General features: G+C 39.1%; 1 long non-coding RNA gene and 1 pseudogene across 1 annotated transcript in view; both read left to right on the top strand.

Moving 5' to 3' along the window:
- Nucleotides 1–42,618: 42,618 nt before the first annotated feature.
- Nucleotides 42,619–43,087, top strand: LOC102514496 (annotated as a pseudogene).
- Nucleotides 43,088–60,535: 17,448 nt separating this feature from the next.
- Nucleotides 60,536–72,089, top strand: part of LOC116661087 — a 16,965-nt gene continuing 5,411 nt past the window's right edge. Inside the window, exons 1-3 of the long non-coding RNA XR_004316836.1 lie at nt 60,536–60,821; nt 63,902–63,908; nt 70,642–70,649. This is a non-coding gene — a long non-coding RNA (uncharacterized LOC116661087). The remainder of the gene's footprint in view (nt 60,822–63,901; nt 63,909–70,641; nt 70,650–72,089) is intronic.

A 72,089-nucleotide genomic window follows, 5' to 3' on the forward strand; every position in this document is an offset into this window, starting at 1 on the left:
AAGAACGTTTATCAGTGTGGGTTGTCCAGAGCCCTGTGATAAGATTTCTCATACTGTAAACCTGGAGAGGCTTCCGATCACGTTGGAGAGATGGGGTACATGTATAATCCAGCAGAGCCCGTGCACCCCAAACACCCTCTGTGCTGTTGCTCTAGGAGCTCGGAGCAGGAGAGGAGCACCAGGCAGAACCCTGAGCTACTGAATCAAAAAGGGGGTACACTTGTGTCACTTGGGTTGCAGCTGCATTTTGCAGCTTCACCTAAAAACAGCTCAAGCCTAACCTGCAGAAATTCTGCCCTGAGTGGATATGCCTGAGTTCAAGAAAGAAGAGTGATTCTCAGACCTTATAAGCAACAGAGAAGGAAGCCCCACCCTCAGAAGTATCAGTAATTAAAGACTCATAATATCTACCTCCCAGATATACGCTTCGAAGATTAAAAAGACCATGTAGGTGAAAAACACTGACTGCCATTCAGTCACTCACTGGGATCGTTCATGATTATTTTACATTCCAGAAGTAGGGCAGGTGCTTTTGCATTTTGATCTGACTGCTAAATCCCAAGTAATTCCCTTCCCCCTCAAACCGATCACTCTGGTGTTTAATTAGATTCTGAAAGCCTCAGAATACCAAACCACCCATTTTAACATTGCTATTTAAGATGAATGTCCTACCTTTTATGTTGCATTTTTGAAACTGATTAGATCAGAACAGTCCTCCGATGTTGTAAATATCTGCACATCAGCTCGTCTGCTTTTAAAGTAATCAAAATATTTAGGCATCTTCACAGAAATTTCTCATAGTCATAAAACAAGGCAATAGTTATTTACTTCCTGGTATTATGCTTTGGGAAATCTCTATGTGACTTGTTGAGAAGGAATAAAAGCTCGTTTCATGAAACTACATTGTCAGAATAATGACTGCTTTGAAACCACATTGATTCAAAGCATTCCTGACTCTCTCCCTCGGGCTGCAGAGAGTGTAACCCAAAGAGTCTTAGAAAGAAGGAAACTCTTCCTTTGCCCCACTTCTTGGAGCTGGGCTCCTAGCCAGTAGGAGCAGAGAACAGCCAAACAGTTAAAAGGTTAACGGCCAACATGGTGTACTCAGCATCTCTCAAAGGCACTTAGGAAACTAGTCGCAGGGAGCTGAGTGGCAACCAGGGTGCACCCCAGAGAGTACACTTGAGTTTATTATTCCACATGATTACATATGCAAATTGGCTTTGACTCCCTGGGTACCACTGGGGTGTGGAGGGAGGTGGAAGCGAAGCATGCTTGGTAGGCACAGCAGCCCGGGAGGAAGCTGGTCTGGCATTAAAAATGTGCCACAGCTATTTCCCAATGGCGTAAAAGCCCTATAATAACGAAAATCCGAGAAAGAGCTGTGACTCTCAAAAATGAGGCTGAATTTCCAAGTGACATGATAATCCCTTTCAATACATTAAGAATTCTACCCTGCATTAGCCAGGACTCTTTTTTGTTCTTTTTTTTCCCTTGGGCCCTTCATAAATGACTTTTTAAGATTCTCCTATTACAGCCAGGTAAGTTAGCACATACCCACCCTGCCCTCTAGACTAAAAATCCCCAGAAATTATGAGTAAATATCTGTGACATTTTGGTTAATCGCAGTTGGTGTTGGGGAACTTCTGACTGTTACAGCGACAGGCATAATAACCTTTGGCTGTCTACACTAATGTGGTTTGAGAGGATGCTGAGTTGTGTTAGAAAGTGTGGGCAGAGGCGGGGGAATTTGGAAAACATATGAAATTGTTTATTAGCTTTGTACGTTAGTGACATTTCAACAGCGAAAGAGAAAAGGAACTTTGCAAAATCATGCTCTTCAGTGATAGAAATAAAGTAAATAGGATATGAACATGTAGATAAAAGAGATTACCAACTGTTTCAAATACATTGCAAGGTTGAAAATTCTTATCAAGTTTGCCATTTTACCAGGGGAAATATAAGCAATCCTAACTGAGATGTGCTGACTGACATGAGAGCGTCGACAGCAGGAGGAGGGAACTGAGCCAGGAGGAGGCGGGGCTTGGGGAGTAAAGTGGAGTCGGAGGTGAGGGATTTGGACTGAGCACAGCATTATCTCGAAGGTCGGACAACAGACCACGGGTGATGCACTGTGTAATACGCATCAGGAGAACAGGCGTGAGGGTGAGGGCAATGTTTTAACCACAGAGGACTGATTTCAGAGCAAACAATATTCAAGGATGTAACCAGCGCTGCCCAACAGAAGTATATAATTTAACATTTTCTAGTAGCTACATTTAAAAAAACTAAAAAGAAACAGGTAAAAGAAATTCTAGTAGTCTGTTTTATTGAACCTAGTAATCCTGTCAACAGGAGGCACTAGCTACATCAAAGTGTGCAGTAACCACGTGACTACACAGCACAAAGTCAGTCAGGCTTGGGCACCAGGGAGGTCCCTGAGGCCAGAGGAAGACTAGCCTCATGAGGACTGATGGAAACTGTGTTAAGTCTTAATTCACAGGAGACAAAATATGTATTAGAAAATTCATTAAAAAGTTCCATCTCATTTGTAGCGAAAGCTATAAAAATTAAAATATCAGCGAGATGCTATTTCGCACCAGTCAACATAGCCAAAGGTTAAGAAGACAGCGGTTGTTGGAAGGTGTGCTGAAACCCACATATTGCTATTAGCCATGTAAATGGGGATAACTCTTTTGGAAAACAGCCTTACATTTCAAGTTGAGAGCTTTCAATCTCTCTTTTTTTTAAAAAAACTCCTAAGACTCTACAGCAAAAGTCAACAAAAATGATCATTTATTGAATGTATATTATATAACAGATAACATACTTAGTATATGTTTCACATCTTTTCATTCTCACACCAAACCTGTGAAGTAGTTATTATTATCCAGTTTTGACCCCCTGAAAATAAACTGAAGTATTGAAAAATTTATATATCACTGTATTATTATAGCACTTTTAAAAGAAGCAGAAAATAGAATGCTCCCCCAACTAAAACAAAACAAAACAAAACAAAAAAACAAATGACTCATAATCAAGGATTAGTTACTTAAGTGAACCTACTCAGTGGAATTAATGTTTTTACTTAAGTATTCTTAAAAATATATAATGACATGGAAAATACAAGTCTTAGTCTGCTATTGCCCCAATAAAGCTGTGTAACAAACAAGCTAAATCTGAGTGGCCCACAGCAATAAACATTTATTTCTCATGCACATGTTTACAGATTAGCTGGGATGTGGGTCTGCTTTTGGAGTTAGAAAATCTGGCTTTGGTTGCAGGCTCAGATATGATGCACTATATTTATTTTGGAGCCTGGGTTGAAGGACATCTGCTACCAGGGGAAGCTCTTCTCATGGAAGACCCCTGGGGTGCAAGAAGACAAGAGGGCACAAGACTGTTGTAACTGCACTGCTCATTTTAAACATCTGTTTGCTTCATGTCTGCTAACTTCTCATTGGCCAAAGCAAGTCACATGACGAAGACTAAAGTTGAGGAGTTGGGAAGTATCCTCTACCTGCCATGAGAAAGGAGCAAGAATATGTATAAATAATGTTATTAAAGGGGCATAAAGAATTGGCACCAATAATTGGGTCAACCACAGCTTCCATCACTATTGCATCCCTGCCACATATACTCACCCCCATCCCAACATCCCCCAAAATCTCATTCCATGAGGGCGTTAGGCTAGAAAGATAGCATCTCTGGATCTACGTCAACTCCAGACATGATTTCTCTTTTCTAGAGACCTTTGAACTAAAAAGACAAGTCATTTCTCCCCTCCCACATCCAACATACAAAAGTGGAACCGGAACAAGATGACCACAATAAACACCCCCATTCTAACAGGGGAAGAGTGAGAGATATATAGCAGTCATGAGTTTACAGCAATTGTGAAATCCTGGTAGGCAAATGTTGCCGCGTTTCCCTACCCACGGAGAAGGGAGTGTTCTTGGGTTGGGTCCCATTTCTGCTCCCTGGGGGTAACTTCACAGACCCCGGTCTGATTTCCCCTCAAGCTCCTGGTGCCACTCTTTGGGTGGTCCTTTTCTGCCAAGATTTCCCCTTGGCCATGTCTGAAGACGGCATTGGAGAATATGCCCAACTTGGTAGCTGGACAACTTTCTAGCCTGCTTCCTGACTGAAACAAGCTGGGAGAAGAGGAGCCCAGAGATATTTTTCCACCTCAAAGAGTCATGGTCACTTTTAGTTCAAGCTGACATAAATTGTTCCTAATACAGTTTAATTTTTCATTCCTGCAAATCCTAGGATTTCTGAACTCTGTTCACTCTCAATTCTGTTTGAAAACCGGTCATGTTTCCCTCTGAACCCATCTCTTACTGCACCTTTTACAATGCAATGAGCAACAACCCATTTACCCTGTCAGCGCTGTGTATTGTGCTGGTGCATCATGCCAGCTTCATCAAGTCCAATTTCTGTCTTTCGGTTTACAGCAAGGAACAGATAAGACCAACGTTTCACTGCTCTATAACACGGATCAACATCTTTCCAGCCTCCCATAACAATTTCCTTGTTGCCTGCTCCCCAGTCCCAAAGCTGATGACACATTCTGGGATTTATTGTGGCAGTGACTCCATTCCTGGTACTTATTTGAGTCTCCTTCAGCTATCGCAGTAACAATGCTATGGTACGAACAACCGCAAAATCTCCGAGGCATGCAGCAATAAACATTCATTTCTCACGTGTGGGTTGGCTGGGGTTTGGCTCGGCTTCCAGCTGAGTGGCAGCTGGACTTGGGTCTGGCCTTGAGTTGGGTTCGCTTGTGGTTGTCCCGTAGCCGTGGCTCCCGGAGCCCGTCTCCTTACAGAAGCCGCATTGCGTGAGGACAGGCCCAGCCACATCAGCACATTCCAAGTCCCTGCTTGCATCCTGCTGTATTAGTATTGTTTTTTTTTTTTTTTTAATTCTGTGTGTTTGATGCTTTTGACACTTTGCTGCCTTGCTGACCCTGGAGGGGCTGCCCCTGCCAGGGCTAGCTAATACCTAGAGAGATCAAACAGCTAGTTTACCAGTATGCCTTTAACATGCAAACCAGTCAGAGTCCATACTCCCAACTGCCTCCTTTTTGGAGCTCTTACATTCCTGGCCAAGGCTCTCCTGGCCTCATCACCCAGGCCACATACCAGACAACACTAGAACATTCGCTACACCACAGAGCCTACTGAAATGATTAAAAACAGCCCCTCCTGCTTAGTCTGAATTGCCCATTCCTTCCCACGGAAACCACAAGAAAGCTCCTGCCCACATTTCTCCCTTGTTTCCTTTGCTTCCTGACCGACCCTCGTGCTTCCCCGTGTGGCCTGGGGCATGCCTCCTTTTCTTGAGCTCTGTGAGTAAACAAACTATCGACATTTTAAAACATCTTGTCTGCTAATATCCCTTTGACCAATTTAAGCCACTTGGCCAAGCCCAAAGTCAAGGAATGAGGAAGCATTCTCTGCCCACCAGCTTTGGCAAGAAGCCTGTTTCCATTGGAAGGGAATGAAGGGTTGGACTCTCTGTTTACCAGCGTGGCAAGGGTACAGATGTATAATTCTATTAGAGGAATTAAAGTGAAGAATTGGGATTAATAATTCAATCTGCCAAAACTGAGATATGCAATATGATTTCAAGTATATAAAACAGAATCTATGCACAGGAAGAAGTCTTGAAGGAAATACATTAAAATGTTAGTAGGGTGTAATTTAAGGTGCCAGGACTATGGATGATGAAAATTATTCTTTGTTCCTCGGGGAGGATATAGCTCAGTGGTAGGGTGCATGCTTAGCATGCATGAGGTCCTGGGTTCAATCCCCAGTACCTCCATTAAAATAAATAAATAAACCTAATTACCCCCCTCAAAAAAAACCCCACAAAAATAAAATTATTCTTTCTTTCTCTATTTTACCCATTGTCATTCATAAGAATATATTTACTTTAAAATTTAAAATGTACTATATTAACATGAGCAGGGAAGATTTGCTGCGGACTCCACCTGTGAGAACAGAAAGGTTTCCAGAGCAGGGAACCATGAAAGATCTAGCAGGGGTCACCCTCTTTTTATTTGCTATTTAAAGGGTGGTGCACAGACCACCAGCATTGGCACTGGTTGGAAATAACATACTGCTTCACGTGGTTTGGGTGCATTTAAAATTTTCAAATGCACCAATCTATTCCACAGTTTATTATAACATCATTTAAAGTAAACACATTCTTACTTCATAATTCAAGGTGGTCGATTAGTTATCATTATTTTAAGATTAAAAATAGGCAGATAGTGGGATAGATAGGCAAACAGATTGGCTCAATGATCAAACACCAACAATTTTCAAACAGTAAGAATTCACTTTTCAATCTATAATATTTATTGATTGCGAGTGTGATGCGGGCCCCTGTCCTAGGTGGGACAGCACATCCTCCCCGACTGTAGCACAGAGCTTGAATTCTGGGAGTGCCGGTTGGGTGTATTAGTGCCCTGTGGCTGTTGTAATGAATGACTACAGACTTGGTGCCTTAATACAACATACATTTACTACCTTATAGTTCTGGTGGCGAAAAGTCTGAAATCGGTGGGTCTCATAGGGCTAAAATCATGTCAGCAGGGCCATTTTGCTTCTCGAAGCTCTAGCAGAGAATCCTTCCCCAGCCTTTCCCAGCTTTGCAGGCTGACTGCATTCCTTTACAAGCAGGGGACACCCTGTGGGTTTGCGGGGAAAGCGGCTGCTCTGACACTGCCCCCGCCTCCATTTGCAAGAGTGCATTAACAGTGAAGACCGAAAGGCCGAGAGCCGTACCCTGTAGGTTCATGGCGGGGAGGGGAGGAGATTGCTGTTACCGCATCCTTCTGTCCTTCCCCTTCCTTCTCTGGAGCACTGTTAACAATGGGGGCATTTGCAGCCAAGCCACACCTTGTAAGCAGCGCTGCACCCCTCTGCTTGTGTGCACCAACATTGGAGTTTTCTGTGGTGGACCCACGCTCTTTTGCACACCCTCTCTGCCTCAGCCTGCACCGCCCTCCAGCCCCCAAAGGCTGCCTCTGTGCGGCCAACCCCAGTCCTCTCTCCCTGGGTCCATCCCCTGGGGCCTAAGCTCCAGCCGCAAGTCCAGGCACACACCAGCCAGCTTATGTCTTGGGCTGGGGACCGCAGGGACCCTCTGTGCTGGCTTCTCTCCATTCCGTACGCAGCTCCTGTGCTCTCCTCTGAGCTTCTGAAGCTCCCCTTCTGTTCCAGCTAAGCTCCTGGCGGGAGGGGGCCTTGCCAGGGTGAGGGCGCGTTTCCTCTTTCGCAGTGTCCTCCCCAAGGCACGGGTTTCATCCTCATTTCCTTTTTCTTTTCTTTTTCTCTCCTACTCCGTTTCATGATGATTTTCCTTACATTGCCGCTTGTACAAGATTTTCTGCCAGAGTTCAGTAGATACTCTGTGAGAACATTTCCACCTATAGATGTATTTTTGATATATTTGTGGGAGGGGCGAGCTCCGCATCCTTCCATTCTGCCATCTTGAAGCTGATCCGAATGTATCTTTTTGAGTTGGCATTTTCTGCAGATCTATGCCCGGGGGTGGGACTGCTGAATCACAGGGTAAGCCTATTTTTAGTTTTTTAAGGAACCTCCAGACTGTTCTTCATAGTACCTCATTGTAGTTTTAATTAACATTTCTCTAATAATTAGCAATGTTCAGCGTCTTTCATATTCCTGTTGGTGATCTGTATGTCTTCTTTGGAGAAATATCTATTTAGGTCTTCTGCCCATTTTTTGATTGGGTTGGTTGTCTGTTTGTTTGATATTGAACTGTATGTGCTGTTTGTATATTTTGGAAATTGAGCCCTTGTTGGGCACATCATTTGCAAATATTTTCTCCAAGTCCATAGGTTGTCTTTTCATTTTGTTTATGGTTTCCTTTACTGTGCGAAAGCCTTTACATTTAATTGGGCCCTATTTGTTTATTTTTGCTTTTATTTCCATTACTCTAGGAGTTGGATCCAAAAGAACATTGCTGTGATTTATGTCAAAGAGTGTCTGGTCTAAGTTCTCCTCTAGGAGTTTTATAGTAACTGGTCTTACATTTAGGTCATTAATCCGTTTTATTTTTGTATATGGTGTTAGACAATATTCTAATTTTATTCTTTTACACGTAGCTGCCCAGTTTTCTCAGCACCACTTATTGAAGAGACTGTCTTTTCTCCACTGTGTATTCATGCTGCCTTACTCTTAAACTGACTCTCCTCTGCCCTCCCAGTTCCACTTTTAAGGACCATGGTGACCACATTGGGCCCACACAGATAATCCAGAATAACCTCCCTTCTTTAAAGCCTGCTGATTAGCAACCTTAATTCCCCTTCGCCATGTAAAGTTCCAGGGGTTACAACATGGACTTCTTTGGGAGGCCATTAGTCTGCCTCCCACACCCATGAAATAGAGATGTGATGGTTACATAAACCAGCAAATCATATTTCTTTCTTGGAGTTTTGCAATGTACATTAGCGTAGTGAAGTCTCTAAGAGTTCTCAAAGAAGCCTGTTTAACTTCCCAGCCCAGGATCTCTTCTTTTACTTGGTATATTTCATGAAACCGAGCCTAAGAAATATGGAGAAATTCAGAGAAAAATCAAAGAACTGGTTTCTGCCCTAAAGGAGCTGAAGACAACTTCCTATGTTTTTAATCATGTATTTTAAAATTAATCCTGAATTCGTTAGGGCTGAGGGAATGCAGGGCAGAAGAGTGAGTGAGGACATCTGTAGAAATCAGAGGCCCTAATTACCAGGCTTCTATTCCATTCTAGGGCGATGCTGAGTGCAGTGATGGTTGTGGGAGTCAATGCTTATTTCCATTTTTACCAGTGACATACTGTGGCATTATGAATAATTAAAAATAATCTGTCCCAGTCTCTACAGCTCCGTTTGTTATATACAAAATTGAGTTAACAGTGTCCCTTTCATCCAGTACCATTGTGGGTCTTTAATTAATGTTAAGATGCTCTTTGGCATCTACGTGCAGAAAGAGTTATTAATTTCAGCACCAAATTTTATGATGGTAATGAGGACTTGCTCACCAATATTGCATTATAGGTGCAACTTTTAAAAATTTCATTTACTGCATGTCATCAATGGCTTATGTATCATCCCCATAGCCAGAACCAAAATCTTCTTTCATCTTTTAGATATCTCATGTTGAAACCAAGAAATATAAACTACAGAAAGTTATGTTTTGTAAAAAAAAAAAAAAAAATTCCCGGAAGGCATTTTTTATGTGGTGAGCATAATGATTGCTTACAATAAAAGAGCCTTGAAAGGTCTCGCTTGTTCTAAGATTATTCATGCAGCAATTATGCTATTGATGACAATCTGTTTTTATGATAATATTTTAGAAGCTATGCCAAACCCATTCAACAAAGCATAGTATAATGCTTGTAATCTTCCTCAGGACCTTTCTTGCCAAGATACCTATTTGCTTCCTGGATTAGAAAAAGCTAAAAAATATAGGCGTTTTTAAAAAAGAGAGTGCAAATCAATTGGAATCTACATTGAATTGAAACTTGTAATTTTAAAGTGAAGAATCGTAAGAGAGAAATTGTTGGGTACTCTGACTTATATTCTCAATGAACTTACTTATCTTAGTACAAATACTGTCCACGTGAGCCCCTACACTGGGTGTATAGCACAAAGGAAGGGGACTTACTTATTTTATTTACGATTTACCGAGAGCAAAAAGGCTTTCCCAACTCTGATCCTAAATATGACTTTGCATTGCTATAGGTTTTCAAGTAACTATTTCATATTCAAATGAGTATTATTATTTAGGTTCTTAAGGTTCTTGTTTGTCTTTGCACTGTATGTAGCGCATTAATGTCGATCACTTTAAAATTAAGCATTGTAGTTCTTTTACCTGGGTGAGTCTACACAAAAAGAAAGTTGAATTACATGTTTTAAAATAAGATGTGTTTCCTGAGAGGTTAAATCTCACTCTTGATTCACTTGAGTTTAGTTACAACATTAAATTGAAATTCTATCTATATGGGCAGAGTGAGACTGCCCCACTGAAGCATCTATTTGATGTTGTCACCCATGTTCACAGTTTGCAAAATTTACTGCTTATTGTATGAAAGATTTTTTTTATCCTCAATAGCAGAATTTTTCATTTGTTTTCTGTCCACTTCATTTTGACTTGTAGATATAATTTGGGTTATAATATATATAACTAATTTGAAGATGGGTTAATAAGAAGGTTGGTTGAAGCTGTTGAGAGCAAACAATTTGATTAATATCCTGGTCTTCTTTGTAAACTGGGTTACAAAAACATTTAATTGTATAAAATGAAATTTAAAAACAGGTGGAGAATTCAGGGTGAAGGAAAATGGATAGAGAAACGAAGCTGTGTGTGAGATCACACTTAAAATGCACCTTAACTTTTGTAACACACACAAGCGGGTTACTCTAGTAACACACAATCCAGGCTAACTGGTATACATACTCGGTAGAAGATGGGCACACACATTTGGTTCTATATATCTTTAGCAGCCCATGAAATGAGGGAAAATAATCTCTGATGAGAATATCTTGAAGCTAAAAGGAAGTCAGCTAGCCAGAGTCTAACTGTTCCCAACAATGAGCCAAGAGGGGAGAATGAAGCTCTGTGTCTCTCTGTTCCCCTTTGTCTTTCTTGGTCTCTGTCTCTCCGTTTCTCTTTTTCGCTCTCTCATTCTGGGACTGAAGCTGAGTCTGCAGAGTTGAATTCTCTGACGTTGGATGTGCTTATGTACAATGCTATTGTTCTCTGGATGGGGATGTTCAAAGAACAGAGTTTTAAAATCCACTCACCTCTGTTATTTTCAGAAAGGAGGGGAGTGGTGTAGCTGATCATCTGAAAATATCAGATGATACAACGCAATTTTATTTTTAGCTTTGAAATGCAACCATGGGACTTTAGAACAAAATCCAGCATGCTACAACCAGTCATGACCAGCTGGCACAGGAGAAAATGGAAAGTTACCAACAAAGGGAACTATCAGTGAAAGCGAAGAGCTGAAAGTCCTCGCTGATGGCTGATTGGTCTGCCCCACCAGCAGAAGGGTTATGTGTTGCTTATAAATCAGAGACATTCAGTGAACCCAGTGATCCCCACCATCAGTTACTATGGGGGAAAGTGGCTCTTGATTTTGAAAGCTCACATATCAAGGTGCCTCTGAGATGTGGACCCTTGTCCTGGCTCCGTTACCAACTAGCTCTGTGACCTGAGATCATTAATTCCCTATTTCTCTATTTCCTCTCAATATAATGTGAATTGGTCAACATACCTTTAAGGCCCATTCCAGGATCTGAAGTTTAAGCAGGGCAGTAATATCCTCCCCACATGTGTAAACACGTAATACATTTTCACTGCTCTGTAGCCAAACCAAATTTTTGTAGTTCCCATTCTGAAGGTAGGAAGGAGAGGGAGAGAGAGAGAGAGAGAGAGAGAGAGAGAGAGACAGAAAGAGGTGGGGAGTAAACAAATGAAGTAAACAAACAACCGTCAACTTTATTTATTTATTTATTTATTTATTTATTTATTTATTTATTACTCAACACCTTTATTGTGGTATGATTCTTGTAAAGTAAACTGCACGTATGTCAGATGTACAATCTGATGAATTTTGATTGATGTCTACGCCAATGAAACTCCTGGCACAATCAAGATAGCTAACATTTCCCTCACTCCCCATGAGGTACAAATTTCAAATTCCCAATTTATCCCTTCCCATCCTCTTTACCCTCTGGTAACCATAAGTTTGTTCTGTATGTCTGTGAGTCTGTTTCTGTCTTATAGACAAGTTCATTTATGTCCCCCCCCCCTTTTTTTTAAAGATTCCACATGTAAGTGATATCATATGGCATTTTTCTTTCTCTTTCTGGCTTACCTCACTTAGAATGATTATCTCCAGATCTATCCAGGTTGCTGTAAATGACATTATCTTATTCTTTTTTATGGCTGAGTAGTATTCCATTGTGTGTGTGTGTGTGTGTGTGTGTGTGTGTGTGTGTGTGTGTATGTGTGTGTGTGTGTGTGTACACACCACATCTTTTTCTTCCAGTCATCTGTTGATGGACATTCAACCATCAATTTTATTTTGCCACTTGAAGGTACTTTATTATCTTCTAGTTTGGGATTTAGTCTTTTGGTGTAATGACTCAGAATTTAAATTTAGTTGAATCAAAATTCAAGGTCTCTGGTAGGGTTGTCTTTCCCTCTCTCAGGTTCTACCTTGTCCACTTGTTTCTCTCTTGTCCTCCCTGTTGCTCTCCTTCTCCTTCTCCTCATGGTCCTCAGCTTGTATTTCTTCTTCTCCTTATGTTGGCTTCTGCGAGGAAGAAGGAAGCCTGTCTGGTTGTGTGGGATGAGAGGTGGGGTTTCTGGCCTGGTGATGGTGGGGCTCCACCTGAGTGTCTTATGCCACCAGTCCCTGCTCATCCTTCTGACATCTGAGCTGGTGCCCCTGGTTGTAGTCATGTCATCTGATCTTCAGGCCCATGGACATTGTGCCCGTGGCTTATCCTGTCCCCTATCCCCTATGCAGCATGCGGGAAGAGCTGAAGAGGAGCCCATGATGAGGGGTTAGGATTTCTAAGGCTTCCTCCCTAAACATGCTGTGCCTCCATTTCTACTCCCCTGAATCTAAAGTATGAAGGCTTAGGGCTCTTTCTGTCTCTCTGTCTCTCTCTCAGTGTAAAGCAGACCCTTCTGTCCTCAGATCATCAACCCTACTTAGGGGTTTCCATTTCACACCAAGCTAGTCTCAGTCCTGGGAGGGGTATACACACCTACATCTTACTGTCTCTCTTTTTTGCCTCCTGGTCAGGAGGGGTGGTTTCTCTTGTTTATCAGACTGTCATATCTTTATCATACTGCTTATCCTATCATTTTATGTTTCAGACTAATCATTCTATACTCAAGTCCTCCAAGTTTTACTGCTTTAAAGTCTGCAAAAGTATTTTCCCCTGCTTAACACAGTTTGGCTCTTGCAAATTAGAAATAAAATATCTGGCTTTCTTGTCTTCAAAATGTGCACAATCAGCTCAAGAAGTTAGAAGCTGAAATCTGATTGCTTCTAGGCAAGAGATTTCAAGACTTCTATGGGCAGAGGACAAATGAGTTGCAAGAATGAGAAAGAATGAAAATGACACCAGCTAATATCTCAATATATCATTTAAAACCACACTGGGTTCTACTCCTGGGAAGATGAATAGACATGCTTTTCCCTGTGTCTCCTGCTAAGAACAACAGCCCCTGAACATTATATATAAAACAAAAATAAGAATGCTCTGAAAGGCGGAGAGAAGAAGGCAGATTGGCTGGGGACCTGGAGACCCAGGCAGCAACGCTGCAGGGATTTGACTGGAATTTTTGTTTTTTCTGTTTGTTTGTTTCATCTATCCCAGACTTGAGGCTGAATAACTGGCAATCTAGCAATACCAACAAGCACAGACAAAAAAAAAAAAAGTGAAATCTAAAATGAAAGTCTGCTCTCTCTAACCAAAGGAAATACACATCAGAATGGACAAGTGAAACTCTCTATCTGCAAATGACCTGATTAGCTATATAGAAAATCCAAAAAAAAAATCTTAAAAAAAATCACATTCTAGAACTAATTAGTGAATTCAGTATAGTTTCATGATACACATTAAACATGGGAAATCAATTGTATATTAAACATATGCTACATAAATAAACACATGGACACCAAAATTTAAAAGAAAATTGCTCAAAGATTGAAATGTCATGAAACACCTAAGAATAAATCTAACACTGAAACACAATGAAATACTTAGGTGTAAATATAACAGAACATGTATAGGAAGTTCATGCTGAAAACTACAAAACACTAATGAAAGAAGTCAAAGATGATCTAAGTTAATGGAGAGACATATTATGTTCATGAGTTGGAAGACTCAACACAGTGAAGATAGTAATTCTTCCAAAATTGATATACAAGTTTGTTGAAATTTCTATCAAAATCTTAGTGAGTTTTTTTGATTAAAGACATGATTATTCCAAAATTTATATGGAAAAGTAAAATACTTCAAAGAATTTTGAAAAAGTAGAACAAAATGGGAGGAATCAGTCTACCTGATTTCAAGACTTATTATTTAGCTCTAGTAATCAAACTTGTATGGAATTTGTGGAGAGGTAGACACAGAGATCTGTTGAACAGATTAGAGACCTTATATACAGACTCACACAAATATGCCCAACTGATTTTTGACAAAGGTGCAAAGGCAATTCAATGGAGGAAGGATAACCTTTCAACAAATGATGCTGAAACAAACCTAAACCTGATCTTACATAAAAATTAATTCAAAATGGATTATGAACTTAAAGATTAACTGTAAGACTACAAGTTACCAGAAAAACAACCACCACAACAAAAACAGGAGAAAACCTTCAGGATCTAGAGATGGGCAAAGAATTCTTAAACTTGACACTAGAATCAAGATTTATAAACATTTTGATAAATTGTACGTCATTAAAATTAGGCACTTTTGCCCTGAGAAACACACTGTTAAGAGGGTGAAACAATCAAGCGACAGACTGAGAGAAGATATTTGCAAACCACATCTCTGACAAAGTATTAGTATCTATCTAGAATACATTAAAAAAAGAATGAACTCTCAAAATTCAATGGCAAAATAATAAAACCATCCAATTAGAAAAATAGGCAAAGGACACAAAGAGATATTTCACTGAAGAAGATATACAGATGGTAAATAAGCACAAGAAGAGATGCTCAGCACCATTAGTCATCAGGTAAATGCAATATAAATCTACAGTGAGCTATAACTATGCACCTATCAGAATGGCAGAAATACATAAAAAATTGTGATGATACCCAAACTGGCCAGGATGCAGAGAAATGGAATCGCTCATTCATGGCTAGTCAGGAAAAAAATGGTACAGCTTCTCTGGAAAACAGTTGGCAGGTTCTTAAAAAACTAAACATGTAAATATCATATAACTCAGCAACTGCACTCCAGGACATTTATTCCAGAGAAATGAAAATTTGTGTTCACACAAAATCCTATACATGAAAGTTCATGCCAGAATTTATTTTAACATGCAAATACCAGAAACCGTCCAGATGTCCTTCAATGGATGAATGGTTAAACACATTATGGTATATCCATGTCATAGAATATGACTCAGCAATAAAAAGTAATCAGCTATGAACAATTTGAATGAATCTCCAAAGAAGTATGCTGAGTGAAAAAAAAGCCAGCTTCAAAAAGTTGCATACTGTATGCTTCCATTTTTATAGCAAATTCAAGATGACAAAATGATAAAAATGTAGAACAGATTAGTGGATACCAGGGGTGAAGAGGTCATGGGGATAGGAGGTGGTAAGGGGAGGTGGGTGTGGCTGTAAAACTACAGCACGAGGGATCCCTGTGGTGATGGAAACCTTGTATCTTGACTGTACCAATGTCAGCATCCTGGTTGTGCTATTGCACTACTGTTTCATAAGATGCTACCATTGGGGAAAAATGGATAAAGGGTCTCTGGGATCTTTGCCTTATTTCTTACAACTGAATGTGAATCCGCACTTATCTCAAAATAGCAGTTTAATTTAAAAAGTATATATATTAAAAAAAATCAATAATGATATTATATTCAGTACCTGTGCCCCATAAACCCTTTCTAGTATGGGGAACAGTACCTGGCAGATAGAAGACAATTAATTTTGTTAAATGAGTGAATTAGGACATGAATTTGAAATAAGAAAATGATTCATAAATCATTTGATTTTATTTAAAATTCATAAATCTTAAACTTCCAGGAGAGATAGGAACTCTTTCTCTTCCATTACCTACACATGTTTTACAGTCTGGTCCCCTTCCCCCCATAATACTGGTTCATTCCTCTAAGTCTGTTGACCTTTGGAGGCCTGTTGGGATCAGAATACGCTTGAGAGCAGAAGCTTCCCATGGAAGCCAGTTGGAGAAATTTTCATTTTTCCAAAGAAATTTTATTCAGTTTTGTTTTTTCTGACTCACTGCGGACACTAGTTTCATGCATTTCTTTCTACTTTGCACATCCTTGATATCTCGGTCTTAGCTGGCACCCAGCAGAAGCAATCATTTGGCTCCACTCTAAATTACTGGACCAAAATCCTCCCTGGGTTTTATTATTTATTATTATTTTTATTATGTAATCTAGCACCCAGTGAGGTTTTTGGAAATGAGAAATGAGTGTTTTGGGGGAGAGAAGGGGGATTATGTTTTTACCTGTTTACTTTTTGGAATTACCTGGGAGGACTATCTCAGTTTACCCCTCACCTAAGTAGGGGAAGAGTCTTGGTTGCCTGGGGGAGTCTCAAGACATTCTGCCAAAAGGAAACCAGGTCTCTGAGAAGTCATTCTGTTGACTAGGAGAGTTTCCATTCCTTACAACTCTGGGGCTGGGAGAGTGCGTTTTGCAGATCATGAAGGAGAGATAATCAGATCAGTGATGGATTTATGTTTATGAGGGACCTGGGATAGTCACAGCTTCAAGAATGTGCGCCTGAAGTCAATTTCTCACACGGCTGGTGGAGCGGTTCCCTCTAGTGGTCGGAGCCTGTGCTGCCGAATGACGCAAAAGGGCATCTTGTAACTCAGAAATTAAGGTGAAAGAAAAGAGAAACTTAGTTCGGCCGCTAGCTTGCTGCCAGCTGCCGTTCATAAATGTATTTTCAAGGTTCCCACAGGCACCGAGAGGGGAACCCAGGTTGTGACTGGTAATCAGTTAACCAGATACAGAACTGTAAGATGCCTGCTTGCCTTTGATGCCCTCTTCAGCACCTCTTTATCCCCTGTGCTCAAAACCTCCCAGTTCCTTGGAGCACAGCCCATCACATACTCATTAAGAATTCAGTCCTATTGCCTTCACAGAGATCCATGATCTAGTGTCAGACTCTTAATTTTTCTGTGATATTGTCAATAGATTCCCCGTTCCCAGTGGAAATACATTCGAAGACTTGGTCTCTAAATGTGGAATTAAAGGCCAATTAAATCACAAGCATCAGGGAGAAATTAAAGTTGTTTAAAACAGTTAGCTGAGCCCTACCCAGCTAACTCAGCTCTGCTCAGCTCATGTCTTAGATCCTTGTCTCTGGATTGTTCTGGGGTCTTGGGGAGGCAGTGAGTCGTGACTTTCAGCATTTGACTTGTCAGAGCAGGCAGATAGCTAGATGTGAGCAGAGAAAGGGGGACCCAGGTCAAATGGCAGGAATTAGGCAGAAAGGAGGGGCATGGGGCCAAATACAGGAAACTCTACATTTTATAAGCACCAGGGGTCCCTGGGCAGACAAAGAAAAGCAGGAACCTTTGGGCTGATAAGCGATCACACATTTGGTGGTGACCAGTGGCCTGGAGGCCAACTAAGGAAGGTGGGAAAAGGCAGGAATCTCCAGTGTCTGAATGTAACCTTTTCCTCATTATGCCCTCATTTCAATAAAATTAGCCTTGCAGATTGGAAGTACCTATCATGCACTGATGCCATGACACTTCCAATCCAGACTGAATAAGGATAAAAATCCCTCCTCCCCTCAGGAAGGTGGAGCTGGGATGGAGATCGGAGAATATGACCCCAAACCCTTCCCTCCCCAGTGAATATTCCGCCAGTTCATTTTTCACCCTAACCCACTTGCCCAAGAAACTCAGGACAGCTGCTCACCTGAGCCTGCCCGCTCTCCCCTTGAGAGTGTACACACTACCCCTTAATAAATCCCCACCTTACTTTCTTAACCTCCATGTCTCATTTCTGAATTTTTTTCTGCCGCGAAACAAGAACTCATCACTGGCAACAGACTGAGGCCCCTAAACCCTCCACCAGCCCTCCAAGCCCCATTTCACAATGATTCCTTTGCCCAGAAGCTTCCTCTCCTCAAATACCTTTGACTCATCTTCAAAAGTTTCTTTCTTTTGCTATTTCTCCAAAGTGGATACTTTGCACGGGTTATCATGCTGTCTGGGATGGCAGGGGAGGGGGGTGTGGCCGGGGATGGCTCTGCTATTTCGAAATTCACTCCCTCTGCTAAAGGCTCTTTGTTTCGTTTCGTTAGAGTGGCGTTTCCAGGTGGCGGCCCAGGAAGGAGGAGGGAGCGGAAGAGACGCGGCTACCCACCTCTTTATTGTAGTTTGAGAAAGCACATTTTAAAATGACCATTGCTTGGGTGTGCTTTTTACCACAATTTTTACTTTAAAGTGTTAAGTACCATGAAAAGATTTAGGCTTTAAAAGACACTTAATCTTTCAAAAAGGGAGCAGTGCCAAAAAAAAACCCCCCAAACCCAAAAAACACCAACATAATTCTGATGTCACACAAATGATGACAATGAGACAGGAAGGGGGCAGGGCACAGCCATTCAAGGAACGCTACAATTAACATCAAAATGGTGAAAGATTCAACCTCCAGTAGGCCTTGAGGCTCAAGATGGTAGGAGACTGAACTTCTAGTAGACCTTGAGCTTCTGTACATGCCTACGGTAATGTATGAGCATGGTGAATACCCTGCCCACAGGCGCCATGGCAGTCCCAAGGCTGGCCACAAAAGGTCAAAGAGTGGGAAATGGCCGGCTTCCTGGGAATCCCAGCCCCTTCCCCAGGCTAGTGGCACGTCCCAGAGGCTCAACCGAGGCCTGGGACACAGCCCTTCTCACATCCCCCACATCAGTTTTTCCTGCGTCAACAATAGCTAATCTACATCATGCTTGCTGAGTCAGGTGCCGTCCTAAGCGCTTAATATTCTGATTTACTTAGTCCTCATAACAGTAGTGAGGTAGGTTACTAGTGTATTCCCTATTTTATGGATGGAGAAATGGAGACATAGTCGTTCTGTAAAGTTACCAATGCTGTTACCGAAAGCAACTTTGTGTACCCGCGGCACCATGAGGCCAAACTCCCTGAGGGGTTTCAGCGAACCAGGTAAGGGAGGGGGTGTCACAGGGTGTGTGATCAGCTTGTGCACAATTCTCTGATTGGCTGATGTTGAGGGAAAAGGGAGTCAACACCATCAACCCCAGGCGCCAGAAGGTCTGGGGGCCAAGCGCTCACGATCATCAACTAATTAACTTCTCCCCTGTGGCGGTGGCTTTTAGCATCCAAAAAATCTCAGGAAATATACACTAGATCCTATTATCTGGGTGCTTCAGCGAGGAGCTACAGCAGAGGATGTAGGGCAGGGGTCTGCCCCTGAAGGCCCCACACGTCCTGCTCGGTTACAGTGTCCCCTAGGCAGAAGACAGCCTGACCCAAGTTGAGGACTTGAATAAGGAGACCTATATTATCCTCTTGATTGTACGATTTAGGGCAAGTCGGTAGAGCACCTTTGAGATTGAGGATAGTAATCCTGTTTTGTTTGCTGCCCTAGGTTGCCAACAAGACCATTTGTTTCCCAAATATTTACTGAGTGTCAACTATATGTGTACTGGAAACACAATTGTGATGACAGATATATTCTTGCCCTCATGCACTTCATACTCTAATGAGGGAGACAGAAAACAGATGAACAAAAGAAAGAAAGAAAGTCATTATGAATTATGCTCAAGTCTCTGAAGGCAGTGATACTAAAGTTAAGGGCAGTTAAGGGCACACAGAGTTGTGATGGCAGCTACTTTAGATAGGAGGATGGGGTCGTCAGCAAAGCTCGGAGAAGGTGCTATGTTAGTTGAGACCTGGAGATCCATGGAGAGCTGGCCCTGGGGAAACACCGGAGAAGATGGAAGAACAGGTGGTTCCAGATGGAATGGTATGTGCAAAAGTCCTGTGGTGAAAGGGGCTAGCTCTAGTAGCAGGCACTGAGACCAGCGTGATGCCCTTAGTGAAGTTACTGCCCAGGGAGGTGGGAAAGAACTATGGAAATCAGGCAGTTAAAATACCCTGAAACAAAAACACTGATGTATTTGCTGCCTGTAGGCCAGATGAAACCAAAGCTCATTTCTCATTTTTCTTGAGAAAAAGGGGCTCAAGTAGTCCAATGCCTGCTTTCCGTTCTCCATGCACATAGAGGCGTGGGGACATGGCTGCTCCTGTCCATTTCTCAGTGTAAGAGCATAGTTTGTTGAAACATTTGGGTTTATTTTCTGTGTATTTTCTTCTTTCCTGTTCCCCTGCACTCAGTTTCCCCTCCTTTTTCATCTCAGGGATATTTGTGCAATTTCTTTCCTTCTGCTAAAGCCCTAGACCACGGAAGGAATCAGGCCAAATGCCACTGTTCTCTTTCCATTGGCTCTCAATACCATTTTCCTTTAATTCCTCTGTTTTTCTTTTTTATTTACGTAAGCAAGGCATAATCATTATAAAACACAGTGAGCAAAAGAAAACAAATTTAAATTACCTAATATCCTACCACGCAGAGATACAGAAGCATTATTAACATTTAATGTATACATTGTCTCTGTAACATCATTTTTTTTCCTCTGTTGTTTCCTTTGCAATTCACATGTCCTCCCACTGAGGATGGAGGAGTATTGTAACATTAGTAGCTTGATCAAAGTAGAGGGAAACTCTTCCACTTTTTATATTTTTCAAAACATTGTCAATATAATTCGACCTTAAGTGTTACTAGCAAAGATCAGCTTTTGAAGAATTAAATGCCTAAGTAAAATGTATGTTCTGTTATATACTCAGTCGTACTGAACTTCACAGCTTTATTAATTAATTAGTGTTTTAGCACTCATTTAAAGCATACTTTGGCGTCAAAAATCTCCAAAAATTGTACATGACTTTAGAGACTCAGTCATGCTAAGCGGTATGACTTTTGTAAGTTCTACTATTAAAAATTTAATTTATTTTATTCCCTAGTACTTATCTTTTAGGTACCTTTACACCAGGAAGAAGATACAAATAGCTATGGGTTAAATTTAAGACTCTCATCAACCTAGCAGAGTATCTGGCACATGATAGACATTTAATAAAGACTCTTTTCCCTTATTGCCAGTCTCCTGTCTGAACCTAAGGAGGTAGAAACTGCCCTGGTTTATTTTTCCCAAGTTAGATGAAGATGTTTTTTCCCTTCCTTCCTTCCTCTCTCCCTCCCTCCTCCTTCCTCTGTCTTTCTTGCGATAATGACCACCCTCCTCCACCTTCTATCCAGCTGGATGTAAATTAGAACTTATTTAGTTAAACTAGTTATTCCTGAGTAAACTTGGCTATTTATTACTTTTAGAAAGCTCTCAGTCAGTAAATGTTTAGACCTAGTATGTGCTGGGAACTGTGTTTAGATCTGTTGGAGGGAAAAATAATAACAAAAAAAAAATGTTAAGAGACGAAGGGTAAGTAGCAAGTGGTTTGTGTCACTGATGACCTCCCCTCCCCCATGTACAGCATCCTTCGCAGAACACTCCATTCAGAGCAGAAATTAGACAGGTTTTAATTAATTTCATCCTCATGTCCCAATTGTCTTCTTTCCTTTTTATATATTTGCCCTAAGAGGTTAAGACAGGATTATGTAGTTCTCATTTTTTTTCCCCATGCTGTTGGATGAAAAAAGTAAAATCAATCTGGGTATTTGGACTGGCAGCTGCTACATTATAAATACAACACAAATGCAACTGGGAAGTCTTTGAATGAAAGTTTGTTTTGGTGGCTTCTCATTCCAAATATTCTTATACGTGTCATTTAAAAACAAAATTTGTACAGTTTTTGAGAGAAAATCTTATTTTTAAAATATACCATGCACATTCAAAAATCCACAAATGACAAATGCTGGAGAGGCTGTGGAGAAAGGGGAACCCTCCTACACTGCTGGTGGGAATGCAGTTTGGTGCAGCCACTGTGGAAAACAGTATGGAGATTCCTCAAAAGACTAGGAATAGACTTAACATATGACCCAGGAATCCCGCTCCTGGGCATATATCCAGAAGGAACCCTACTTTAGGATGACACCTGCACCCCAATGTTCATAGCAGCACTATTTACAATAACCAAGATATGGAGACAGCCTAAATGCCCATCAATGGATGACTCGATAAAGAAGAGGTGGTATATTTATCCAATGGAATACTATTCAGCCATAAAAACCAACGACATAATGCCCTTTGCAGCAACATGGATGCTCCTGGAGAATGTCATTCTAAGTGAAGTAAGCCAGAAAGAGAAAGAAAAATACCGTATGAGATCGCTCATATGTGGAATCTAAAAAAACAAAAACAAAAACAAAAAAAAAGCATAAATACAAAACAGAAATAGACTCATAGACATAGAATACAAACTTGTGGTTGCCAAGGGGGCAGAGATTTCAAAATTGTAGAACAGATAAAGATCTTGTGGTAGCTCACAGAGAAAAAATGTGACAATGAATATACATATGTTCATGTATAACTGAAAAGTTGTGCTGTACACTGGAATTTGACACAACATTGTAAAATGATTATAAATCAATAAAAAGTGTTAAAAAAATTAAATATACCATGCAGAGATAACTTCTCTCTCTCTCTCCCACCTCCGACCTCTCTCACACACACACACATTCTTAGGGAATTATTTAATTTCATCACCTTCCATTTGGGACATGTTTGGTAGCAAGCCTGAGGACAAAGTGGGAAAACGGCCATTTAGCCTAAAAAATTAGATTGCAGTTTTTCTCTACCAGGAAATAATTGTATATGAGAAAATATTGGACATTTCTGACAGTAATTTAATGTTATCCATTTAAGAGTCATCTGACAGTTTTAAATATGGAAATTTTAGTTTCTTATCCACATCAACAGATATTAAAACTTCTACCATGCATTATGGCTGTGTCAGTCTTGATGGGCATAATGCCTTTTTAAAATATGAGTCAGCAGAAAAATCTCTGTAATAATCTGGAGTCTGGGAGGAAACAAAATTACTTTTTTATGACAACTGAATAGCTTCTTAAATCATTAACATGTTCCTTCACTTTAGCCAGCAGTTTCAGCTGAGGTGTAAATCTTGAATGTAGAAGCTTTTTCTAGCATAAATGCTGGCAGCATCTCCTGGTAGTTTGAGGCTAGAAGGACCCTTGGAGCCATCCTTTCCTTCCAGGTCTCTTCCTTTGGAGGAAATGAGCAAAGACCGATGTCATTGATCCAGGAATAGAAGGAAGAGGCTGGCAAGAGATCCCTTTGGGGAGCTGGGCAGAGAGACCGGATCATGTAGGGGCTTTTGGGTCACATTCAAATGTGTGTAATTTATTTTAAAGCCAAAAGAAAATCATTCAAGAATATGAAGCAGGATTGCAACATGAGTGAATTTACTTTACAGAAAGCTTATTCTAGCTGTCAGATGCATATCGGATGTGGGGAGATAATGGTGAATGGTGACTGTAACTTATACTGGTGTGATATAAGTGGGAGTAGGGAAAAGCGGATGGACTTGAAGGACCTTTGGAAGCTAGACTCCACAATATTTAGAGATTAGTCGGATTTGCATGTGTGTGCGCGCGCGTGCGTGTATGTGTCGTATTTCATGTTGGATGAGTGGTGGCGTTGTGAGTGACAGGAACGTGTCAAAGATGACTTTCACGTTTCTTAACTGAGCAACTTTGTGAATGGCAGCATGATTTTAAATGTTTATGTGGAAACATTTAAGAAATGGACGGCAGCCAACCCCAACGTGCCTCATCAGCCCTTTGAACCTGAAACCCCATTGGGTCTTTATAGAGTATTTCAGTGTCTCTTCTAAAAAGGCAAAAGATCCTGGTCACAGTGGTTGATAGGTAACCTTTTAAAACATTTTTAGCAGAGATTGTTGGGGCACTGATTTCTAGCAACGAAGGAGCCTTGAGTGCATGGGACTTGTCTGCTCTTAGAGTAGGTGGTGAGAGGGGGAAATGGAGGACTGGAAAAAAGAGAGGGGCCCTGGAGACGGGCCTTTTGTGTTGGCAATTGGAACAATTTAGCTGTAGAGTGGGGTGGTCCTAAGAGGAATGTACCATATTGTTTCCAGAGAAACAGCCTCCAATGGGTAGCTGCCATTCAGATCCCATCCCCCTGGCTTTCAGCTAAGCTCTTTCTTCACCATCATCATGACAATCTTCTGACACAAACTTAAAGAATCTAGTTGACTGTCATTGTCCCCCAGAGCTCATTTCCTGCAGCGTTCCCTGAAATAGCTAACTCATAAGCCTCTAATATGTTTCTGTGACTTGGCACCTCTTACTAATTAATGTAATATATTAAAGAAAAAAACTGTCTCCAAGAGTGTTAGCTTTCTGCCGCCCCAGCCCTTCATTTCCCTCCACCCACGCTTTGAACTGAATATAAACCGGGCCCCTCTGCCGACACCATGACTCCCTCTGTAAAATACACTAGATGGCACCAGAGGAACTCCTTCACTGCCCCTGGAAGAAACGCCTTCTGTGCAAGAGGAATGGATCTGAAAATGGTCAAGTTCCAGCATCCCGCTGTTACCTGAATTAAAGGCAGAGCGAACATGAAAGCGGAAAAGTAGCACAGCTGGCTAAATGCTGCTTCATCAATTCAGCCTGCTTGGTATTCACGTCACACGGAGAAAAGGTTTCCAAGTTCCCTCGCTTCTTGTTTAATGAAGTAAATGCATTTCTGTTTTCTTTTCAAACCATGAAATTAATTTCCATTAAATAAACCCTGTTTTTTCCCGCACTGAATTTCATGATTAAATTGGGGACAAAGTCCTTTAGAAAAAAAAACTGTTCATGAATGTTATTCAATCACAGGAATGCAGTACATCTTTCAAAATAACCCATTGAAGGTAAAATAATAGCCATCTGCTAAAAACACTGACAAGAGGATTAAAATATTTACAAATATTTCTAAAACATCAGTCACATTGTGCTATGTTCTAAATAGGCCAGAAAACAGAAAATATTAAGAAAGAAAATATAGTACAGTATCAGGTTCTTTAGAAGTAAAAGATCAACCTTTCATGCTAGTATTTCCTTAAATCTTTAGTAGTTTGGTTCAGTTTTTCCATTGCCTTGAACTGCCACACCCCCTTTTAAACTGTATGTTAAATGTGACTCATTAAAAAAGTTTGTTTCTATATGAGAATTTGAGCTCTTTCCAGGTAGCAGCTCATCCTGACCCTTGAATGTCCAAAGCATTGTTGTATTTATTTACTTGATGGTAGAATATTTAAAGATATTCAGGAGTCAAGACATTACTTATTAGTTGATGTTATTACTAACATTATAACATACTGTGTTACAGTTTACAGAACTTTTTTCACATCCATAATCTCGTTGAATGTTTACAACAATATGTAATGTAAGGATTATTATTATCCCCTTTTTATAGACAAAAAAGGAGGTCATAAAGCCAAAATAACTTATCCAAGGTCACACACATTTTAAGTGACAGTATTCTGACATAAACTTAAGTTTTTGACTCTAAATCTTAGAATTTTCCTACTAGTACCCTCACTGACTCCCCCAAAATTAGCATATTTAAAAATATGTTAATTTACCCAAACCAAAACCAAAACAGAGGCATATAAAGAAGAAAACATAATGGCCCACTGTGGGTGGCCCATTGACAGTAGATGGGGCTGGATTATGAAGGGCTTTGTTTTTATTTTTATTAAAAAATTTTTTTTAAATTGAAGTATAGTCAGTTACAATGTGTCAGTCTCTGGTGTACAGTACAATGTCCCAGTCAGGCATGTGTATACATATATTTGCTTTCATATTCTTTTTCATTAAAGGTTATTACAAGATATTCAATCTAGTTCCCTGCGCTATACAGAAGAAATGTGTCTTTTTATGTATTTTTATATATAGTGGTTAATATTTGCAAATCTCTTTGTAAACAGTAGAGTAGAGACTTTCAGGGCACTGGGAAGCCACCGAAGTGTTCTGAGTCGAGGCACAACACAGTTTGCATTTTATGAAACACAGCGCTGGTCACAGTGTGGGAAGTGGTTTGGAGCCAGCAAGAGCGGCAGTGGGGAGGTTGGTTTGACGGCTGTGCCTGTGTTCAGGAGAAAGAAGTGGCTTTGGGCAGTGGCACTGGGCATTATGAAAAAAAAGGAATTTTGACAGATATTCCAGAGTCAGAATGAACAGGCCTTGATGACTGAGTGTAGACTGAGGATAAAGGAAGGAGTGTGTCAAGGATGAATTTTATGATGGGTAACTAAGTGGTTAGAGGTGATCTTTCCTGAAATGTTATTTGACTGCTATCCATTAAATATTTTTGCTAATTAATCAATAAAAATTCTTGTTACCAGGATTTCTTTTATAGTTTAACATTACAATTCAGAAAAGCTGTATTCTTGTCTTTCCCCGTCCTATAAACCTAAGTCTAATTTGTCTCCTCCAAGAAAGCCTTTTCAGTTTTCCCGCCTGGAAGACCATCCTCTGTTCTCCTGGGCACAGAGTCCATAGCCCTGGCTTAGCTGTTGTCACTCTCTACCTTTACTATTTATATCTGTTGCCTCAACCAGATTATAATTCTCTTGAGTTATACTTGAATGAATATAGACTAATAGAAACTTGAATTAATAAATTTGAACTCTTACTTTTCTTCCATTTTACAGCAAGTAAGATGGTCTGTCTGTTAAAAAAGGAAAAAGTTCAATATCATAACCAAGAAACTGAAGCCAAAGATGGGGACCAGAGGAGATTAGGAGACCCTTAAGGCTCTAATCTAAATTAATTTAAGTTCTAGCTCCAGATGCATTTCTTGGAAGACCCGTGAAAGGACTTTAGATGTAGTCTCAGAACTATGAATGATAATCATTTAGAAATCATACAGAATGGGGGAGAGTATAGCTCAAGTGGTAGAGTGCTTTCTTAGCATCCACAGGGTCCTGGGTTCAATCCCCAGTGGTAGAGTGCTTTCTTAGCATCCACAGGGTCCTGGGTTCAATCCCCAGTACCTCCTCTAAAAAATAAATAAATAAGTAAACCTAATTACCTTCTCCCACAAAAAAAAAAAAAAAAAAAAAAAAAAGAAAAGAAAAAAGAAAAGAAATCGTAGAGAATGCCAGTAGCCTCAAATGAATGTAAATAGGAGAATGCCACAATTCTGATTAGGAAACAATGGTAAGTTTCAGAAACAAAAATCACTAACTTTTGTTTAAATAACAGAAATGATCAATTAACTGATTAATTATCCAATTTCTTTATTCTGTAAAAATATATTGACTACTGAGGATGTGAAGATAAGTAACAAAGAAGCCACAGCCTCTTAGGGGAGACAGAAAAAATAAATGTAACCTGATGTACCTGTATTATAAAAGAGAAATGTGCATACAGCTGTGGTAACACAAATGAGAAGTTAATTCTGTTTGAGCATGTGGTCAGGGCTAGCCGTAGGTAGGAAGTGACATTGGCATTACTCTTTAACTAATGAATGAGAACTCTCCAGTAACCAAATAGGAGAGAGCATCCCAAGTGTGCAGAAATGCATAATCAAGTTGTGAAAGAATTACAGTGCCTGTCTGAGCAGGTGGAGCAGAGAGCGTGTGGGGGAAAATGACAGGGGAGAAACCCAGAAAAGCAGGTTAGAACCGAGATAGAGAGGACCTAGCTTAGGAGCCACAATGGGTGCCTGATTGTGTGGAAGATCTTAGAGCTCATTTTAAAAAACACATGGTTTACAGGTGTGTAGGAAAAAACTGTAGTGATGAATAAGAGTCAGTGATGTGGGTGAGAACGCATAGTGTCTGGCACAGAGGGATACTCAACAAATATTGAATGAATAAACTTAGATTCATAAAGAAGTTTTTGATAAACAACATTTATAATATTTATGATACAAAATAAGTACATATAAAACCAGTAGCTTTTCTACATACCAGAAGTGAACGTCTGGAAACTGTAATGGAAACTATGCCCTTCACAACAGCAACAAAACAAAATCTACACATGTGCAAGCGTATCAAGAATGCACCGGAACCTAGAGAAGTAAACAACAAAATATTAATAAATGGTATAAAAGATAACCCAATCTTTGGAAACACATACCATGTCATTGGATGGGAATATAACATTTAAAAGATGTCAATTATTACAATATATTTGCTATTTTAATGTTATTTCAATAAAAATCTCAATGATTTTTTTTCTATGCAGGAAAAAAATGGATTTAAATTTCTTCTGGAGGAGTATTAAGATAAGACTAACCAAATTCAATTTTGTTAAAAAAATATTAATGAGAGAGTCTTCTCTTTCTTGATATCAAAAGATGCTGCAAAGCCATAATAATTAAAATAGTATGGCACCAGAACCAAATTGGATGCAAATATCATTGTAATGTCATAAAAAACCCATTTAATGTATAGATAAGATGTCATGGAAAATTAATGTGAAATAATGATTTATTCCATAAATGATACTGGCAAAGTTTGTTAGCCAAAATAAAAGATCATTTACCCAAGCATCTAAATATTAGAAGAATTCATATAGTAGACAATTTTAAACATGATTATTGATTTTTAAATAATGCTATTGTAATTATTGAAGAAAGACTTGTAGCATATAACCTATGAATTATGGGGTTGGAAAAAACTGGTTGGTAATTTTATGGAAAGTACAATTTGCGGTGGTTCTTGATAGCTACTTGTTTTAGCAAATACTATCTTAATTTATTGAAATGCAATTATGCAAATACTTATATGCAATGTGCCAATTTAAAAAATGCATCCTTAAACATGGCTAATTATTAAAGAAATGCAAATCAAAATTACAATGAGATATCACCTCACACCAGTCAGAATAGCCATCATCAAAAAGTCTACAAGTAATAAATGCTGGAGAGGGTGTGGCAAAAAGAGATCCCTCTTACACTGTTTGGGAATGTAAATTGGTGCAGACACTATGGAAAACAGTATGGAAGTTCCTTAAAATACTACAAACAGAGCTACTGTAAGATCCAGCAATCCCAGTCTTGGACATATATTTGGAAAAGATGAAAACTCTAATTCAGAGCTACATCTACCCCAATGTTCACAGCAGCACTTTTCTTAATAGCCAAGACATGGAAACAACCCAAGTGCCCATCAACAGATGACTGGTTTAAAAAGATGTGGTACATATACACAATGGAATATTACTTAGCCTTTAAAAAGGATGTAATAATGCCATTTGCAGCAACATGGATGGACCTAGAGATTATCATGCTAAGTAAGTCAGACAGAGAAAGACAAATGTTATATGATATCACTTATATGTGGAATCCTAAAAAAAAAGATACAAATGAATCTATATACAAAACAGAAACAAACTCACAGTCATAGAAAACAAATCTATAGTTACCACAGGGGAAAGGGAGGGAGGGATAAATTAGGAGCATGGAATGAAGCAAACTACTATACATAAAATAGATCAGCAACAAGGATTTACTGTACAGCACAGGGAGCTGTATTCAATATCTTGTAATAGCCTACAATGGAAAATAATCTGAAAGGCTGTACCACTGAATCACTTTTCTGTACCCTTGAAATTAACACAATATTGTAAATCAATTGTATTTCAATAAAAAGGAAAAACAGACATCCTTTTGAATAACTATAGCGAATTCAGGACAAGCCAGATTCTTGACTTCATATGTATACCTTGCACTACTCTATTTGGAGAAAATTAGATCCACACTGGACTTCATAAGGTCACTCGGATGAAAGGACAGAGAATATCAGATTGTATAAAAAGGAAAACCCAAATTTATACTTTCCACAAGAAACATATCTTAACTATAAAGATAACGACAGCATAAAAGTACAAGAATTGAAAAAGACATACTATGCAAATGCTCAAAAAAAGAAACCAGGAGTTAAATATATGCTTACCAGATGACTCACCATTTCCATTTCATATGTTTATCCAATAGAAATGAAAACAAATGGTAGCAGAAATACTTGTACACAAACTTTCATAATGGCTCTATTCATGATACCCCTAAACTAAAGGATCCCTAATATCGTCAAACAGGTAAAGTGGATGCATTTTGGTGTATTTGCACAATGTGATACATCTCAGCAATAAAAACATGAGAGATGAACACATGTGACAACAAGGGTGAATGTCAAAAATACTACACTGAGTATCAGAAGCCAGACACAAAATACCACATAGTATATAATTCCATATAACCAATAATGATGGAAAGCAGATAAAATGTTTTCCTGGGTATGGGGATGAAGGGGGATTTTGCAGCAGAAACGTGAGAGAATTTTTTGGATGTTGTAAATATTTTGTCTTTATTGATTACACTGTTGTGTATTTTTGTAAAATTTCTCAGGCTTTTAACAAGATGGGCATATGGTTCTTATGTTGAGAAAAAAAGTGTGTGTGTGTGTGTGTGTGTGTGTTTAAAATCTGTCTTGCCTAACAGACTTCATTTTGTATTTAAAAATGTTGGTGGGTTAGTGGAAATGCTGTGGTCTTACCAATCCTATTTCAGCTCAGTGATTGACAACATTTCTCATGATATTTTATTACAAAAATTAAGGGACTGTGGGCTGGCTGAAATACAGTTAGGGAGAGCCACGGTTGGTTGAGTAGTTTACTCAGTTCCACACATCTATTGCGCGCTCGTGACTCTGGAAACTCTGCTGGGTCCTGGGGGTTTAAAGTGAACAAGATGGAGTTTCTGCCTCCAGAGATGCTTAGCTCAGGGAAGAACAGGCATGAGTGCAAATAACCACAGCTCCACAGGGATGTGCGTCCCCTGCAGGTGTGGCAGGGGCCCTGAAGAATGACTGCCCTCAGGGCAACACCGCAGGGCAAGCTTTTGTGTCTGCTTGCTTTATGGTAAGCGCCATTCTAAGTGCTTTACTTTATTGCATGAGTCAGGAGTCGTGGTTGTAAGCAACAGAGACCAATTCTGGCTGGTTACTCAGAACAGGAGTTTTATTTAAAAGATGCATAGTGGTCAGCCTGGAGAACCAGGCTCGAGACAGTTTCTAGCAATAATATCTGAAACCTGGAGGTGGTACTGGCTCCCGTGAGGAAGTAGGGTGATCACTGTGGGTGATCCTGCTGCATCAGGACTCCCCCTTGCTGCCACGCAGCCCCTGAAACTCCATGTCTCTGCAACCAGCACACCCAGCACAATGACTGGCACACAAGACCTCCTTCTTCGAGCCACCTTCTTTGGCACTGAGGCCTTAGGCGGGTGAGTAAATGTGACTGGTGGAGCCCAGGTCACTTGCCATCACCCTAGCTGTAACAAGACTGGAGAGGTCTAGGTTTTTGCCTTGCGTAGACAAGACTCGTAAGACTGGACACGCTCTGTATACAGCATGGATATTCAAGATACGCTGGGTGACCAGAAAGCCGGACTGTCATCCACCACACGTGTGTTATGTCATTTAATCCTTATGACAGGCTCATGAGGTATTACATAGTCTCCACTTTTAGGATGAGAAAATTGAAAGACCTAAGAGGTCAAAACATGGGCCTGAGTCTCCAAAGCCTGGAAATCGTTAAGCAAGAAGCTGAAGTCTGTCTGGGTCCCAAACTCACGCGCCGTCAACTAAGCAGAGCCCACGCTCCGACTCCCAGAAGGGGTGGCCTCTGGCAGAATCTTGAAAAGATGGGAATTTTCAAGATCAATGTAGGTGGAATGAGGGTTCATTGTGAAGGAGAAGAAGATACTGGAAAGGTAGGGAGGTTCTAGATCATAATATGAGGAGATGCTGGTAAAAATGACCAGACTCAGCAGATCTAGGGCCCCGCTGTACTTCATGTCAGAAGGAATTCAGTGCAAAGGTTTTTAATCTGTGCTTTTTCCAGGATCCCCTTTCTCTGACTTTTTTTCCACCAGGGCCCCAGCTCCCTCGATTGTTGTTCGGTTGAACAGTTGCTCTGTTTGGATTTCATTCTATAAGTCCTTAGTTCTTAACCTATGGGCAGCTATGGGATTTTCTTCCCAGACAACATTCTGCAATACATCTTCAAGGTGTTCACAGACTTTCTCTCGGAGTCCATCCACAGGACATTCATGGGCTCAGATAAGAGGGAGAAAAATGAGAATTTAACTTCTACCATGACATCATGAGACTAGGACTTTAAAAAGAGAGAACTTTGACACAAGTGTGGAGCATGAGTTAGGAGAGAATCAACAAAATGAAAGAAGAGAAAATGATTAGGAGGGTGTTGTCAGCCTTCAGATGATGAAGACTTAAGTTATATAAAAATTGTCAGTTGTTCCGTGGAGGCTGAGATGGTTGTCTCTGCGAACAGACAAGATGTACTTACGTTCAGCTGGTCTATGACAGGGCAAGTGAGGTTCACCTGAGCTGAAGCAGTTCACATTTGGGGCCCTGAGGTCTGTACACTAACATGTATTAACAAACAAATTGGCTGCCTCAACTCCGAGAGTCCTTTGGCTTTGAGTGGAGAGAGTACAGCGTTTCCTCAGGAAAATGTAGCCTCACTCTTGCTCTCCTCTGGTTGAGCCCTAAGTTGAACACTGCCTGAAACCTTCGGTGCCATGTTTAAATAACATGTAGCTAAAGTTAAATGGCATTTAGGAGAAAGGCGGTAGGACAGGAAAATGCTGAGGAATTATTTCAGTCTTCAGGAGGAAAGATCAGAGCATGGCATTGCTTGAGGTGAATTAACAGAAGATGGAACTAAAGTTTTCAAATATTCAAAGACCTGTGAAAGAGTAATTACATTTATTCTCTCATACTCCAGATATCAGAAGGAAGACCGTGGGGTAGGAGTCAGATTTGGAGTTGGCTTAAAAAAGAAGTGTGTAGCTACTGGAACTGTCTAAAGAAGACTGGCCTGGCTCATAGCGGAGGGGGACAGTCAGACAAAAGCTGGACACCATCTTCCAGAAGTTCTGTGGAAGGGAATTCTGCCTGGAACCTGGGGTGGGGGGGCTGGGACCGGGAGCAGGTGATGGGTGAGAGGGAGATGGAGGTGGAAGGAGCCGGCTGAACTCTAAGTTGTCCTAAATTCTGAGAACGTATAATACCATATAATTAGATATCACGAAGTCTTAATTATTTAAATAAATGAAATACAGTTATTCAATAAAAGAGGAAATGACCAAAGGACTCTTGAGGCCACAGCAACTTCTAATCCATTAGAGGAGACAAGGTTGAGAAGGAAGCCTTTCTAAAAGGAACTTTCAGACACTCCATCTCCTTTGATATCTGAGTTTTCTTCCTCTGGTCCTCCTGGGGAACAGTGAGATTTCATGGAAGAAACATGCATTTTTACTGACCAGAAAGAAAAATGTAATGAAGAACACACAAACCTGGATAACTAGAAGAGACAGAAGGAGTAAAAAAGGGATAGAAATTCTTTCCCAGGCAAAGCAAGGTAGTTGAGAAGACAAAAATCACAACAAAAGCATTCGTATTATTTTTATAATTATTGAACATTTATTATGTGCTATTTGGTGCAAAAAGTTTTGCAAACATTGTTTCCGTTAACCTTCACAAAAACCCTTGGAGGTCACCTCAATGTCATCCCCTAGTTTAGAGATAAGAAAAAGGAGCTTTGAGAGCTTAAATAGCTTGCTAGTAAGTAGTGTTGGGATTATTAAACAGGCCACTTACATACCTTATCGAAGGATGTTCAGTCTCCAAAGTGCATCTGCAAGATTTTATAACCCCAAATTTATATGATGGAGAGTGATTTTATCATTTTAATATTAAATAAAGTCTAAAGCTCAAACAGCTTTCTCTTTCAGTAGCACAGTCTCTCCATCTCTCTCTTTCTCTTCTGCCCTTTCTCTCTTGGATAAAGCAATGCTGCAGCTGTGTGGCCAGATGGATGCAGCCTGGATTGACAGAGGTTCTCTCTGCAAAGAACAGTTTCGTGTTCATCTACCCATCTGCTTGGTATCCATGCAACCATGAAACAGAACGGCTTTTGTATATTTACACTCTTCTTCTTCTTCCTGCCATGCAGAGATGGGGAATTACATGGTCATTTAGAAGACTGACTGTCCATTTAGGAACATCCCATAACACCCAAAAGAATAAAATTACAGACAGAGAACATTTTCCTCCCTTTTCCCCTAGAGATTATGTTCCTATTGTAGTTAACCATATGGGTATATTTCAGATTGACTAAGACTCTTTCTTATAGCAGCTTACCTCAGTTTGCAAATCATTTCTCCCAATGGCTTGGCTCAGCAACATTCCAGTTGGCTCATAAATTCACACCGTTCCTGCCCACCCCGTTATTTTCCCTTAATGGTCCTGTTGCCTTCTATTTAGTCTTGCATCGATAAGCCAAGGGAATAGGAAGCATCTGTTCATAGACGGTGCTCTTAGATTTTAATACACAAAGACTACTCTGAAAAATAAGATATAATACACGTTGATATTACAGCACAGGGAGTGTAAAAAAATGCTTCTTTTCAATACCCTATAGCTGGTACATTTTACCAAGAACATCATTTCCAAAGCCATCCAAGTCCAAGAACAATATTAAAGAATGTGGCTGTCTCTCCTTGAAACTTTTAATCTCCCGGCCACATTGACAGGTCTGTAAACTCCCTCGTGCCACACATGCAGTATTGCTAAGGTTGGTCGTTGCTGACTTTCACACATGACCATCACACTGCATGTGGCCCTTTAGTAAACCATTTACCCTAAATTTGCCTGGACCTGAATAGAAGCAACGGGAGGCTGGAGAATGGACAGTGCATTGTCCTTCTGGACGGGAACTTGACCACAAACATCAGACCTTGCCACACCTCTTGCTTTTTACTCTTGCTTTTCCCTCTGCCTGTTTCCAAGTGGAAGGAATTAGTCGCCCCTATAACCTGACAGGAGATCTAAATTAATTCATAGGTTCAAGAAATGTTAGTAGTGGAAGAAACATTACCTCGTTAGATTAGAGAAGTATTTTTTAAACTACAGGTCGTGACCCACAGGGATTGGTAAAATCAGTCTAATGAATTGTGATGGATTAAATATGGTCACAAATTCTCTGACTCTGCTATCATTGAGAAAAGGAGTCTACATCTGCTTCTTTTGGATCTGGGTTACCTTAGTAACTTGTTTGACCTATCGAAGGCATCAGAAGGGTCATTCTGGGACTTTGGAGGCTGTGGGAACCCAGACCACATGAAGAAGACAAGTGGAGCTGCTTAGTTGACAGCCAGAGCTGAGCCTCCAGCTAACACCTGCTTCATGTGATCCGGGTTCTTATGGCTTAGCATCTGGGTTCTTACAGAGTATATCCCACGAATGAGCATTCTAAGAGACCTGAGTGGAAGCTGCAAGGTTGTTCATGACCTAGACTCTGGTAAGGGACTTGTAGTGTGTATGAAGTGATATCTCAATATAGTTTTGATTTGAGTTTCCATAAAGGCAAATGATTTTGAGCATTTTTTCATGTGATGAGAAACCATTTCTGTATGCTTTTTAGAAAAATTTGTATTCAGTAATTTGCTCACTTAAAAAAGTAGTTTATTGAAAGAAAAATACCATATGAGATCGCTTATATGTGGAATCTAAGAAAAAAAAAAAACCCAAAGCATAAATACAAAACAGAAACAGACTCACAGACATAGAATACAAACTTGTGGTTGCCAAGGGGGTGGAGGGTGGGAAGGGATAGACGGGATTTCAAAATTGTAGAATAGATAAACAAGATTATACTGTATAGCACAGGGAAATATACACAAGATCTTACGGTAGTTCACAGAGAAAAAAATGTGACAATGAGTATATATATGTTCATGTATAACTGAAAAATTATGCTCTACACTGGAATTTGACACAACATTGTAAAATGATTATAAACCAATAAAAACTGTTAAAAAAAGAAGTAGGTTATTTGTAATGATTTGTTATTAATGATTTGTAAGCATTCTTTATACATTCTGGCTACAAGTCCCTTACCGGATACATGATTTGCAGATATATTTTCCCCATCCTATCGGCTGTCATTTCAGTTTTTTGAAGTGTGTTTTGCAACATAAAATTTTTCAACTTATTTGAATATCTAATTACTTATTTGTTTTTGTTGCTGTTCTTTTGGTGCAGGATTAAGAAGTCCTTGCCTAACTCAAGGTCGTGAATATTTACTCCTATGTTTTCTATTTTAAGCTCTCACAAATATGTCTAGAATCAATTTTTAGTTAATTTTTGTATATGGTGTGAGGAAGGAGTCCAACTTCTTTCTCTTGCATGTAGGGTTTCTCGTTGTTCCAGTGAGATTTGAGGAAGACTATTCTTTCCTCTATTGCATTGTCTTGGCACCCTTGTGGAAGATCAAGTAATCTGCTCCATTCTACTAAAATTAGAAATATCTTGTATACATTAATACTTTATTTCTTTCAAGGGAATCTTATAGATTACCTGGGTCATCCCTCAAGGAAGCCTGACCATGGGCTAGATCCCCTTGCCATGTGCTCCTGCAGCATCCTATACTATACTTCTATTTGAATGCTCATTTAATTATCATTTCTTATTTATTGTTTGCCTTCTTGACTTGACTTAAAACTCCAAGGGAAGGGATTATGTCTACCTTTTTTGCCTTATCTAGTGCTTAACACAGAGTTTAATAAATATTTACTATATTGTTGAATTAAAGGTGAGTGAGACACAAAAATGTGGAAATGTGAATTGACTTGTTCAGGATTACACACTAAATTCAAATCAGAATCAGGACCATAATCTAGTCAAGAGAGTTCTACTCCACTCTGTCACATCATTGGTCCTATTCCTGTGCACTTGTAGGTATCAATACATGAGAAGTTTTGGAAGAAAGTTCTTATTGGAATGCCAGTTTAAAAATATGATGTCTTATTTGGGAATGAAGCATTCAAATTTTCTTAAAAAAAGAAAAAAACTTAGAACTTCTGGATTCTTGTCTGACATGTAAGGAGATTGGAAGTCATGGCTCCATTCTGACAAGTAAAAACTTAAACAAGCTGAAAAGTCAATGACTGTTTTTAGATTTGTTAAAACAGTAAGGTCACAAGGCAAGCATCACCTCCCCAACTAGAGAGACAGACAGGAGAATACAGAGAATCACAATTTACTGCAGGTGAAATCCACAACAGAAACCATGGGAACCAGTACCAGGGCAGGAAAACCTGAACTGTAATTGAAGAATTGCTGGAGCGCTCAGAGTGGAAGAGTCTGAGAGTTAAAAACTCCAGAGGGACCCAACTATAAGGGGTCCCCACACTTTTGTGAGTTTTATAACCAGAAGCTAGATGAGGCTCTCACAGTGAACATAGGAAAAAAACTTCCTGGTGCTTCTAGCTGGGGAAAGGGAAAAGAAATCATTTTGAAATATGCTCCAATAATCTGTTCATACAAGGCTTGAGCTCAAGAGAAACTATTTTACCAGATTAAATCCTTTGAGTTTAATCAGAGCCTTACTCACTGGGAGATGGGAAATATACAGCTCCTATAGCCTTTCACATGGGAGACAGGAAACACCCAACTGCAGCCCTCTCTAGCCTTTCACACCTAAGAAGGGAAATATCCAACTCTAGTCCACTCTAGCCATTCGGTCCCACCTAAGGCAGGGGAATGGGGAAGCACTTTGAAGAAAAGAGAAGTTCACAGTCCAGAGGCAAAGGATCACAAAAGGACTGAGACCTACACATAGGATTGTTGTGTGATTTCCCTAACTCCCCCTCACCACCACAATACTAAAGGCTCATTTACCAAAATCCCTTTTTATCCAGTACATTTTGTCTGGCTACCAAGAAATGGTAATGCACAGTAAAAGGCAAAAAAAAAAAAAAAAAAAAAAAAAAAAAGAGAGAGAGAGCTTGAAGAGACAGAGTAAGCATCAGAATCAGACACAGATTTGACAAGAATGTTGGAATTAACAGATCAGGAATTCAAAACATCTATGATTAATATGCTAAAGGCATTAATGAATAAAGTAGACAGCATGCAAGAACAGATAGGAAATGTAAGCAGAAAGATGGAAATCCTAAGGAAAAAAAATCAAACAGAAATGCTAGAAATCAAGAACAATCTAACAGAAATAAAGAATGCCCTTAGTGGGCTGAGGAAAGAAACTCTGACATTGAGATTATGTAAAAGGAAACCTCCAAAACAGAAAAGAAGAGAGGAAAATAACAGAGAAAATTGGAACCAGAATATCCAAGAACTGTGGGACAGCTCCAAAAGTGAAACATATGCATAATGGGAATATCTGAAGGAGAAGAAAGCGAAAAAGAAAACAAAGAAATATTTGAAGAAACAATGACTGAGAATTTCCCTAAATTAATGTCAGACACTAAACCACAGATTAGAGAACAGCAAGAAGGATAAATGTTTGGATATATCTAGGCATATCATATTCAAACTATGGAAAAATCCATAGTTAAAGGAAAAAAAATCTTGAAAAAAGTGATAGAAAAAACAGCTTATCAGTGGAGAAGCAAAGACAAGAATTACACCCAGCTTTTCAGAAACCATGCAAGCAAGAAGAGGGTGGAGTAAAGTTTTCAAATTGTTGAGAGAAAAAACATCAACCTAGAATTTTGTACACTGCAAAATTATCAGTTTCAGAATACTTTCTTAAACAAAAACTGAAGGAATTTATTGCCAGCAGACCCCCTACAAGAAATGTTTTGTTTTTTTTTTTAATTGAAGTATAGTTTATTTATAAGAAATGCTAAAAGAAGTTCTTTGGAGAGCAGAAAAATGATGCTGGTCAGAAACTGATCTACATAAAGAAAAGAGCATTGGAGAAAGAATAAGTGAAGCAAAATAAAAACTTATTTTTCTTACTCTTAATTAAACTAATCGATAATAATTTGTTCAAAATAGTAATAGCAACAATATATTCAATAAGTTTATACACATGTGTATGTATATGTATGCATATTTATCTATACTCATGTAAAGTGCAATAAATATCAATAATTATACAAGGGATGGAAGAGAGAAATTAGGATTATTTTAATAAGATACTCACACTGCCCATGAAATGGTTCATTGTTATTCAAAAGTGAACTTGGAATAGTTGTAAATGAATATCGAAACTCTAAGGCAACCACTAAAAAAAGTAAAAACAGAAGTATCACTGACATGCTAAGAAAGGAGAGAAAATGGACTCATATAATATGTTCAGTTAAAAAGGCAGAAAAAGAGTGGAAGACAAAAACAGAAACAAGAAACAAGGGCAATGGGCAGAAAACACTAATTAATATAACAAATGAAACTATATCAAAAATAATTTTAAATCTCAGTGGTCTAAATATACCAATTAAAAGACACATTGCCAGAGTGGATCAGAAAACTCAGCTATATGTTGTCTAAAAGAAATCTACTTTAAATTTAAGGATATACGGAATAAAAGCAAATGGATTGAGAAAGATATATCATGATAATACTAATCAAAAGAAATCTGGAGATGGTATATTAATTTCAGACAGAGCAGACTTCAGAGTAAGGAAAGTTATCAGTGATGAAGGGGTCATTTCTACAAGAATACTAAACAGTCCTGAATGTTTATGCATCTAATTCCAGAGCATCAGGAATGTGAGGCAAAAACTGATAAAACCACAAGGAGAGCAGATGAATCCGCTATTAAAGTCAGAGACTTCAATGCTCATCTGTCAGAAATGTACAGATCCAGCTGGCAGAAAATCAGTAAGGACATAATTTAATACAAGAGCACCATCAATCAATTGGATATACGTGACATAATCAATTACTTCATCCAACAAATTAGAATATACATTCTTCGCAAGTATATATGGAACAGTCACCAAGATAGAGCATATTATGTGCCAAAAAAATACTATAACATATATAAAAGATTATAAATCATACATTGTCTGCTCCCAGATCAAAGTAAAATTAAACTGGAAACCAATAACAGAGATATATGGAAAATCTCTGAATACTTGGAGATTATGCAACACACTTTTAAATAACACCTAGATAAAGACTACATCTCAAGAGAAATTAAAAAATACTTTGAAATAAGTGAAAATGGAAATAAAAATTCTTAAGTTTTGTGGGATATAGTGAAAGCAGTGCTTAGAAGGAAATTTATATTACTAAGTGCATATATCATAAAAGAAGGTAGATCTAAAATCAATTCCCTGAGCTGCCACTTTCAGAAACTAGAAAAAGAATAGCAAATTTAATTCAGAGTAAGCAGAAGAAAAGATGCAATAAAAATTAGAGCTTAGATTAATGAAACTGAAAACAAGAAATCAATAGAAAAAAATCAACAATTTTAAACTAAAGGTGATTCTTTAAAACGATCAATAAAATCAGTAAGCCTCTAGCCAGAGAGAAGATGCAAATTGTTAGCATCAGAAATTAAAGAAGAGACATTACTATAGATCCCATGACATTAAAAGGATAATACAAATATTATGAACAATTGTTTGCCTACAAATTTGATAACTAGATGAAATAGACCAATTCCTTGAAAGACACCATCTGCCAAGGTCACAGAAGAAGAAACAGACTATCCCAGTATACCTGTGCTGTAGACTGAATGTTTATGTATCTTCCCCACAATTCATATGTTGAAATCTTAATCCTCAATGTAATGGTAGGAGGTGGGCCATTGGGAGGAGACTAAGTCCTGAAGAAAGAGCCCTCATGAATGGGATTAGTGCCCTTATAAAGAGACCCCAGAGAACCTCCTTGCCCCTTCTGCCATGTGATGCTACAGCGGGAAGATGACTGTCTATGAACCAGGAATTTGGTCTTGCTGGATGCTGAATCTACTAGCTCCTTAATCTTGGACTTCTCAGACTTCAAAGCTGTGAGAAATAAAATTCTGTTGTTTATAAGCCACCCAGTCTATGGCATTTTTTTTTTATAGCAGCCTGAATGGACTAGGACAGGCTATACATGTTAAAGAAATTGAATCAATATGTAATAAGCCTTCCAAAACAGAAAGCACCATGCCCAGATGGGTTCACTAGCGAATTCCACCAAATGTTCAGGGAAAAAATGATGCCAATTCTCTAAATTCTCTTCCAGAAGACAGGAGACAATACTTCCTAACTTGTTCTTTGTGGCTATCATTATCCTATTACCAAAAATCATGCAAAAACATTATAAGAAAAGTACACATCAACATATCTCATAAACATACATAAAAATTCTCAATAAAATATTAGCAAATCAAATCCAACAATATATAAAAAGGATTGTACACCACGACCAAGTAATATTTATTCAAAGTGTGCAAGGCTGATCCAACATTCAAAGATCAATTAATGTAATTCATAATAGAAAGAGTAAAGAAGAAAAATCACGTAATTATATTAATAGATGCAGAAAGAGTATTTGACAGAATCCAACACCCATTCATACAAAAATCCTCAGAAAACTAAAAGTAGAAAAGAACTTCTTTAACTTGATAAAGAATATCTACCAAAAAACCTACAACTAACAAAATATTTAGTGGTAAGAAGTAGAAGCTTTCTTGCTAAGATCACGGACAAGGCAAGGATGGCCCTTCTCACCACTCATTTTCAACATTGTATTGGAAGTCCTAGCTAATGCAACAAGCAAACAAGCAAACAAAAAAGGAATACTGATTGGGTAGAAAGAAATAAAACTGTCCTTGTTCATAGATGACATGATTGTCTACATAGACAATCCAAAAGAATCATCATCAGCAGCAGCAGCAACAGCAAAACTCCTGGAATTAATAAAGCAGGTAATTATTGCAAGGTGGCAGGATACAAGATTAATCTACAAAAGTTAATCACGTTCTTATATACCAGCAATGAACAAGTGGAATTTTAAGTTCATAATTTGTGAATTTCATTTGAATCTATTAATTCATAACGTTAATTTTCATTAGCACCCCAAAGAATGAAACACTTAGCTATAAATCTGACAAAATATGTATAAAATCTATATGAGGAAAACTACAAAATGCTTATGAAAGAAATCAAAGAGCTAGGTAACTGGAGATATGTTTTATGTTTATGGCTAGAAAGGCTCAATATTGGTAAGATGTCTGTTCTCTGAACTTGACCTACAGATTCAGTGTAATCCTAAGCAAAATCCCAGGGAGTTATCTTGTGGATATCAACAAACTGTTCTAAAGTTTGTATGGACAGGAGGAAGACCCAAAATGGCAAACACAATATTAAGGAGAAGAGCAAAGCAGGAAGACTGACACTACCCAACTTCAAGATTTACTATAAAGCCAATCAATATAGTGTAGTAGTGGTGAAAAAACATAGACAAATAGTTCAATGAAACAGACAGAGAGCCCAGAAATGGACCCACATAGACATAGTCAATTGCTCTTTGACAAAGGAGCAAAGGCAATACCATGGTGCAAATGTACTATTTTTAACAGATGTGCTGGAAAATTTGGTTAAACACAGGCAAAAAGAACAAGTGCATCTAGACACAAACCTCACACTCTTCAAAAAAATAACTCAAAATGTATCATAGACCGAAATATAAAATGCAAAGATATAAAACTCCTAGAAGACAACATAGTAGAAAATCTAGGTGACCTTAGACACGGTGATAACTTTTTAGATACAACACCAAAGACATCATCCATGAAAGAAATAATCAATAAGCTGGATTTCATTAAAATAAACATTTCTGCTCTTCAAAAGACTACTGTATGATCTTATCTATATTATATTCTAGTAAATGCAAAAGTATGAAGACTAAAAGGATCAGTGGTTGTCAGGGGTTAGTGAAGGGGGGGGGTCAGGATGAATAAGTGAAGCACAGAAGATTGTTTAACAGTGAAACTAGCTCTTCCTCGGCGCTACCTACGGAGGTGGCAGCCATCTCCTAGTCGGCATCATGGCCGCCCTCAGACCCCTCGTGAAGCCCGAGATCGTCAAAAAGAGGACCAAGAAGTTCATCCGGCACCAGTCTGACCGATGTGTCAAAATTAAGCGGAACTGGCGGAAACCCAGAGGCATTGACAACAGGGTGCGCAGGAGGTTCAAGGGCCAGATCCTGATGCCCCGCATCGGCTACGGGAGCAACAAGAAAACAAAGCACATGCTGCCCAGCGGCTTCCGCAAGTTCCTTGTCCACAGCGTCAAGGAGCTCGAGGTGCTGCTGACGTACAACTAATCTTACAGTGCTGAGATTGCTCACAACGTCTCCTCCAAGAACCGCAAAGCCTTTGTGGAGAGAGCAGCCCAGCTGGCCATCAGAGTCACCTGTCCCAATGCCAGGCTGCACAGCGAAGAAAATGAATAGACAGTTCATGCACGTTGTATTTGTGTTAATGAAACCATGAAACTCAACCCCCCAGTCCCCGCCCCCAAAAAAAACCAACCAAAAACCAAAAAACAGTGAAACTACTCTGTGTGATACTGTAGTGGTGGGAAAGTGTCATCATATGCTTGTCAAAACATACAGCATGTACAACACCAAGAGTGACCCTAATGTAAACTATGGACTTTGGGTGATAATGGATGTGTCAGTGTAGGTTTATTGTTGGTAACAAATGTATCACTCTGGTGTGTGATATTGATAATGGAAGAAGCTCTGTGTATGTGGGGGCAGGAGATATATGGGAAATCTCTATGTTCTGCTTAATTTTGCTGTCACCATAAAACTTCTCCAAAAATAAATTTTATTTAAAAAAAAGCAAGTCTAACATCCAATTAAAAAGAAGGTTAAAGGGACTTTTTTGCTTAGTCTTTAGCAGGAAAGATAAGGTAGATTTGTCAATACACATAAAGTGTAAATTCTCCAAGAATTGTTGCTGCTTAAAAATGTTATTGAGAAAAAAAATTACTCATAATTGACTTTACCCATTAATACAAGACTGCTGACAAAATGCTAAGGGTTAGTTGCATGATTAGTTTATGTTTTCCTTGTTCAGCAAAAGGTAAGAGAAAAAATGTCTCCGACTGAGTTGCAACATGCAAGCAATTTACCACCTCATCACCCTTAAACAAAAGGTTCAAATCAAAGTGTACTCCATCTTGACATGTATCGTATGCCTGAAAATGGATGTGAGAATAATAATGCATGTGAATGGCAACCAATACAGATTTCAATGAAATTTTTCATTCTGCACAGTTGAGTGTTGGATAATTTGGGTGCTTGGCAGAGAGGGACCATGTAATCAAATTTCCTCATTTTGAGAGTTCACCAGGGTCAAAAACAGTGAGGTGATTTAGCCAGAAACACAACAAGGTCTAGTAGTCAGTTAGTTTGATTCCCAGTCCTAATTACATTTTTTCCCTTTTTTTTTCTTTTAAAAAAAACCCCATAGATTCTAGACAAAGTATTGGCCTAGTACCTAACTAGTGGTAGGTGCTCATAAGTACTTTCTGGGGAAATATTGGATGAGTTGGAAGAGTCTGAATTCATCACTATATCTCTAGAACTGTCTAGGCAAGAAATGCGTTATCAGGTGAAAACTTAGAAAATGATCGGAGGTGCTCACCATCACTTGGTGGAAATAGTTCTTAAGGTAACTTATTTCCTTTCCTCTTTAAGTGAACAAACACGAAGATCAGCCTATCACCCCCGCTCTGTTCTGGCTTTCATTGTCTCACTTGGACTCTTACAATGTTATCCTAAATCATTTCTCATTTTCTAGTCTCACTCCACTTTATTCCATCCTGAGTGTGCCTTGAGTTGTTTTTAGAAAACGCAAAGCTTGTCACATCATCTTCTACGCCTAAATCCTACTGGCCACAGGCCAAATTCCAAGTTCTTTAGCATAAGTTACAAGGTCCTTCTCAGTTGAACCATGAGTTATTCTTTTTGACCTTTTCTTTCACCACTCTCCTCTCCTCTCTTTCTTCCCCACTCCTCTCTGTGCTTCCAAATGCTCTGTAATTTCCAGTGGACCTGTTGCTCCGGCCCCAAATCTTGGAACATTCTTGGCCCCTTGATTTCTCTTATATTCCATATCCAATCCTTTGTCAAACCCTCATAGCACTACCTTCAAAATATATGCAAAATCTAACCACGTCTAGCTCATATACCCTGGTCCAATTCATCATTATCTCTTGTACAGTTTATTGGAATACTTTGTAACTGGTATCCCTGTTGTCTGTATGTCATAGAATAAGATGATGATTCTCTTAAAACCTAAGTCAGGTCCCATCACTGCTCTGCTCAAAGCCTTCCAATGGTGTCCAACTCACTTAGAATAAAATCCAGAGTCCTTACAATGGCCCTAGACCTCCTACTGCTCTCAGCCACATCTCCAGTGTCAGGAACTTTGCACATGCTACTTCCTCTGCCTGATGCTCCCCCCAGCTACCCACATGGGTAATTCCCTTACTTCTTGTTTCACCTTGAATGCCACATTATCAATGCGACCCTCTCTCTCCAATGTATATAAAATAATATATCTCGCCTTATCTATAGACATTTTTACCCTGCTTAATTTTTTTCCATAGTATTCCTCAACATCCGATTATATATTGCCAGGCTGCCCACATTAAAATATAAATTCCTTGAAAGAGGGCAGTGCCTTTGTCTGCTCTGCTTAGTTTTACATCCTTAATTCCTAGGACAATGCCTGGCACAGAGTGGGGGTGATGAAACATTTCTTGAGTATAAGAAATTGAGGTGATTGTGGGCATGGGGCAGTTTGACTTCTTCTTTTTCTAATGTTAAAGACCAAGTTCTTAAATTCAGTGCCTTTTGAATACCCATCTGGTTCGTATTTTGCTGTCAGTGGTAGGATGCCTGCACTGGGATGCTACAGAGGTATCTGTGTTTCTAATAATACTAATATCAGATGTATGACATTTGTAGAACGCTGTATCTTCTTTATAGTAAACTTCATTTTTATTATTTTATTTGACCTTCATAACGCAGCATGGGAGCTATTATCCTTATTATCTCATTTCCCTTTAAGCTAGGAAACCTAATACTTTACCAGAAGTAAAGTGTCAGTACTTTGAAGATAAGAAAATAGTAACCCCACAGAGAATATAGATTCAGCCAAGACCCTAATTTAGCCTGGAAAAAGGAAAGGCTTAGAGAGATCGCATAAAGTCATTGGAAATTTTCAGGACAGTCCATGGAAGGATAACTTAATTCCAGCAAATAGAGTGAGGAGTATGTTTCTAATAGTTAGATCCACCTAAAAATGGAACAAGCCCCCTTGAGAGTGACTCGTTACTGAAGATGGTGCAGCAAAGACTGGACTACTGGCCTCCAGCCCAACTTGTCACCCAGGGGTGCCATTGAGGAAATACCAGGTATTCTTTAAACCCAACGATCTATGAATCCAGGCAGTGCATCACATTCCCTGCTCCCAAGAATATTTTAAATCTTTAAGTTATGAATAAAGAGCCGTTGTGAATCAAGGTGAAGAAAATTACTGTGTCTTGCATAGGCCCCTTCTGCATCTCAGGGAGACTGTGTGAAGAAACTGTGGTACACATTTCAAGTAGGGAGCTTGAGGGTTAACCAGTGAAACCCAAGGAAGAAATCCGTCCAGGTAATACAAGCTGCCATGGCAGCAGGAGAACAAGTACCTCGAAGTTCCTTTCAACCCTTGATGCAGACGGTCCCGTCCAGTTCTGTGCTCAGTCTCTGCACCAGCTGCCCAGAGCGGGGGGCAGTGTCAGAACTAGGAGACCCCGTGGTCGACATGCAGGGCACTGGTGGGAGAAGGTCAAGTGCTGCTAGTAGACGGTGTTCCACAACCCGGGGACCGAGCCGTTGTTTGACAGTGGTTTTGACAGAAGTAATGATGACTTTCCTGCCTGACCTGCAAAACGTGTGTGTGGGCCAGAAATTCCAAACGGATAAACAAGGCTGCCCTCCTCCCCCCCAAAGCACTCTGCAGGAAGCCTGTTCTGCCGGCCACCATCTTTCACCTGCGAGGCTTAGGATTAATGAAAGACTGAGCGTTGTTGACATGGAATTCACTTTATTTAAGTGGTACTTGAAACCAGGATCAGGAGTAAGGGAGAGGAGTTGAAATGGAACACTTAACCAAGTGACACGTGAAAAGATAAACTTTTCATCTTGTTAAGTTTCCATTACATTTAAACATTTTTTTTAACATTTTTTATTGATTTGTAATCATTTTACAACATTGTGTCAAATTCCAGTGTAGAGCACAATTTTTCAGTTATACATGAACATATATATATTCATTGTCATATTTTTTTCTCTGTGAGCTACCACAAGATCTTGTGTATACTTCCCTGTGCTATACAGTTTAAAGAATATGATATTATGTTAGCTACATAAAGGAAATCATGAAAGCAGTTGCTATGAGTATGCAAAGGGAAAACTTCATCTTCTTCTAGGGTCTTCTGTGAGGGAGCTTCAGAATCAGTGAAAAGCCCTGAACAAAAACCTTAAAGAAGGTAAACTTTTGTTTGAAAAATCTCTTGCCGTCTATTTTTGCTGTCAAAACATCTCTAATTTCTTGAAAGATATCCCCACTTCCTGTCTGATTCTGCTGCACCCTTGCTAACGGACTGGCTCCCATTTGTCTTTTGGAAAAAACCCAGACTCATGTGTGATCTGGGAAGCCCTTGGCTCCCAGCCCCGCCCTAGGATGACTGGCCTCAGTGCCTCCCCACTCCACATGCCCCACAGCAAAAGTCTCCGTTTCCAGGACCCGCAGGGTTGGTTCCAGCTTTTATGCTCAGAGCTTAACGAGTTCCTTATTATATTTAATATAACATTTAATCTATATTTAATTATATTTAATATTATATTTAATAATCATAACAGTAAAGAGCAGCAGAATATACCTCCCCAAAATATGTCTTTTGGCCTGAAGATTATTTTGAGAAACAAGAGACCTAGTGAAACCTCTAAAAACAGAAAAATTCACTTTTGTGAGGGAAATCTACATTTATGAAAGAAATATCCACATGTAAGGGTATCTCCCTCTCTGTACCCGGAAGGGGAGGTTGATGCTAAATCACAAGAAAATCTCATCAACGGAGAAACCACCAGCTTTATCTGTGTAACAGAACTCACCCTTGCTTATCACGATCTTGCTGGTAACCACCCCTGATCTTTTGTCTTTATCTGAAGATGAAGACGGCATTTAAGCCAGTGGCTTAGGGCACCTCAGGGAGTTACTCATTTTCCCGGGGATCCCCCATGTATACATGGGGGTACAGTTGTTAATAAACATCTATATGTTTTTCTCCTGATAGTCTGTTTGTTTGTTTGTTTTTTATAGAGATCTCAGCCAAGAACTCAGAGGGATAGATATAAAATTATTTTTCCTCCCCACTGTGACAACAAACACTTACTCTTAGTCCTGATAAAGTTCATCTGTATATTGGGACCCACAAAACGGAGGCCACCCCGGGGCCCAGCCCATGTCCCAAACCTAGACCTAAATCAGATGCACTTATGGGAAACACCTGCCAAGGAGCTCTAACACGCACCAGTCACAATCCTCTGAGTCAGCTTAGCCAGCTCACCTTACCCTAGAAAGCAGGGTCTGCTCGTCTTATGAGGAAATGCTAGCCAATTTTGCCGTTTCCATGTTGTCTCTTTTAACTCTCTACACAGTTCGCTTTCCCCCAAATCCCTTGGGAATGGTACTCCACTGCTCGGAGGATGCTGTACCCACCCAATCCATGGACTGTTTTCCCTTGAGTAAAAGACATCAATCTGGTTAATAAAGTCCAATATTTTTATCACTTGCTAGTATGTGCTAGTGTTAAGACCTTTCCTACAATGTCTCATTGGCTTATACAATCAAGGCCAAGGCTAGAGTCAGGCTAGCAAGGCATCTAGGATGCAAACCTTTGGGAAGTGCTCACTCTCAGGGTTTGCAAGGCCCATCCCCCCAACCCTGCATCTACAGGGCCCTGAGAATGAGCACCTCATAAAATTAAACAGCTTCATTGAGATAAAATCCACCTATTATACAGTTCACTCATTTCAAGCGTACAATTCAGTCATTTTTTATATATTGACAGGTTTGTGCAACCGTCACAATTGATTTTAGAACATTTTCATCACCTGCCTCCCAAAATCCTGTCCCCATTAGCAGTCACTTCTCACTCCCCCGCCAGCCCCTCAAACCTCTGAGCTCTGGGAAACCACAAATTTACTTTCTGTAGACTTGCCTTTTCTAAAAAATTTATATAAATGGAATCTTATAATATGTGGCCCTTTGGGGACTGGTTTCTTTCTCTTTTTCAAGGTTTACCCATGTTTTAGCATTTATCAATTCATCACTCTTTTTATTCCTGAGTGATAGTCTGTTGTATGGATGTATATCACCTCTTATTTACCCGTTCATCAGTGGATGAACACTGGGGTTGTTTCCACTTTTTGACTCTTATAAATAAGGCTGCTATGAACACCTCTGTGGAGAAGCATTTTCATTTCTCTCAGATTTGTACCTAGGAGTGGAATTACTGGGACAAATGATAACTCTTTGGTTAAGGTACTGAGGAATCCCCAGACTGTTTTCCAAAGTGGCTACACCATCTCACATTCCTGCTAGCAGGGTTCAAAATTCTGTAGCACACCTGTAACTTTCCACCTTTCTGATGATAGTCACCCTATTGGGTGTGAACTGCTGTCTCATCCTGGCTGTGACTTGCATTCTCCTGGTGGCAAATGATGTTGATTTTTTCATGTAATTATTGATCATTTGTATAACTTTCATGGAGAGATGCTTATTTAGGCCTTAGTCTATTTTTAAATTGAGCTCTTTTTGATTATTATTGAGTAGTAATTGTTCTTTATATATTCTGGATACAACTCCCTTGTATATAATTTGCACATACTTTCTTCCATTCTGTAGGTGTCTTTTCATTTTTGGGACAGTGTCCTTTGAAGCACAAAAGTTTCTAATTTTGATGAAGTCCAGTTTACCTATTTTTTCATTTATCATTTGTGCTTTTGGTGTGTATATAAGAAGTCCTTGCCTAACCAAAGGACATAAAGATTCATTCTTATGTTTTTGTCTAAGAATTTTATAGTTTCAGCTTTTAAATTTAGGTTTATGATGCATTGGCATTAATTCTTGTATAACCTTCTTTAATTTTTCATCCCAGTGACTCACTGGCTTCACTCTAACACTGCCCTGCTTTCAACAACTCTTTGAAGAGACTAATATTATTATCCCCATTTATAAATGATTAAATTGAGGCCAAGGTAGTTAAATAATTTGTCCCATGTCACCAGTGAGTGGCAGAGATATAATTTGTACTCATCTCAGCGTTGGAACTATTAACTAAAATGCTGTAGTGCTGGTTTCTTGATTTATATTGATGTCTTCTTGAATGAATAAATAACTTATTAAAAGTTGGATTCTAATTTACGATATATTCTTCATTCTCCTAAAGGACCGTGGAAACAACCTTAGTTGTTATTTCCTCAGAGATATGCTCATAGTAAGCAGAGCTTCTAGACAGCAGAATGGAAAACTTTTAAATAATAAAACCTCAGGGGCTACTTTCAAGAATGCTTAATAACGTATGTTGGTTTATTCTCCAATTCGAAAAATATTTATTACCATACTTTGTGGCAGGCATTGGACAAAGTGATGGTCAATGAGAAGGATTAAAAAAGAAAGACATTGACCAGATCTGATCACTGCCTCTGACACAGCATTTCCTGGGATGTACCATGGTGTATAGTGCATCTGCTGAAATTGTAAATCCATCCAAGATAGAAATAGCTTGAATACAGACATAGGGTAGATGAGAACTCTACGTTGCCGAAGAGATTTTATTTGGCGTTGAGGATTTGCCATGTTGGTGCCACAAAAGAGAGAAGAGGGAGCCACTGAGGGTGGTCAGAGTAATCTTTTCACCAGTTCCCTGTACTGCCTCCATTGTGCAGATTCAGTGATTTTTGACTCTACTGTTTCGTTGTGAAGATACTGGAGTATCAAGTTCCAAGAAAAACGTATGAAAAGAAATCCATACTTAGACATAGCCTAGTGAAACATTACAAGCATCCAAGTATAGAGAGACAAAACTCTTAATGACAAAACACAAACAGGTTCTCTACAAAGGAACAACAAAATCAGGTTTACAAGAAGGAAAAAAAATGGGCTTTCAGGTATGAAGCAAACAGAAAAACTCCTGGCACACTAAAGGCACTTAGTTAAAAATATTTGTTAAACAAATGTGTGTTCTCTTGTACGCAAGTTCTCAGAAAGTATGCAACCCAGTTACCTTTCCTAAAGAAGTTATGTGATCATATTATTCAGAACATTTAAAAATAGATAAAAAAATAAATCAAATGTGGGAACATCATTGGTAAGAACGACAAAATGACAAATGATAAGTATTAAAACTTTTTTCTATCAAAAATTGTTGGAAATAATGATACAAAACTATCTGAAGGAATTGATCTATATTGTAATACAAGATAGATTTGTATTCTAAAAATCAGCATTACTTTTAATGCAATTAATTAAAAAATATTACATAGCTTATGTGCAAATAGCAGTCCTTTGTCATCCTACCTCCTTTTCGCTTCCCAGAGAAAATCACTTCCAATATTCTAAACTATTTTTTGGTATGCTTTCATATTTTTACATCAAATGCTAGTACTGCTGTCTGTTCTTATTGTTTTGTTGATTTTATGGCATCATCTGATATGTTAAAGCCGATATATGTTATATCCTGTTCATTTGTGCCCCAGAAACCCCCTCAGGATTCTCTACCTCATCCTGCACTGGTAGCTTTCTAGGCTGGCTGTGTGGACATCATGCTGAGAATTCCACCCATTAAAATAAAAGTTGCTTGTCCCTGTTCCTAGGTCTCCTGCCGTCCTCTTTCCTTGTTTGGTGGAACAAATCCTCTAGAACAGCAATTCTCATTTGGTTTCAGGAGTCTTTTGTACTCTTGAAAATTATTGAGGCCCCCAGAGTTTTCATTTAAGTGAGTGGTCTCTACTAACTTTTATGTATTAGCAGTTAATACTGGGAGATTAAAAAAAAATTTATTAATTCATTAAAACAATGAATAATGAACACATTGCATGCTCACCCAAATACAATATGTTAAAAAAATTGGTGAAAAAAAAGTGTCATTATTTTACATTTTGGCCAATCTCTTTAATGTCAGGTTGAATAAAAGACAGCAGGAGGGGGAGGGTATAGCTCAGTGGTAGAGTATGTGCTTAGCATGCCCGAGGTCCTGGGTTCAATCCCCAGTCCCTCCATGGCAAAAAAAAAAAAGAAGAAAAAAAGAAGAAGAAAAAAAAAGGAAGGAAAAAAAGGAAGAAGAAAAAAAAAAAAAGAAGGAAAAGAAGAAGAAAAAGAAGAAGAAGAAGAAAAAAAAAAAGACAGATGGAATCACATACCTGTTTCTGCATTGATATCAGACCTCAGTAAATCCTACTCTAGGCGTTAGGGAAAAGAGAGTAAGAAAAGGCAAGTAGCATCTTAGTGTTGTAATGGAAGTGGTGTTGCACTTGTGGGTCTCCTGATAAGGTCTGAGGGAGCCCCAGGGACCTGGATCACACTTTGAAAACTAGCGCCCTAGTAACTGCCGCTGGTGAAAGGGAGGTGAAACGTTTGGAAACTTGCAAGTCTAACAAGCTGTCTTCTACCTGCATACTTGATCAAGCATTCAGATGAATATAAAATTCTAGATTGAAAGTAATTTTCCTCCCTATTTTAAGGCACTTCTCTCTTGCTTTTCACCTCCACATTACTAACATGATGTTTGGCAACTTTCTAATTCCCAGTTCTCTCTCTCTCTCTCTTTTTTTAATTTTAAAAGATGAGTTAAATTTTATTTTATTTTGAATTTTGATAGATGCATACGTAATGAAACTGTCACCACAATCAAGATAGCTAACATTTCCATCACACCCCAAGAGGTGCAAATTTCAAATTCCCAATTTATACCTTCCCACCCTCTTTTTCCCCTGGTAACTGTAAGTTTGTTCCCTATGCCTGTGAGTCTGTTTCTGTTTTGTCGGTAAGTTCATTTGTGTCCTTTTTTTTTTTTTTTTTTTTTAAGATTCCACGTGTAAGTGATATTGTCATTCTAAGTGAAGTTAAGCCAGGAAGAGAAAGAACAATACCATATGATATCGCTTACATGTGGAACCCAACTTTTATATGTCCTGCTTTTCTGTCACTTGGAGCTTTTAGGATTCTCCCCTTACTTCTGGTTTCATTATACTGGGAACTTACCGGTTCTTTGAATAGTCAAAGTCATGTCTTTTCTTCCTGTGGACTTTCCTTGCAGTTATAATTTTATCATTTCTTCTCTTCTATTTCCTTCATTTTCTTTCTGGAACTCTCATTCCTTATTCAGATATGTGATCTTCTGGCTGGATCCTCTTTCTTACATTTTCACTCTTATTTTCTATCTCTTTTTTTTGCTGCTGTTTTTGTTCTATTTTCTGTGAGACTTCCTCAATATAATAATCCTGCTCCTCTGTTTTCATTTTCGTGATTGTATTCTTAATTCCTGGGAGTAATATCTTCAAAGATTTTCATTATATATTCTTAACTAAATATTTTCCTTTTGCTTGCCTTGTATCTTTCTCTAAATTGCTTTAAAAAATATTTTTAGAGCCTTTCTTCAAATTCCTGGTGATCCTTGATTGTCAGTTCTGAGGTGGAGGCATTAAAAAACTGACTGACAGGGTGCGCAGACTGGTGGGGCTCATTGAGGGTGATGGAGCAGAGCCCCAGCTTTGCCAGTGGGAGAGCTGCACCTGACAGCCTTGTAAACCTGTGCTCTTGCCTGGCTGGGAGGAATCCTCCCAGTCTTTTCCCCGGAGGGTTCAAACCTATCTGCTAGCATTCTGAGAGCAGAGAAGGGGTAAAACTTCCACCTACGTCTCTGTTTTCACCTCCACCTTCACCCATGTCTGGCTCTCTGGCGTAGAGTTTTCCTCTTTCAAATTCTCCTGCATTTTACTGGCACTGGGGTGCAGACATCTTTGATTATATGACCTGGGGCTGGGGACCTGGGGACCTGGGGATCTACTTCTTCCCCAGACTTGTAATCATTCTTCCCAAGTCCAGCCCCAGTTTCTTCTTTCTCAGGGTCCTTTAGCATTTTGCATTACCCTCTATAAACCCTTAGGTTTCAGCTTTCTCTGGTTTGCTCTCAGTTACCTTTCATTCCATGATGTCAGTCCCTCAAAATGTCATTGACACCGTCTGAGATCTCTTCTTTCTTTCTTTGTGTATTTGGGGATGTAAACTCAAAAAAAAAAAAAATTCTTTTTCGGGAAGAACAGAGGTAAATGTATGTTCCATCTACCGCATTTATCTGACAGTTAGAGGCAGGCCTATTATGCTTTAAAGAAATCTGAAAAATCTGTTTATGCACTTTACAGATTTTTCCACTGCCCTTCATCTTTATGCTTGAATTCAGAATCCTTATTTAATGTATCTCAGATTCTAGCATTTATTCTGGCCATAATCTGCTTACAGAATTTTGAATTACTATATAATAAAAATCAGTCATCACATATATCTTCTATCGACTTGTAAAGAGTTAATAAATTTGTCTCTTATTTTATGGAATTTATATTCTCAACAATAAGATGTATGATAGATTTTTCTGGAAAGTTTAATAATCTCTGAGAACATAGAAGAGATTCAAGATATAAGTTATATATAGGAGTCAAATGGATGATTAAGACATAGCTTAGACGGTTTGTGGAAAACCAAAGAGATATGTCACTTTATAGACAAAAACAAAAACAAAAACAAAAAACAGAAGAAGGGAAAGGTTAAAAGACTTAACAAAAAAAACCATACTACTATGTTTGTGGAGCTTGGATTTAAAACCTTTGTTTTCAGATTTCTTTCTTCTTGACCCAGATAAACATTCTGCTTACACACTTATTTAAGAAGCCCCAGGGGGAAGGCCTTAGCAGGCTTGAGAAGAACTTATTTCACTTTTCTGGCTAAAATTCCTTTAACCAAGAAGTTACTTGTCTTTCTTAAAGAACTAATGTAAGTCATCTCTTAAGAGATCACTTCCTTCATAGGGATGCTGTAAAACAGAGGACCATTTTCTCAAATACATTTTTCTGAACTGATCAATTAATACATAAGTCTATGGAGCTCTTAAATCGATTTTTATGAGTGCATAGAGCATGGAATATCCCAGAAGGCTGGCCTAGAATATAATTTGAGCCGATCTTCTTGAGACCAGATATTTGCACAATACATTATTTATGGTTCTCATTCTTCTGCCAATATGCTGCCCCCACAAAGGATCTGAGGGTGATGGGTACTATAAAAATGCAGGGCTGGTTGCTCTCAGTCCTATAAAAAATTAAAGTTGGATTCCTTTCCAGTTGAGCTCCCTTGGATTTATCAGATTTCATGCCATTTGGTATCTGGATTACTTTGATTCTTAGATCTTTTCCTACTGATTTTGTGTCTTCTACCCCTTTTATAAAAATTAGCCAAATTCTGTTGCACGTAATCCTCCTGCACTGCCTTGTTTTCTTTCAACAATTCATATTTAGAAAGTAAAGCTCACTCATACCTTTTTCTGAGACTACCCAAGTACCTCCCAAACCCCAATTCCTCCAAGAATCCGTCTTTCTCTACCACGATACTATGGAACTTTTATCTTCTCTTTGCACAAAAGGTGACATTTTTCTTCACTTTTTTTTTTAGCCTCTGACTAGTAAGTCTTCCCTAGAGCAGTACTTCTATCCCTTTGTCCTTCGCTTTTCATGATAAACTCTTAGAAGGCACTCCATACCTTCATTTAAATCTGGTTTGAAGGCTCTGGTAGGGTCTGAACAGATGGTTTTCAGGTCTAGAAATTTCCACTCTGGAGGTAGAGCCACTGAACTCCCACCTGCACACTCAGTCAGCTCGTACTGTGGGACTCTGCAACGAGCCACCTGGTGGCGTCAGTCTGACCCTAATGGGACGTTTCGGTACTCATGGTTGGGTTCCTCTATCATCCCCAAGCTCCAATTCTTCCTCCATGTGTTTGAATCCTGGGAACTGGCTAATTCTTTGTCCTTAAAAGTCACTTTGTTTTGCGTGTTCTCAGGCATATTCCTCACATTTTGCCTTGGTCCTTGTCCATTCCATCATGGTTTCGATCTGGTACCCCAGTGTCCTCCTCTTTTATTTTCTGCCAGGTCACCTCCTAGGAATTGGAGCTCCTTCCTAAACGTTGGCTGTGTGGCTGGAGCCCCAACCCCTGCCCTCCCTCGTGATGGATGTGGGCACTCATTCCAGACATCTGATTCCTGTACTGCCAACTACTTGCTGGGAGCTCCATTACTCTGTCGAGAATATTTTTTTCTCTAGATTTAAATTAAAAAAAAATTTGCTGTATCTCTTGAGCTTTGCACATGACTCAGAAAAGGTAGAAAATGGAAGGTAAAGGAAGGAAATTAACGTTTATTTGCACACATTTGCACGCCCTGAAAGGGGCAAGGCACTGCCACATATTGTTAATGGACCTTTATTCCCAAAAGAATTCTGCGAAATAGCTTTTATTTCCATCTTACAGGTAAAGAAACCCCAAAATAAGGAAGTTGATTCAGTCATGAAGAATGGACTGAACCAGGAATCGAAAACATAGGGCTTTTGCTTTGAAATCTCTGTGGTCTTCTCAGCACAGCAGGCTGCAACTTGCCAGCTTGACCAATTCAGGTTTTTCATTTGGCGCCTCCCTACTTCTCTATTCTTATTTATTTGATGTTCGTTATTAAAGAGAATGAGAACAATTTAGAAAATGTCATTATAAGTGACAAAATAGAAAGTCAGTCTCGTTATTTCATAGTTACCACTCATTTTGAAAGTTTTGACGATGATGATGTAACAAACTCTTATACCGTAGGCTTTCCATAGGAAAACAGAACATCAGTTATAATAATGGTTAAAAAGTAGGAAGACATTTTTTAGAGTTGCTCAGCATGAACACTCAAGAGAATACTTTAATTATGGTAGTGGTTTCTAAATTATTTCCCTTGGACCATTAAGAAAGATATAAATCATTAAACATGATTAATGGAATCCACAAGGTTCTCCAAGAAGAGCAGCAACCCTGTTGACTGATGTTTGTTTGAAGCAAAAGGAAGTGTTTGTAATTACAAACCTCAAATTAAAATGCCATCAGCAGCATTAATAAACTTCAGTCCTGCCTTTCATTTTCACTAATGCTAGTGCTTATTTATTCATTAACTAATGAAAATCTTTGGAAAATTAATTGGGAGTATCTAAATGAGAAGCTCTGGAAAGTCGCATGGAGTCTCCTCCAGCAAAGACAATGCCCTTTGCACTCGTGTTGACTAAGACTGGAACAGACACGCTTTCTTACCCCTGGTGTGTGCAGTGGGTTGGCCATTCCTGGGTCTTTCTAAAGTGAACAAAGGATGAGATAGTGTCAGAGGATTTTTTCGTATCATATCAAAACCACTTACAATTCATCCACGTTTTAATCAGAAAACTGATTAATTCAGTTGGAGAAAAATGGCAAAATTTTTTGCTTTTGTTGTACCTGTTATGGGGGGCATTGTTAACTTGAAAACAATGATTTGGTAGGTTAAAGTTTTTGTTTTTATATAAAACAGACACACTGGGGGACCATACAAAAAGTCTAAGAACTCCCAAAATGTAGGTACTGCATATGTGGTGACTTTGCATTCTGGCACATCCTAGAGTAGGCACTTGAATGCTTTTGAATGAGCGAAAATCACATGGGTCAGAAGACAGTCTTAACAATTGCATTATCTTTGTAATTAAGGTCTGTGTTCACACCAGCTTGTCTCTAGGTAGCTTCAGAATCTAACCCGAATTCAAATTGACCTCAGGGTCAGCTCTGGCCTGATGGTGGGTGTATGCTGGCCTCTTCCAGATCATTTGGCCAAGGGGTTAGATATGGCCCTCTTGGAATAACTTCTGTCTGCTCTCAATTCCAGTGATAACCTTGAACGAGAGCAGTGGAAATGCAAGCATGGAGGGCGGGTTGTGAAGATCTTTTCACAGGGACAGTCTGGTAAATGTTAGAATTTCTTTATAGGGCAAAGCTGAAGTAGGGAAAACTAGTAACAGTACACTTAGGGACAATGTACAAACAAGTTATTTTTCTTCCTTGGCAAAAATAAAAGAGGTAATCTATATAAAAGCAACTAACCAGGAGCCTGGCATATGGAGCAGGCATTTAATGTATTTTAGTTAATTTCCTCTCCCTTCTTGACAAGGACAGAGTAGCCTTAGAAAATCTTTTTGGTAGCATCTTAGGGGTGTGCATGTGTGTGTGTGTGTGTTGTAGGAGGACGCTAGGTAAGGAGAGAATGAGATCATTTTATTCTCAAAATATATGTGTGCAACAGGATAATATGTTGAGTGTAAGCTGTTGTGTCCTTCTGTGCCATCCTCATAATCCCTTCTAACTTTGCCATGGTGATTGGCTAGGTAACTCACACATACCCCTTACTACAAAAATTTAGAAAGGAAGTTGTGATTCAGTACTGAGCCTTTGACTCTTGAAGCCCCTGGCAGAGATAATAGCTTTGAAAAAAAAAAAAAAAAAGGTGGGAGAGTGTTGAATTGCAAGACCCTGGATCTTCTAAATGTTAAGAGTAGGATATTGACCTAAATATCTCAAATATCCAGTGGTGTTGCAGAACTGACAACTCAGGATGGGAAAATAAAGATTCCTCAGTCTGCATGAATGAGGAGCAGATTAGATAAAAATCAAAAGAATGAGATTCTCGTGGTGTCTCTCACCAAAGGACAGCTCCCAGCGCTGAGAGGAGACAGGTGATGGGTGATGAGAGACTCCTGTACATGCAGAGATCTGAAAACAGATCTGGAACTCTGCAAGTGGGAAGTGACCTGAGTCCTGTGTCATCAAAACATGGAAGCAATGAAAACCCCAGTTCCCCGAGTCCTGTGTACCATGAGGAAGGTACAGATAGTAGTGAGCATGGATATCTGGTTGACCTGAAGGGTCCCACAGCCGGGAGGAGGATGCAGTGTGAGCTGATGCCCTAGTGGGCCATGTGGACTGCCCTTCCTCAGCACCTGCTTCCCAAGAAGGATGACCATGACTGGACCTCAAGCCCACCCTTCTCCCAACACTCACTACAAACCATCCATGAAGCTACATCATCTTCGAGCATTTCAAATTCACTTCAAGGAAAAGAAGGTTAAGGGAGAAAACCCTCACCTGGTGAGGTTTACCACCACGAGGAATGGGGCCATGAAACAGGAACTTCATTTAAGTTATGAAAAAATAAAGAATATGTTCCTTACACACTGGAGCAGACAGAGTTAAAAAAATACATGCAAATATGTGCATATGCATTTGGGCTGAATATACAACTAAATATGATCTAGGTAGCAGGAATGGCTCTGTCAGATAGCTTGGGGGATACACTTGAGATTGCAGGAAAAAAAACTAGAAAAATTGCCTTCTTCAGTACCTGAAAAATAAATCAGGAGGGCCAAATGTAAGACAGCAGGGGATGGTGGGCACTGGGCTATTCTGAAGGGCTCCTATCCCTTCTAAAGACAAAAATATTTTTAAACAAAAAGCTGTGTGGATTAAACTTTATATGTCTGCAGGCTAGAAATGGTCCCCTGGTTACCATACCAGCCCCTGCATACAGATTTTATTATAATGCTTCTTGGTTCTCTTATAATTTAATACACACCTTATGATACATTGATTTTTTTAAAAAATGTACTGCAGCCAGTAAAAATACCCAGTTTCTATTACTATCCCACCATTGCTTTGTTTACACGTTGGGAGTCCTCTTAGATTTTTTTCTTCCTGTCTCCCACATCCAGTCAGTTGCAAGCCTGGCTGTTTCTGTCCACTGAGTGCCTTTAGAATTACATCTTTCTCCCAAGGCTTTTTCTTCCATTCATTCCCATGAATAGTTGGTCTAAACCCAGGACTTTTTCAATAGCTCATTAACTAATTGCTCTTACTTTTAGTCTTACTTCTTTGGCCTCCAATCCAGTCTCCCCTCATTAATGACATCACTCCTTTGCCTAAGATTTCTCAATGATTTTTCACTGCCTAAAGGACCAAATATCCAAATTAGGGAGGACATCACTTCCCCTCTGACTGAGCATACCCTTGCCCCAGTGCCTAGCTGTAAGTAAAACAAGGAAGTCTGTTGAATGAATAAATTAACAAATGATGGGACCTTTGATCACAGATCTGAATTAGCCCCTCAGACGTAGCCCACACTGCACTTGTAGAGCCTAGAAAAACTGGTTTATTTATTCAAGTAATTCTCAATGAACGTTTGTTGGTTGATTTATTACTGTTAAGTAGCAGGGACTACATATGCTAGGTACAGTGGGAAAAAGTGAATAAAACACGGTCTCTGCCTTAGAGGGTCTCAAAGTCGAGTCAATGTGCATAAACCAACAATGAAAACAATGAAGGAAGTGCTGTCTGTGTTCCAAATATCTGAATGCTAAGAGGAAGTGGGCGCAAAGTGTGAGAATCACTAAGCGGGGGACCCTAGCAAAGTCTAGGGTGATCACAGATAGTATATAGAGATGGAGATACTGCAAACGTAGACATGGGAATTGTTGGAAAGAATTATTCCAGAATCACTCCGCTCACCCATGATGGCTTCCACTGAGTCACCCCTCCTCCTCCTTTGTCCGCCAGGTCTGAACATTCTGTTTCCAGTACTTCCGTTTCCATTGCTACCATATTATTACAGGCAAGTCACATCTTTAAAGGGATTCTGGTAGCTTCTGTACACTTCTAACATTGGCAGGGGCAGGTGGGTATCAGAGGGGGTGGAGAAGTGGAGTGCTGATAGTCAAATACCAAGTTTCCTAGTCTGTTCAATGGCATTCTGAGAACAGAGATTTACAAGAACTTAAGCCAGAAATGGTAAAAGAAATAACTCTTCTGTCAGATCATCTGGACATTGTGAAATTTTTCTAAATCTATTTCAAACCATACTCTATCAACTTAAATTAGCTCAGAGAAATGACCTCGCAATATAATGAAATTGAATCAACTGTAATTGTTAATCTGTCAAATGCTTGTCAAAATAAAGTTACCAATTCAAAGAACAAACACACTAAGTGAATCTGGCTAGAGCAGTGTAACCATTCTACCTAAATCCACTTTTTATTTGTGCTGAGTTGGGTTCTTACTTTGTTTCTGAAAGATTTAGAGTTTCTTTCCACTTCTTTTTTTTTTTTAACATTTTTTATTGATTTATAATCATTTTACAATGTTGTGTCAAATTCCAGTGTTCAGCACAATTTTTCAGTTATTCATGGACATATATACACTCATTGTCACATTTTTTTCTCTGTGAGTTATCATAACATTTTGTGCATATTTCCCTGTGCTATACAGTGTAGTCTATTCTACAATTTTGAAATCCCAGCCTATCCCTTCCCATCCTCCACCCCCCTGGTAACCACAAATCTGTATTCTCTGTCTGTGAGTCTATTTCTGTCCTTTATTTACGCTTTGTTTTTGTTTGTTTGTTTTTGTTTTTGTTTTTTAGATTCCACATATGAGTGATCTCATATGGTATTTTTCTTTCTCTTTCTGGCTTACTTCACTTAGAATGACATTCTCCAGGAGCATCCATGTTGCTGCAAATGGCATTATGTTGTCGGTTTTTATGGCTGAGTAGTATTCCATTGCATAAATATACCACATCTTCTTTATCCAGTCACCTGCTGATGGACATTTAGGCTGTTTCCATGTTTTGGCTATTGTAAATAGTGCTGCTATGAACATTGGGGTGCAGGTGTCATCCTGAAGTAGATTTCCTTCTGGATACAAGCCCAGGAGTGGGATTCCTGGGTCATATGGTAAGTCTATTCCTAGTCTTTTGAGGAATCTCCACACTGTTTTCCATAGTGGCTGCACCAAACTGCATTCCCACCAGCAGTGTAGGAGGGTTCCCCTTTCTCCACAGCCTCTCCAGCATTTGTCATTTGTGGATTTTTGAATGACAGCCGTTCTTTCCACTTCTTTTCCTATTTCACCCTCTTTTTCCTACTTCCTCTCTGCATATTCTGTTTGCAGCCTTTGTTTTTTTCAGAAGGAAAACATGGTCATTTTAAAAAATAAGTGAATAGTTTTTATAGTTTCAGAAGCTACGTTCCAGCTAACGCATTTCAGATGGCTTTGTTCACCATTTCTCATAAAGACAAAATAGGCCTGAGTGCTGCAAAATTCCTCTGCTGAATCCAACATGCCTTCTCATATTTAACCCGAAAATACATTTCTTATCTTTCGTATTAGAAACAGAGGTTCTCCTATGGTTCCCCAGCTCGTTTTTATTATCATGTTGAAATTGCTGGCATTTCAGGCAGGTGGGCTCACCTTGGGTGGGGGTCTCAGGGCAAGGAGTGTCCAACGGGAGTGCTCAGGGCAGCAAAAATGTTTCACTCGTCGATCTTTCTCCCCTGACCACAAACTAAGATGAAAGCAAACCACAATGGAAGATTAACATCTTTCAAAGTTCATGGGATTTCACCAAGTTAAATATTTATTATTTTCTTTCCTGTGCATTGATTTCTTCATTTTCCTGCTAGTGCAAATTTCTCTCTTGCCCTTTATATAACCATCTGGGTGAAAAATCAGTCTCAGCTTGACAGAGGTGGTATTTTCTGGTGGGAACAGTCCTGGAGGAAGAGAGGGATGATGGTTCTCCATTCAGTGCCATGCCCTATGAGATTCTGGGGCAAATTCCCCCTGTGCATTAATCTGCTCGAGCCACCATAACAAAATGCCATAGACTGGGTAGTGTAAACAATGGAAATTAATTTTCTCACAGTTCTGAAGGCTGGGAAGTCTGAGATCAAGATGCGAGCAGGGCTGGGTTATGGTGAGGCCTCTTTTATGGCTTGGAGAGGCCACTTTTCCTGCTATGTGCTTACGTGGGGGAAAAAGACCTTTTGTTCTTTCTTTCTCAAAAGGCCACCAATCCTATTAGCTCAGGACTCCACCCTTATGACCCCTTTAACCATAATTACCTACCTCTTGAAAGCCCTATCTCCAAATACAGTCACACTGGGGATTTTTTTTAAGGATTACTTTTTTCTTTTTGTGAGGGATAGGTAACTAGCTTTGTTTGTTTGTTTATTTATTATTTTAAAAATAGAAGTACTGGGGATTGAACTCAGGACCTCATGCATGCTAAGCATGCACTCTGCCACTGAGCTGTACCCTCTACCCCATACTGGGGATTAAGGCTTCAACAAATGAATTGGGGGGGGGTGTCACAATTCAGTTCAAAACACCTTGTATCTTAGTTTCTTAATCTAAATATGCTTAATAATATCTAGCTTACATAGCTCAAAGGGTAAAGGTCAAATGAGATACTCAATGTATATGAAAGTTCTTTGCACAAAGTCCTATACAAATGGAAGATATTAGTTAATGAAAACAATAATATTGAAGGAATACACAATAATTAGAAAGGTCAATATACTTTTGACTTCTGAGTTGTATACAGACATTTGAAAACTCTCTTAATTATCTGTCTAGGCAGATTAGGACAGCAGTGTCCTAAAATAGACTACACAAATGAATGTGTAATTATTTTAACAGATAATGAAGTATTTGTTTTTGTCTAAGCAATCAGCTTCAGGATACCTAACAATTCCATCCTCTACCCCTTTGAAACTGCTTCCACATGGAATTACTATCCTAATAGCATTTAAATATCACTAATAACCTCAGTTGACACATCTGAAAACCTCCCACAGCAGACTTCCACTTGCGTTAAGTTCCCGATTTGTGTAAATAACATCACGAAATTAAAAGCTTTGCCATTTTAATCTCCTTAATTATTGTTTGTCATTTCGAAGGACTGGCAATCTAACCAGTGCTGTGTAAAATACGGAAATAGACCAGCATGAAGATCTACAATTTAAATCTGAAGATCAAACAACTCAAATGCAAGAACATAGGCTTGAAAGATGGTTGTTAGACCTTCTGGCTTTGCTTCTTTGGATGTCAGGTGTTTTTAGAGCTGTTCATCACACTGTCTTCAGCAACTATCACTGGTGATCACACAAGACTTGAGCTGCTTGTGCAAAGCTGCACTCAGACTGACTTCCTCCCTGTTTCAATGTTAGTCAGCGTGACAACAAGGGACAGATATTATTCTCAGAGGAAGGGTCTTCCCCTCCAGGAACCCAGTGGAATAATTCCTCCACACTGATGGGGCATTTTTGAGCTCTCATTCTGCAGAGACAATTGACCATATTTATAATAATAACAATAATAATAATTACAATAAAAATCAAAAACAGTAGTCCTTAAGCTTAAGTTCATAAAAGGCTTCATGGAATCTGAAAAATCCATGTAAATCAATAGCTTTCAATGGAGTGTTAAAAAAAAAAATCTGTGACCTAAAGAGGTTTAAAGTCACAGAAAAAAGTGTCAGTTAATTAGTGTGTTCTTCTTTCCCATAGCACATTCTTTAATGTTTTATACTGTTAACTGTAATTATTTTTAAAAACCTATAGCACAGTCTTATTATGTGTAAGGCACTACTGCTGAATGCCATGGGGACTATAAATATGAACAAAGCATGTGTCCCCTACATACTCCAGAGTCATACCGACTTACAGCAGAATTAAGAAATTTATACAAACAAGAGCAAAAGAAGGCAGATTGGGAAAAGACCACAGAGCAGGCATAAAGACACCCTTAGAGAAACTGTCAAAGAGGTTGACTCCGTGGAGAAAGTGACATCTGAACTGGGCTTTGAAAAAATATGTGGGATTTGACCTAGTGTAGCTCGGGGAAGATCATTCTGAACAGGAATCGGAGCACAAGTAAATGTGGAGGAGGGAAAGCATGAGGCGGATTTAGATCATGGGTTTGGGGAGCAGTGGGAAAATAGCAGAGAAATTATTGGGTATTTTGGGGTCATAGAATATCTTAAAATGCCACTTAGAAGGGAGAAAAGTAAATTTAAAAAATCTGTAGCAATAGTCCAGATGGAATAGGAATAGAGGCCAAAGCTGCACATTATTCTTGAGAAAGGAATCCAGTGTAGAGATGCCTGTTGTATGCAGGTTCCAGGATCAACTTGCCCGAGAATTGTGAGACCAGGAAGGAGACCAGGAAGTGTGATGTCTCAGTAGGTGTGAAACATGCTAGAGGATGTTGTATTGTTAGTATAAGCTTTTATAGAGAGAATTGAATTTGACCCCATAGGTATAAAATAATCAGTTTCTTGATAACTCACCGCTGTCTATACTTCAAAAGACTGATGTTAATTTACTCTGTCATTCTAGGTATAATGGAGGTTCTCTTGCTGCTTAGAAAGCTGTAAGGCACTGGTGTTGATTTTCTCTTACAGGACTTGAGAAGCTGCCTATCCAAATATGAAGCTTTATTCTTCAGGGTAAGTCAGTGATGGTCACCAAAGGGTAAGGGTGTAGGGCATACCAGTGCTGAAAGTCTCTGGTCAGTGTTGGCTCAGCCAAGCATCTAGGCAGGTTTGTTAGGATCTAAAAGATGGCAGAGTTAAAGGTTTAGAAGCTTATGCAATGTTTGAGGGGGAATGTGTTGGGGAGGGACGAGAAGGGGAGGAAGGTACTTAGAGGGTGTGCCCCTTATAGAGCAGGGATAAAGATCAGGGGCAATGATAGTGGACTGAGAAGATATCAGATAGGGTAGGGGAGAACCGGTAGAGAGTAACATTATGGAAGCAAAAGTACCAGAAGGAAACGGTGGTCAATAGTGTGTGAAATATTGAGAAGCATTTGCTTCTCAGTCTCTCTCAATATTGCACACACTATTGCTCAAGACCTCAAAGAAGCAGTTCTAATAGTGGTGGGATAGAAGCCACAATTAAAGGAACTGGGGCGGACCCAGCTAAGAATACAGAGAAGGGAGCATTGCCCACACACAGGAGGGGCATACTGGTGATTCCTCACTTGAAAGGGTCAAAAGGAAGCATTCAGGAAAAAAGTTGGTGATGGGGTGGTCCTGGATATAAGAGAGGGGGGAGAGTTGAAGATATAAATTGGGGAGGGAGTGAGAGCACAGGGAAGGAGTAAAGACGGAGAGAAATTCTTAGATGGAGATAAAGGTTATTACGATTACTATTAATATAATAATATAAAAGTTATTATATTCATATTTCATGTAAAATTCACTCTATCATAAAGAGAGGAATTAAGTCTAGTATCAGAAACTTGTAGGAACAGGAAGAATTGGAATAGCCACTGAATGTTCTATAATGAAAGGAGTAGAATCAATCCCAAGGAGCAGTGAGGAATGGAGGGGCTAAGAGAAGATGGAATTGTGATGTCACAGTCTACTCCCGGTTCTTGACTTCCTCTAGCCCCACTCAGCAGCCGGGAAGCCAGAGCCAAAGCAGACAGAGCATGTGCCCCTGGGTTGGGGATTAACATGGAAGGCTGGGCAGAAGGTCAAGCAGAATGAGGTCCATTGGGTCCAATCCAGATAGAAAAGAACATGAAGCCAAAGTGGGCGTGGTTTCAAGTCAATTGGTCCTGTGTCCTGAGCTTGACCCTAAACATCTGGAGACAGAGCAGCACAGAGGCTAAGAGCCCAGGCTTTGGCGTTAGGACAGATCTGGTTGAAAACTGTAGCTCTGAGAGAGACTAGTAAAAAAGTGGCCTTTGTAATGCACCAACACTGACCCTAGGAGGCAGGATTTCTAAATACCCCTGATTATGTCAACAAATGACTGGATAAAGAAGTTGTGGTATATTTGCACAATGGAATACTACTTAATGATAAAAAAGAATAAAATAATGCCATTTGCAGCAGCATGGATGGACCTGGAGATCATCATTCTAAGTGAAGTAAGCCAGAAAGAGAGAGAGAGAGAAATACCATATGATATCACTCATATGTGGAATCTTAAAAAAAAGAGGACACTAATGAACTCATCCACAAAACAGAAGTAGATTTGCAGACATAGTAAACAATCTCATGGTTACCAGGGAAAGGGGATGGGAAGGGATAAATTTGGGATTCTGAGATTTGCAAATGTTAACAACTATATATAAAAATAGATGAAAAAACAAATTTCTTCCATAGAGCACAGGGAACTATATTCAATATCTTGTAATAACCTTTAATGAAAAAGAATATGAAAATGAATATATGTGTATATATGCATGACTGGGACATTATGCTGTACACCAGAAACTGACACATTGTAACTAACTATACTTCAATTGAAAAAAAAAAAAACTAATTATCAAACCCCATTTGCTTCTTGTCTGCTGCCATGAACAGATTAGTCTAATATTTAAAATAAAGTGAATACAATGGAAATAAGACCTCCAATAATATGCCTGAGAAGCATATGTTATAAAACTAAAGTAGCATGGAAATTGGTTACTTTGTTTAAAACATAGTCTTTACTACTGAAAATCCAAATAGATATACTTATTTGTCTATAGATAATAAAACATTCAACTTTGTTTCAAAGAAATTAAAAACTTCTTCATGAGCTTTGATCAGCATTATAACAGATCTGCTAGGGTCTTTTGAATATGGATTATCTAATGTATTAAGTGGCAAAAATTGCCACCTCTGTCCAAACCCATGTTGCAGTCTGAACGACTCTATCATACATATTTTTGTTTTTCTTCTTTGCAAACATGTATGACTCAAAATAATTATGCTAAGAGAAAGAAGACAGCCAAAACAGTACATACAGTATGATTTCATTGAAGAAAATTCCAGAAAGTGTAAATTAATCTACATTGACAGAAAAAAGATCAGTGGGTGCCTGGGAAGGGAATCTTTGGGGGAGAAGAGCAGGTTGGATTACAAAGTGGGGTGAGGAAACTTTTTGAGGGAATGGATATGTTTATTGTCTTGACTGTGATTATGATTTCATGGCTTTATACATATGTCAAAACTCATCAAAATGTATACTTTCAACACATACAGTTTAATCCTCATCAATTATACCTCAATAAACCTGTTTTTTTATACATACACATTTCTATCTGTATTTGGGTTTTGGTTTTCTATTTATCCATTTTTTTTTGATAGATGAATCATACATATCTTTGATTGGAAAATGTATAGTTTCCCTTTATTCAAGGAATGGTGCTTATAATCTGTGTTTTGCTGTTTTTCTACCCTAAAGGTAAAAATTAATAAAGAAAAAATTGGAGGGCAAAGAGGTTAACGTCTAGCTTATCAAGGGAATAACTTATTCCTTCCAAGAGAATAGTTTACACTAATATCCACTAATCTCAACATTAAATATTAAAGAAATAAAACAGCTAATTGAAAATAAAACAAGGCTTCTCACCTTAAATACCTGTGATAAATCTAAGGGAACAAAGAGTCTATCAATACTGTATTTCAGAAAGGAAAAAATAATGAATTTTTCTTACTTTTATGAAGTTCTTTTTAAAAATAATATTATTGTGATATATTTACATACAGTAAAATACAACCATTTAAAAATATGATTTGATAAGTTTTGACAAATGTGTTTGCCCATGTAACTACCACCACAGTCTGGATCAAGGCTATTTCCATTACGCTAAAATGTCTGCTTGCAGCTAATTCCCTCCCAACCCCCCACCACCTGCCTGAAGCTATCTCCATTCTGCTTTCTAAAAGTCTAGATTGGTTCTTCCTGCTTTGGAATTTCATGTAAAGGGAATTTCATGTAAAGGAAAAAAGGGTGTACCTTTTTTTCTGGCTTCTCTCACTAAACATTGCTTTTATTAGTAATTTATTCCTTTTTAATTGATGAGTAGTATTCCATTGTATAGTAAAAACAAAATTTGCTTATCCATTCACCTGTTTGGTGGACATTTGAGGTACTTACAGTTTGGGGCTATTATGAATAAAACTACAAAGAACACTTGAGTCCAATTCTTTTGGGGGACACAGGTTTTCTTTTCTCATGGGTAAATTTCTGAGAGTGGAATTGTGTGAACATATAGTAAATGCAACTTTAACTTTATAAAAAGGGGCCAAGCAGTTCTCTAAAGTAACCATACCATTCCTAGATTCCAACTAGCATTGTATGAAATTTCCAGTTGCCCTACATTTTTGTTAATGTCACTAATGATGCTAGGAATTCTTTGAGATTTGTTTTGAGAAAGAGATTCTCCAATGAGAATTTGTATTTTTTTCTTCTAATTGTTCTAGAATGAAAATCAAATATCCCTGCACCAGAGATCTCTGCTCCAGTTTTTATTCTTTCTGAGGCCTAACTGTTCACAATTTCCTGAATTTCTGACCTCTTACAAGATTTCTTCTCTATACCAATGTCCTTGTCCCATACCATTCCCAATTTCTGAGGTTTCTAGAGAACCTTAGAAAGTCACCTGAATTGTAAGCAGCTGTGGATACAGTGAATGCTTTGCCAGGAAAGAAATCCACAGGTTCTTCCTTAGTCTGTTACATGATCTTGGGGCCTGGACTTCTACCATTTTTGGGGGGGAGGGGAGAAACAAGCCTACCTTCTAGTGCCCTCCTAAAAATATTGTCGAATTGCTTTGTTACAAACGCAGGAAACCCTGACATGCATCTCACAACTTGGTTCTATACTCCAAACCCTCAATTCAGGAACCAGTGAGACAAGTCAGAGAAATGTGGAAGTGGATGTGGGAGTCCCATATCATGCTCCACATGCAGAATTAGTTATGGAAATGCAGCAATATCCAGCCTGCAATGCCAATTTCTGGTTATGTGAGATTTGGGGAAATTTCTTCTGTTAAGCAAATACAGTCCTGTACTATCTAAATATGGCTCCTGCTTTTAGCGCATGCCAAGAGTGGTGTTTAGAACACTTGGTGATCTTCTCAACTATTGGTTCTTGGCTGTGCCTCAGGTTCGCAGGGTGAAAATAGTAAGTATTTTCCAAATTCTAGTGCTTATTTATTTACCCTTTTGGTTAGTTGGACGATTGATTAACCACTGCCTTAAACAACTAAATTTTTATTCTAGTTGGGAGAATAGCTCAAGGGCATTTCACACTTGAACGGTTGTGTCTCCACAGTAACTGATCAGAGGTCGGTGGCTTACAAGTACATTTGGTATTTGTAGGTTCTTTGGCCCAGTGTTTAGAATGACAGATTTAGTCACAAACATACATGCCAGGTTCTGGCTTTCTCTCGGCAAAGAACACTGGGAAGTACAAGCTTCTGCATGTACAGGTGCACTTTTGCAATGCATTTGTGTGCATAGAAGGGAGATGAATTAGAAAGAAATATGAAGACTGAATTATAGGCAACATTTTCCTTCACTACTGTGTTCTAAATATCAGCATAGTCATACTGAAGGGTTACTTATTTAGAAAGAACTGGGAGTTTTTAAAATAGATTTTATTTTTTAGAGGAATTTTGGGTTCAAGGCAAGATTGGGCAGAAGGTGGAGAGATTTCTTATATACTTGCTGTTCCCACATCTGCACAGCCTCCCCTACCATCCAACATCCCAATCCATGAACCTACACGGACGCCGCAATCACCCAAATCACATTAGGGTTCACTCTTGCTGTTGTACATTCTGTAGGTTTAGACAAATGTCATCATACAGAGTGTTTTCACTGCCCCAAATGTCTTCTGTGCTTCTCCTAGTCGTCCTTCTCTCCCCTCCTGACCCCTGGAAACCACCGTTGCTTTAACTGTCCGCATAGTGTTGCCTTTTTCTGAAGATCGTAGCTGGAACTGCACAGTATGCAGCCCTTTCAGATTGGCTTCTTTCACTTAATAATATCCATTTAATGTTCCTCTGTTTTTCCAAGGTTCATTTATTTTCAGAACTGAATGATATTCCGTGGTTCAGATGTAGCGCAGTTTAATTGGAGAATTTAAAAAAATGTTTCTCTTTGGAGGTGGTTAGAAGGTAATCAAGTATGGAATAAGCCATTTAAAGTGGAAGCAGGAAATGAGAGTCCTGAGAGACTCAGCTGTGGGAATGGAAAAGATTGCAAAATTGCGTTGTAATACAAAGTGGGCAAGTGATAAATGTTTACTGAACTGAGCACGAAGACGCCTGTTCCCTGGAATAAGACTTGTGTGGAGGGGAAAAGAAATGTGGGCCACAATTTACCATATCACTTATCACATCATCTATCAGAAGATAATTGCCTTCTAGTGACTCAGTGTTCTCAGGACTCAATCTTAGATTAAATCGGCCAGCCAGTGTTTTAGGGGGATACTTGGCAAGAGGTCAGAGAAACGTTGTTTCTCCAAGCCTGGTCTTTAGTGGAACAATTGTTTTTATAAAGTAGTCAGTGAAAAATTCAGATTCTCAGAGGCACTGTTAAGTCAGAAAACTTTCCACAAAATTCCATTTATTTCCTACTCAAGAGAATACTAAGCAATAATCTGATATATCTGTTCCTATTTCTCAGCCATCCACTGGTGAAGTTTTCCTTCTTGAATTGCTTCAGAACTCTAAATAGCCCCATAAGTGGGGTGGACAAAGAGAAGTTCATTCAAGGTCGAGCTCTGAGGATGAGCTGGCCACCGCTTCAAAGTTCTGCTAACTTAGGGGAAGGTGACCTGTGCCCTTGAGATGATTGGCAGTGATAACATCCAACTAAAAGTTTTAATTGTTTCATTTGGGTTGGGCTTTTTTTTCTGGTTTCAAAGAAAAATATTGCAAAGTAGTTAGCATGGTCAACTTTCTATGACATCAAGCAACTCCCCCCGCCACCATTTTTGTGACGTGAATGAATAATTTCTTGAAATTGTAGTGGTGCAGACGTAACATTTGTATTCATTAGATAATTAATTTGGTAATTCAAGCAATACTAATTCATTAATTTAAGATAGTGTTCCAGGCACAAAGGTATGCAAGAATGAACTAGATAGAAGGGAGTTGTTCTTTCATGGAATTTATCTTCCTGTGGGAGAAATAAACTATGGGCAAGAAGACAAAATAGTTTTGTGGACAGTAAAGGATTATAAAGCAAGTAGAAGAGGTTAATGAGATGGAGAGTCACTGAGCACGAAGACTGTTTTATACAGGGTAGTCACAGAAGGACTTCAGAGCTCGGGGCAGCAAAGGATCAATTTTTCTTTAAACAATTGAATGAAATCTTTAGGGAGAAACAGGATACCACTGTGCATATATACACTCCTCATTCTGGCCTCTAGGGATTCTCTTGTTTACTTACCCTGAAATGAATTTTGCCAAGCAGCAAGCTCACCGATGCACACAGTGGCCCTATTGCTTCATTTTGAAACTTAAAAAAAAAAAAAAAGACCATGAAGAGTCTAGAGATACTTAGGAAATACAGAAACACAAAATAAAAGACTCCTTCCTACCCTCTAAAGAAGGAAAACAAAACCAGAAACAAGTAATCTTAGAGGAATTAGAGGTAAATGTGAGAACAGATTAAAA

This window comes from Camelus ferus, chromosome 33 (assembly GCF_009834535.1).
Source record: "Camelus ferus isolate YT-003-E chromosome 33, BCGSAC_Cfer_1.0, whole genome shotgun sequence".
Lineage (NCBI taxonomy): Eukaryota > Metazoa > Chordata > Mammalia > Artiodactyla > Camelidae > Camelus > Camelus ferus.